Source organism: Oxyura jamaicensis, chromosome 9 (genome assembly GCF_011077185.1).
Source record: "Oxyura jamaicensis isolate SHBP4307 breed ruddy duck chromosome 9, BPBGC_Ojam_1.0, whole genome shotgun sequence".
NCBI lineage: Eukaryota > Metazoa > Chordata > Aves > Anseriformes > Anatidae > Oxyura > Oxyura jamaicensis.
In genome coordinates, this window is record NC_048901.1 from 20,622,819 (window position 1) to 20,693,779 (window position 70,961).

General features: G+C 48.1%; 1 protein-coding gene and 2 long non-coding RNA genes across 4 annotated transcripts in view; all 3 read left to right on the forward strand.

Moving 5' to 3' along the window:
• The first annotated feature begins 30,717 nt into the window (after nt 1-30,717).
• Nucleotides 30,718-49,989, forward strand: LOC118171226. Its single transcript, XR_004753112.1, has 3 exons — nt 30,718-30,861; nt 31,087-31,209; nt 48,051-49,989. It is a non-coding gene; the product is annotated as an uncharacterized LOC118171226 (long non-coding RNA).
• Nucleotides 49,990-51,618: 1,629 nt separating this feature from the next.
• Nucleotides 51,619-52,943, forward strand: LOC118171229. Its single transcript, XR_004753115.1, has 2 exons — nt 51,619-52,499; nt 52,802-52,943. It is a non-coding gene; the product is annotated as an uncharacterized LOC118171229 (long non-coding RNA).
• Nucleotides 52,944-59,296: 6,353 nt separating this feature from the next.
• The window catches only part of PLD1 (phospholipase D1), a 63,469-nt gene continuing 51,804 nt past the window's right edge, over nt 59,297-70,961 (forward strand). The window contains exons 1-2 of one of the 2 annotated variants that reach the window (XM_035334114.1): nt 59,297-59,311; nt 67,653-67,801. The gene's annotated coding sequence lies outside the window, so the exon portion shown is untranslated. Of the gene's footprint in view, nt 59,312-67,652; nt 67,802-69,349; nt 69,530-70,961 lie in introns of those variants that run through there. The other variant, XM_035334113.1, reaches the window with a different exon arrangement.

Genomic DNA, 70,961 nt, shown 5'->3' on the forward strand with positions numbered 1-70,961 from the left:
GGGGAAGGAGGGAGCTGGAAGAGCCCCCGGTCGGCTCCGTCTGCCCCCTCGGCTGAGAGGGAGGAGGAGAGGTTTTAGGCAGCGTTTCTCAGAGATTAAGAAATACCCTGACATGCTGCGGCCAAAAAGGAGGAAAATCGATCCGCTTGCTGTGGGGGAGCCACGGGGGTAATTCACTGCTCAGCACTGCATCGTTGCAATGGGGGGATCGGGGCTGGGGCTTTGATCTGAGGACGGGAGAACCTCAACCAGGCCCTGCCTCGCCCCTGCTAATGGCAGCCCTGTTTGACTGGGCCTCGCTCCCTTGGTTACCTCCTTCTGCCTCAAAATCCCCCCACTTCACCCTGCTTTCCCTCCGTCACATTTTTCTTCAATCTCCTCTTTCCCCAGAGCTTCTCCCAGTGGTTGACGTACTTCATCCACAAGAGCAGGAATTCCTGTCAGAAACTGGAAAACCCCGTGGAGTCTCAGGCAGCCCAGGTATATTTTCATCAGCTTCCATTAAAATGCCAATAAAAGGCCATTCGTCCCATGGGACTTACTGATGGGACTTCTACTTGTCAAAACTCACACTGGAAGACATCACTTTGGCATAAAAGTTCAGTAAAACCAAAACGTCGTGCCCAACTAGGCCGGCTACTTTTATATTAACTGACCAAAATACAGGAAAAAAATAATCTGAAATAGATAGTTCCTATGAAAACAGAAAATTAGCATTTTCACATGGGAAAGATTTTTCAGTGTAAAATGGCCAGCCAGCACTAAGTATTGTTCATTGTTAATTGCAGAAACTTCTGTAACGAGTAAAATCTAAAAGCAGAAAAATGTTTTGTTTTATTAGTGACCCAAAACATGCAGACTTTTTGATGATCCTGGATTGAGTTACAGGGTCAGATGAGATTAATTATTCACTAGGGTGGTAAAGCCTTTACTTGGTCCTGCAGGCTGTTTTGTGAAGGAAAAGATAGAGAAAAGGGAAAGAGGGAGGTGGTGCAGGCAAGAGGGAATGTGTTGGCTTAGAAGGGAAAGAAATCCCTGGCCTGAGTTAGAAACTTACAAAAAGATTAAATCGAAGAGTAAACAAAATCAAGCATAAAGATAGGAGAATGAAAATAAATACAAGTGAGGAAGGAAATGAAACCTCCCGGCTGATATTTAGCTTTTCTGTCAGATGGACCAGAGGAGGGTTAGGTCCAAGCACATTCGCGTTTGGAGAATCAAAACAGGCTCGGCATGTAGGGACATTTGGTGAGTTGTCACTTCCCCAGCAGTAGCAGAGCGATGTCCTCTGCCATCATTAAGAGCAGGGTGGTTTACATTTCCCTGCAGTTTTGTAAAGCGTTTATAGTTCACACTTACTTCACTTGGGTTTCACCATTGGAGCAGAAGTCAAAGAGAAAGTCATCTGCAATAACCACAGTGGACATACTTGAGGAAAAAAAATGTGCCTAGTTACTTTGATTTTCACATGGTTTCCAGTCTCTCCTGGAACCACAGAATTGGTCAGACACAAAAAAAGACAGCAAATTTAGCTGCGCCTGGAACAAACGCGTACCTTTTCTTCAGAGAACTTTTTATTCAGCCTCTCCATCCCAATGAACTCAACGACCGGCTCTAGTTAACAGCAACTTAAAATGGTTCAACAGAAACTGGACATGTGTCAAAAACCAAGGAAGAGGACGGGAGGGGAGCAAGGGCTGTTTTTCCTCAGAAAATTCCTACATAAATTAGAAATTAAACTCTTTCTTTAATGACTTACTCCCTGAGCCAGCTGGTCAAGGAAGAGCATTAATCAGACCAGGAGGAAATGTCTTTTGCTGCTGAAAAAGGAAAAGAGCTAGGTTATGTGGCGACACAGCAGGGATGGGTAAAATACTCCGGAGAAAATGACTGACCTAAATGATCATCCAAACAAATACAGACAAAACCATGAACTTAACTTTCCTATTCTGATGAGTCCGTGTTTTTCTGAGTCTATGCTTTCAATAATATGCATATTTTTCTTTTCTCGTGGTGAGATCTTTCTGTTTACTCAGGAAGCAAGCAGAGCCAGAAAGGCAATAGCGCATCCCTTCCGCCATCCCGCGGGTGCCTGCGCAGAGGGGCAGGAAGAAGGGGTGGCAACACTGCTCCAGGACAGCCATTCCCCAGACAAATCTCGACCGGCACCAGGCTGACACCCCAATCTCCTTTCAGGCAGGAATTGTTTACCCATCACACTGACAATTTCAGCACTGTTGGCCAGGGCTGGACCCAAACCAATTCCATATTCTGTATTCTGCTGTCATCCCCCTCAGCCATCCCCTCCTATTTGGTGAAAAATTCCAGAGAGGAGCCTGTGGAAAATCCGTCCATATGACCAGAATGTGGCATCCAAGATCAGACATCATTATAAAGGCTGTGAAGATGGCCTTTATTCTCCCAAGACACTTTCCCTCAGGTTTCTGGTAGGATCTGAGTTAAACTTTTACTTTTCCAGCAAGCTGTATGCTCTGTATTCTGGAGGGCAAGCAGGCTGAGATCTTGGCACCGGTGCTGTTCAACAGCACACAGAGAATGCTTTGATTGATTTATTTGCTAAGTGCTGTTTTTTTTTACCTGGGGTGTACTGCCCGCAGGCATTTCCAATACCGTGCAGCACAGGCATGTGCAGTGGATGAGTTTTCTGCCCAGCCGTGTCACGGAGGCGCTGGGCTGGCTCAGGACGTCGTGCCGAATGTGGTGCATTCACAGGGTGAGAACTCTGGGTTCAGGTCCTCTCACTCAGGGCCAGTATAAACTTGGATGAAAAAGGGGCACAGCCAGCAAGAAACAATTTGCCTGACCCCGCAGCAGGCTCCCCGAGCAGCCTGTACCCCTTTCCTGGGGTGGAAGGGGCAGGGTACGTGAGCCAAACGCCGGCGTGATCTCCCTCAGAAAACATCCAGAACAAAATGATGTCACTCCCTCTTGTGATTACGCAGTGAAGCAGGGACCATATAACCTGTTGGTCTTCTTAATAAGTCCCTTTTCAGGCCCTTGTCCTTTTACTCATCTCAAATCATTAAAGTCAGAGCAATTTGAACAGTTAGGTAGTTAAAACCATACAGAAGTTTCTGGTCACAGTGGTCTTACCTCACTTTTATCTGATAGAATGAAAACTGAATGCACATTAGATCATACAGATGGAAATGTATGGAGTTTCTTCGGTCTTTACAACGTTTTATTTCAAGGTAGTGCTGGGGGAGAACGGCCCGAACCAGATGTGGGGGCAGCACAGTGGTCAGGATGGTCGCTTTTACTGTGGGGAATCCAAAATTCTGCAGGATACTTTTTAAATAATTAGGGCATGTAAACACTAGCACGAACCAGGATTTCTATCTGTACCTCTCTACTTAGAGAAAATGAATGCCAGTTATTCACTGAGCGTGTAGTCATGCTTCTGCGTTCATGTACTGACTTTGGTGAGGAGTTCGTATTTGTGGTATTAATTGGCAGGTTTTTTCCCTTTTTAGGACACAAGTCAGTATTTCTCATGCTCAGTAGCACATGCAGAAATTAAATCCCCAAATTTTATTATTGGGATAAGATCAAATTGCTGTAGGATTCTGAAATAAAAATTATCTGCCTTTTTATTGGGGTGCATGGTAAGTTTGCAATGCACATCAAAAAAAAAAACAGTTGTCTACTGGACGTTCTTTTATTCCATTTAACAGGCAAAGTCCTTAGTTTGGTGTTTGAATCTCCCAGACTACTGCTCAGCAATAAATACACCCAGTCGAGTTGTACAAGAAGTCACAGAAGTCCCAGTGACTTCAGCAGGAGCTAGAAGAGGCCCTCTGTGTACCAGCACCATTGTTCTAGAGATGTGATTTCTGACACCACAGAATAAGTTGTTTGTCAGGGATATTATTCTATTAATTGTTTCTTAAGCTTTACAAAGGCACGATGGAAAGAAAATGTTCCTGTTGCCCCCACCCCCCCCCCACCCCCCATAAGAAGCACCATTGTGTTCGTAATTCGTCTGCTTGTAAGCTGAGGATTTACACAGTATGTTTTTAACATGTTTTCATCCACGTTGGTTTTATAAGTTTAAAGAAGTTCCCATCTGCCAAGTGCTTCCAAAGACCGTTGGCGCTGAACCAATTCAAGAAGCTTGCCACGAAGATTACACACCAGTTGTGCTCGTTCAAAACAATGACTTCTGACCACTGCACCAGAAGAAAAGTCTCATTTATTGTCTCATAATCATGCATCTCTGCAGTGCTAGTTCCACTTTTGCCAACAAGAAGGGTGCTCCTTTGATACTCTACAAATATTTCAGCTCAATCTCCTTAACGCTGTGCAGTTCTTTGGCTCCTTAGGTTTGGTTTGGTTTTGTTTGTTGAAAGCTCTTGTTTCAGTTTGGTGTCTAAAGAAAACAAAGCAGCGTTGCTTGCATTGTTAAAGCCAAAAGTAGGGCCACAGAAAAAATGTTCTTCTTGGAAGATTTTGTAGATTGGTATTCATGAAACAGCTGGAGATGAAACATACAATGCTAATCCTGTCCAGTTGCTCCTGGTCATGTTGCACATTCAGGAAATTCATAATTAGGTGGTTATATCCCCAGTGTTTCCCCTGCAGCACTTTTCACAACTAGCAATTTATCTTCTTTCTTGTCACTTAAAAAAAAAAAGAAAAAAACTACAAAGGAAAAAGTGGGGGAGAAAAGACGAGGAGGAGTAACTTAAAATAGGCCTAATAGTTTCTGCCCTCTGTAAAAAATTCAGATGTTGTCATTTGTGTACGTACCGGCAAACTTACGCTGGTCCGTTGCCCTTTTCTATCACAGTATTTTTCCTCTATTCTGTATCCTTCCTACTCACAGAATTTATTTTGCCTGTTAATTTTTTTTCTTTTTCCTTGCCAGTTATGCACACGCTTTCCTGTCAAGGCAGCCACACCTGATAATTTAGAAATAAACGCTTTCGTAAGTAAACATTTATTTTTCTTGCCGAGTAGAAGCACTATACAGGGGGGTTTATTCCCAGCTCCCTCTAAGGTTTCTAATTAATTCCTAAGTAGTTTCTGCTTTTTATTCTGACTTCTCTATTGGTATCATGAAAGCCTTTCCCTCTGTACCGCATTTTACACACAGTGCTTTGTCAAAAGCTCGTATTCATTTAAAATCAATCAGGGTACAACTTGAAGGATTTTTCTTCTTTTTACAGCCTTTAAATAGAACAGCCTTATCTACTGTTAATTACATGCATATGCAACGTGCAGATTTTTGTCTATAGAGCAATCGACAAGAAACGGTGCCAGTTTCGAATTAAACTATTATCAGTGACTCAGCAGATTGGCTCTGGAACAGCAAAACATCACGTACAGGCTTTTAAAACAAAGGTTATTACTGCTTTTTCCCAAAAGTAATTTTAAAAAGCACCTGGGAAAAACAAAAAGAGGAATACTTAGATAACACTGCTAGTTACACTTCAGGAGTTTCCAAACCTGTGATTAGCAAGCTACACTGGTTGCTCAGAGGCCTGGCTTTTTAAAGATAAAAATACAACACAGCAGCGTACAATAAATGCACAAATAACTTTAAAACAACAGAAGAGTCATAAAACTTGCCGGTGCTGGAATGGCAGCTCAGACCCCAGATCACAGGGTCACCATAAATCACAGCGAGACGTTGCGGGGCAGCCCCCTCACTCCAGCCTCCTCACGGCACTTTCAGATCCAGAGGAGCCTCTCGCCTTGCCATGCACTTGTGCTTCAGCTGCAGGTTCCCTGTTGCTTTCTGGATTTCACCAAATGTATTTTTAGTCACAAGTGCAGCAAAAATACTCCTAGACAAGGTGTTTGGTTTCTTCTGGTTGTTTTTTTCTTAGCCAGCAGTGAGCATCTCCAATTCCCTGGGTGACAGAAGAGGCGTCTAGTCGTGGGGGAGCAGAGGACTCACTGCTTTTGAATAGAGGTGCCCATCCATGCCAACACGCAAAGCCACACAGAAATGTGTGGTTTCCAAAGGGAGACAGGTCTCCTCCAAATCTTCATATATCTGCCAGAAAATACATTCCTTTATGCCAGGTGTGAGGCACTTATGAAAAATATATCACCAAGTTTCAATATGCTATCTCGAAGAACTTACGGGATGATGTAAGACAATTTTTAGGTTCCTCTCAGTCAATGAGTTTTTTTCCTAGAGCTTCCCCAAAGCTGCCTGAAAATACATAAAATATTACTTTGAAAAGCAGTCAAGTTTTAAAAATGATTTACCAAGTTGCTAACTTTTCCAGACTTAAAACGTGATGCCTGAGATAATGTGTCTGTTTCATGTTGATAAATAATGGAGTCTGGAATACAAATGTTCTGGTATGGCCTTGGAAAAATCCCTTCAGCTAACTGTGCCTTAGGCTAGAATGATTTTAAAAAAATGCTTATTTTCCATTTCCATTACTTCTTTTATCTACAATAAATAGCCAGGCTTAAACTCTCGGTCATGTTCTTTCACACAATCACGCCCAAATTCTACCCACCTTTATTTATTTGTGTTTTTTTGTTTTTTAACAAAATAAAGATCTTGCAGCGTGCCCTACAGATCAACAAAACCTCAAATTATTTTTGGTTAAAAGAGCAACCGCTTTGAACAAGCCAGTGTAGGCAGCGAGCTCCTGTCTTCTTGTGTGCATCCTGCAGACCACAGCTGTGATGTGCAATGGAAGTGAAATTGTCTCTTACATGAGTAGGTCCTGAGTCATTTGATGGCTGATAGGTCAAAGATGAACTTAGGTTTCACTTGAAAGCCAGCCACAGAGCTGGAGGTGTGATTGTAGTGTGTTCAGATAACACAAATGGGTTCTTCACAAGTTTCTGCTTTCATATTGCTTTTAAACCTTGAAGATTCAAATGGTTTAAACAAATCTTGACGTGACAGAAAAGCAAACAATACCTTTCACTACCCACACAATGATTATGTGAGGCTTCATTGATTGTTATTTTTAAAAAAATATGCTTTGTGATCCCCAGAAGAGTTGTTAGGGAGCAAAGATGCGATTACTACTGTTATAAAACTTCTGCCATGTGCAGTCAAGAGTAAATACATGTAATAGACATTTCAGAATGAATGAAAAACCTCTCGTGGAGGAAGACTCGTCCTTTCCCTGGCAGTAGATGTGCCTAATAGTGCTCCTGTCAGTTGTCTCGACATGGCGCTATCCCGTACATCAAAGCAGAAGGGGCTTAGGAAGTCCCCAGTGAAGTTTATACCCCTCATACCCCTCCCTACGCAAGGCTGTTAAATGCCTTTATCAAAAATAGCTTTGAACACTAACAGGTGGCAGATAATTGGGTGTGCGTGTCCCTGCCTCTCTGTGACAGAGAGTCACACGTGATGGAGTTTTGCAGCCCTCACGACGGTGAGCCCCCAGCCGAGATCTCAGCCTCACTGCTGCCTGGCACCATGACAGTGCCTGCGCTTCCGATGGGTTTTACACTCAGACACTTGGAAATGCTCGTAAGAGAACCACTCGGCAAGTCTTTCCCCTAACTGCCTTAGTCTCTCTCCCCATGCCTTCAGCAGTGAGGAGAGATTTCAGAACATCCTTAATGTCTCACAGCGTGTGGTTCTTCTCATTTATAACTTATAGAATCAATCATAGGATGGGCTGGGCTGGAATACCTTAAACATCATCCAGTCTGACCAAACTCTGCGGCTCCTCCCAGCTCTACTTGCTGCTGACTGAGAACAGGAAAGGGAGAAGAAGCTCCAAGAGCCACCGTCTCCCTCACTGCAGAATCAATCTCAGACTAGATTGTAAAGCCCTGGTTGCAAAAGCAGTAACGCTGGAGATTTCTTCTCCATATTTATCCTGGAGCAGGCATGTCTGCTGAAGGTGTCGGAGTCCGTGATACACTTCACATCAACTTGACGCCTCTGTGCTAACCCTGCATCTGCCCTGGGACTGAAGATATAGTTGGGACAGCAGTGACAGACAGCGCCTGATCTGGCACGAAGCCTGGCTGTTCAGAGTTAATCCATCAGAATTTTTTAAATAAACTGGAACTGCCAGAGAGACTTCAGACCAAGTAAATACTTGGTCTCATATGGCAGCACTTTTAATCCCTATCCAAAAGGCACTTCTACTGTCATCACACCAGTCCCTTAGTCCTTTGGTGGTTCAGTTCTGCAACTGTAAAATAGGGATTGCAGCATCTCTGTAGTGGGATTCACACAAATACCGCGTGAAACTATGCAGCTCCTTGGAAGCAACACTGAAATGATATTGATCATTTCTTCTGCCTGGGGCTGGGGGTACATGTATGTATTCCTGACTTTACCCAGAGATGAACATTCAAAGTAGGCAAGGCTGCTCGTTCTGTGAGACACTTACTGGAGCATTCCGAATTATCAGGTAAGCACATGCAGGATCGGGGCCAAGATGCAGTTTGGAAAAAGCATAGTTCTGTCTGGCACAGAGAAAACTCCAATGAAAAATGAAGGTAATTTCAACAAATACTCAAGATATTCCCATATTTTACTCTATATTTCTTGTATTACAGTACAATGGAAAGGAGAGAGAGAGCCACAGCTATTCTTGTTGGGGAAAGATGTTAGCTACAGATAACTTCTTTTAAAGGTTGTCGTAGCTCATCTCTTTACAAGCTTGAACTTGATCCTGAAAACCACTCACTTCCATTCAGTGATTTGTGACTCCATTCTGGTGATAAAAAATGGCACCTGAATATTTTAATGTAATTAGGTGAATTTAAAACAGAAAGCTCTTGTAATCTGTAAATTATGCATCCAAAACATAAAAAAATTACCTAGGTTAAACAGGGGATGAAGGAAAGGTGTTTAAAGTTAAAAACACTGAACGGATGCAAATGCTACATTTTAGGAAGTCTCAAAAGATCTTGCTAAAAACAGAAAAATGAGCTTTTCTTGATATATTCATTAAATGATCAGGTGTTTTTTCACTTGGAACACATGAGAGGCAGAGAAACGGGTTAAGAGAATGAAAGCTGAGAAAGAGAGTGGGGACAAAATTCTAGACAGGTAAACTGTAAAACAAGCTAGTTTTTGCTTTAGGATGTTTCTTTAAAGAATGTGTGTTTCTGGAGCTGGTAACTGGAAGCACAAGAACACGCGCTGCCCATAACACGCCATGTGGGGAGGGCCTCCACAGGCCAGGGAGATGAATAGGATTTTAAACCTGGGATGAAACAAAGTGAGCGTTTGCCATCTCCTGATTAATTACATTGGTGGAAATAAGCTGTTTAGTGGAATAATAAGATCTCGCTGGGTGAAAAATGCAAGCCTAAGTTCATGCCCCTCACTTCAAAGACAGATGTGAAAAAAGAGCTGCGGTATTTCTGCATCGCCAGAACACACGTTTGGGTGGGATGAGCCTTATCCACCAGATTGCAGCTCCGCTGTAGCTTCATGGTGCAAAGTCTTCGGCAGCAAGTCAGAGTTAAGACACGGCTGCTCTTCTCTGCTGGTTCCTACCCCTGTGTGCTGCCCTCCCGGTTGTGCCAGCCCTGCTGTTTTTCACATCAGCGCTGTGAGTCAGGTCAGGAAATTGATCTGGCTGAGGAACAGCATTCCTAAGAATGTGCTGGGGTTTTTTTCTTCCCTCCAGCCAGATAACTCCAACTGGTTTCGCATGGCACAAGACTGAGTGGCACAAGCGCAGGGTGGTGTGCTGCAGCCCGGAGGCAGAGGGGGGACGAAGGCTGGAGGTTCAGCCAGCACGCAGCAATGAGGTGCCCCACACGTGCGGTAATGAGTTAGAGCCACAGCTCCTGCAGGCACATCACACGCTGCGTTCTGTCAAAGAGAAACAATTCCCCTTCAGTTCAGATACAAGGGACTTGCGGTGTGGGACAGAAAAAGCTGCATTATTTCCTCTCATTAAATATTTCTGAGTAGCTGCAGTGTTCACCCTGTTGACAGACGTGAAATCCTAGCAGGTCACTAATCCCCTACCTGCTCCCATAGATAACCGACTCCTGAGCACAAACGCTGCCTGCAGCATTTTGTGCTGGGAGGTGGCCCAGCTGCTGCAGAACGAAGATCTGAGGTTGCTGATAATCCCGCAGTCCCGGGGTTATGTTTCCAATCTCACCCACACCCTGAGTCATGTGTCTGCTGCCTCAGTTCCTCCTTTCTGTTTCCCCGATGAGCACATGCGTGCACTCACATGCATGTGTGCGCAGACCGCACGGCGTGGGGTGCGGGAAGGCTTCCTGCATTTCAGCTCAGATTTATGCAGCCTTGATTTCGCCTGAAGGAGTTTTCTAAAGCTTAGATGCTTCTGGATGCTGAGAGGCAGCTGGAAAACACTGAGCTAGGCATCTTGGTGGAATCTAAGCAAGAAGAGTCTGATCGTGATGGTCTAGCTCGTAGGTACATGGTTAGTGTAAATAGTTGTTTCCTCTAGACAGCATATTTCTGTCTTTGTGGCATCTATCCATTATTTATCTTTCCTTGAGAACTCTGCTAGTTCCTCTGCTGCCTATTAGCCCTCTGCTCAACTTCTTTGTCCTCATCCTTGGCAAACTCTCCATCCATCCATCCATCCATCCATCCATCCATCCATCCATCCATCCATCCCTCTATCCATCCATCCATCCTTTCCCCTGCCCCCAAACTCTCCCTCATAGCCGAAGGGTCAGTCTAATTACAAATCTCTTCTGATAGTCAACGGTAGATCTACTTTGTGTTAGCGCTGTGTATTTGTGAGACGTGCTGCCTCTGGTGCTGATGGCAGAACCAGCAGGTGACAGCACGGTGCCCGGCCAGCTGCTATGGGTACGGCTGTGACCCAGGAGGGAAGGGTGCCAAACCCAGCAAGTTTTCATCTCCTGCTGTGGAAGTCCAGCACTTCTCTCTGATCTAGGTTGGTAGTGGGCTCTTGCTGTCACCAGCATTATAAACAGGTCTTTTTAGGGTAAGTACAAAATATTTTCCTTCCAGTGCTGTTTTCAGGAACGCTCATTTACATTTGCTTGCTATTTCTGCACGCTGACGTGCAGATATCCAGAATGCCCGAACAGATCTCAGTTCAGAATTGTTGCTTCTGAGAAGAAGCCGGTCATCCTTCACTTTGTGTACACTTCACTTTCTTCCACAAATAAAGCTGGAATTAATTCTCCATCGGGGTAAAACCTTTTCAGGTGAAAGCATTTCTGAACTTGAAACACCTGGGAAAATGAATACAGCAGCTTCCCTAGACATCCCAAAATCTTCAAAAGGAGTAAAAACGAAGAAAAAAGTCACTGACAACAGCCAACAGCTTACTTTGAAAGGAGCCCATGTGGAATGATGGAAGTGCTTGGAAGGGAGACTTCCCAAGGGTGAGAAGTGTTGCTTAACTGCAGGACTCTTTGAAATGACCTGTCTGTGCTTAAACTCCAGATTCAGCTCCGTGCTGTTCACCCAGGCGTGTTTGTAGCCAACGTCAGTCAGAGCCAGAACGCTGACTTCTCGGGAACTGATATTTTTTCTTTTCCTTTTATTTTTGGAACCAGTTCAGAACTAGTTGTGAACATAGACCCTAAATTATAAATGACTAGCAGTGATACGGGACGTGCCTACTCCTCCAGCAGACACGCTCCTCTGAGCTGTAGTTCTCTGTGCATTGCCCTAACGCAAGTCCTCCTCGGTGTCCAGTGCTGAGCTAACAATTATTTATATGTCTCAGAGGGGTTTCAGGGAGAATCTACATTATTTTTCTGTGCTGTGCGGAAAACCACAGAGACTTTGTTTTGTTGTGGATGGTGCCAGTACTTGTTGCAGACTAGATCGTATTTTATTTCTTCTTTGGAGGCTCTGATCCTTCTTTGACCTGCTCATTGCATACCGAAAATGCTTTCTTGCTACGCTTGAGTTTCCGGAAGACTTCAGTCATTCCACCCAGAGGATGCGATGTGAGAGGCCGGCGTTTTGAAACAACCTTTCAGGGAGTCCCTTGGGCACTGGTGGCTCTCGGGACATGTTGCACGAGCTCAGGCTCTGTTAGGATGAGGCCCTCCTACCTGTGATGTTACCGAGACTTTTCTATCAGGGTTGCGTATTTCCAGAGCAGACATCTTTGATCATATCCTACCTAGTACAAGGAGCGACCCATCCAAACCAGCGGGGTTGTTTAGACTCCCACTGACTTGTTTGGGTGTCCCAATTCAAGGAAAAGCTGCAAAAGCAAAGGCAGAAATAGAGTGAGTTCCTCTTGACCTTCCGTTATCTATAGACAGAGTCACGGGTCCATAAACTCAGTGTTTAGTTAAAACATAACTGCTGGTACTGTTAAGTTTATAATGAGGAAAATGAGGCAGAGATCAAAAGATTTGCTTTTTGTGGGTTTAATTTTCCTCCTCGTCTTTGCACTTTGGTCGTAAACACTGCAGTCCCCCCTCTGCCCTCCTGTTCCATATACTGAAGATTAAGTTGGGAAATATTTTTAGAAAAGGCGTAAGTATACAGAAGGGAGTATTAGACTGTGACCTTATAGCTGCTTTTGAAGTTTTTGAAGGCTACATGGCAAACATTCTCAGTATTTCCAAATTCTCAGGAAAAGGAGTTTCATAGATTGCTCTTCATTAATTTAAGTGTACTAATTGGCCACATGCATGTTTATTCCATCTCCCTCATGCATGCACACAGAGCAAAGCCAACACATATATTCCAGGAGGCCTGAAACAGATAATAGATCCACAGTGTTGCCTCAATAGCTACTGGCATGGAATAAAAAGTACACAGCAAAACAGGAAAAGGAAGGCTAAAACTAGATTAAACAGATTGCTGCATTCAGGAGTGTGCAGTCATCTGGGAACTTAATGAAAAGAAGTTGAAAGAAAAAGTTAAAACAAGTAATATACAGGCCTCCCTTGTACTTTTGAAAATCCCTCGCCATCTGTGTGGTAAAAGGCCTTCAACAAACCAGCACGCAGCATCGGACTGATGTATAGAATTAGCCTTTCATTCCCGAACGTAAGCAAAATATCAGGTTATTCCTCATCACTGGAATCCAAATTAGGCCTCTACTGTTTGACAGGAGCTGGGCGGGGGATATCACGGATTCAGAAAAGGAGCTTCTTTGTCTCCGTTACGGGGCACAAATATAATTTCTCAAGGTAAACACGTGTTATCGGTAGAGATTTATGCCACGTATATGTAACACAATATGGCTTCAATTATCTGCAAGAAGAGGTGTGCAAAATCAAGGTGATTTAAGAACCTGGCCTATCACCAAAGCCAGCTAGATCTCTCGCTGTTTCTGTCATTTGAAGCCAAGATCTCCTGCTGAATACTCTAATCCTCTTTAATCCTGATTTGGATTTGAACTTGAACCCTAGGTCCTCGCATAAATCAAACACAGATCTTAACATGCTCTTTCCAGACCGTTTCTGATGATAACACAGCCTCTATAGAAATAATCTGGCTTTACTTCTGTAACAATTTCCAAGAGCTATAGCAGGGAATTGGGCTACTTTCCTGACTGATTTCACAGACGTACATTTTCAGGTTGGGTGATCTAGATGAATTCTGCCCCATGCCCAATCTCCCCAGCCCCTCCAAAAAACACACAAACAAACAAAACCCCGTCTTTTACCACTGTTCTAGGGTTTTATATTTGGAAATGTGAAAACTATCTTAGAATAAAGACTCAGTGGGACAACCAATCATGTCAGTTAAGCAGTGCTTTTCCCTCTTGCCTGCATCCCGTGGGACTCCTCCCGATTTCAACTCAGCTGCAATATTTGAGTACTGCTGTCACCCCATAAACTGTCAGGGCTTTCTGAAGGGACATGTGCTGCTTCCCACTGGACCAGAGGAGCAGGAAGAGACTATTTTCAACTAAGTAAAGCAGAAATGCACCTGTTCTTGCCTTGGTAGGAGCACCTCTAACCAATGCTACAGACCATTATCACCACAGAGTCCAAGAGAAGTAAAGCTCCCCTGTGATGCTACCAAAGGCATTATGTCTGGGGAAGTGCTGTCTGGCTGATGGATCGTGTAACATGGGACATTTCTTCCTTATGCATGAAGTCTTCTGGTCAGAAGGGGTCTTACTGGGTTAGCCCAGCCTGAGCTAGTGAATCCTTTCCAGGCTGACCTGTAAGTAGCTACAAGTGACCTTCAAGAGCCAGATACCTGTCCTGAGTCAGATACAGGTAGCTCAGATCTGGCCTTCCAGATGTTAATAACACGGGGTAGAATTTAAAACTACCATGGAGCTCTGGTTTATTGTGGAGGTGGAACAGGACCTCTCATTACACACAGAGAGCCCAGACTCCTTCAGACAACTTCTGCACATAGCCCAGTCTCCATCAAATTGCTTGTGGCTGGGAGCAGCAGCCAGCCAAGGTCAGTGGCAGGGTGGTTTGTGCCGTGGATGCTGGAACTGGATCTGACCTGTAAACAAGTGGGGGATTTTGAGCTCTTGTAGAGCCAGTTATCTTAACCTTCATTTCTACAAATACTCATCCAGAAAAATAGGAAACATTTTGAAAAAAATGCATATTATAAATATGTATGTTGAATTTCCACCTATGTGAGCCACAGAGACCAAAGATCATTCATGGAGCTGGAAATATCCTTACAAGTTGTGCAGCCGTGATAGCACAACCTGCAGAGGATGTATATATAGAAGTAGGGCAGTGGATCCCTGGTTGCTAACTTTATCTATTTTTTTAAAATAAGGTTCCAGTACCATAAAAAAAGAGATATTAAAACTTTAAGTCGTAATGCTCATCTCTGACTGTCTGACATCAGATATTAGGCTCTGTGCTCCATTGGTAACGCAGGGAACCAGGCCTATTTTAGCAGCCACATCAGAGGACAGGTTTGCAGCCAGAGCTGCGCTTTCCCCAGCAGCTCCCTCCTGTGAGATGGGTTTTTGTCCTTGTTCACGGGTCCCCCACCGCAGAAACACTACAGCTCTGAACATCTAAGGTGGGGCCATTTCTCTCTGAGCTCTGCTGAGCATTCAGCTGCAATCCCTGCACCCGGTGGAATGCAGGTGGTAGGCAGCAGTCTGTAATTCCTTCAAGGACTGCAAATAGAGGGGAAAAAAAGTACGCAAGGAGATGAAACCCTGGTCCAAACGGAATCAGAAGGAATGTAGCTGTTTACATGAATGGAGCCAGGATTATCCCTCTAGCCAAGATGATAAGACCCTGAAGTTTATCTATACATTTACTCTTGTTTTCTGCCAGCAATAAACACAGTAAAAAAGATAAAGAAGTATCAAAGAAGCTGACTGTGCTACAAGGGATGTTTCTCCTAGCTTCAGGCCACAAGCTTATCTTGCACAAAGCAGTAAGTATGAAAGCCGTTGTGCAAACACTGCGCACCATTGTTTATTTTGTCATATCACAGCTAATCATAACCCTTTCAAAATGCTGACCCGGTATTACGGAAAGCACCACACTGTCGTTGCAGCGGAAGGTAGTCACTGCTAGGTTGGAGAGTTCACTTAAACCACTTCAGCTGGGGCTTACGTGCAGCGTTGTGTGGGGCTTCACAGCTCGTCTGCTCTTCAGAGTGAGAACTGATTACGGGCAAGATCTGCTCTGCGTATGAACTTTGACGTAGCCTAAGATCTGACTTATTTACTGCGCCATACATGACACCATCATAGCTTTGATAGTCCATTTCTCCATGCTTTGGCAGCAGAGAGCTTCACCATGCAGCTCCTCCCAGGTGCTGTTGTAACCACCATTACCTCTGCTATTTTAGTGTAGGGATGTGTCAGAAAATTGCAGTTTTAAGATCTTCCTGGTGACAGCTATTTGTCCTCAGCAGGACAAACACACCACCATAGTGAATCAGGTGTATCCCGGATGGAAACAAGGAACTGCTCATGTCTTGAGGTATGGGTTAAGCGTCCATTTCTTTGAGAGTTTCTTTTACTTGGGTCACTGAATGCCCCTCATCTAGAATTCCTACAGAAATGACCATTTGACCTCAAATAGCCACTGCTGATTTCCTGGACTGAAAGAATCATCAAGTGGAGAAAGACAGATTGAGGAAACTGCAGAGACTTGTGCTGCGTCACTGCTGAAGGCTACAGCCTCTAGCAGAGCTGGCAGCACACCTGCCTGAACCACAATTTAAGGGCACAGTAACCAAAACTCTCTGTAATTTGCACTGAGATATTCCACGGAGCTGGAGCAGCAGGATTCTGGCAAGGGGCAGCTGGCAGCAGCAGAGCCAGGGAGGACAGAAGAGCAGCTAGAGTTTTCAGCCCGTTTTCCTTTGCAAGTGTGACGTAGGGGCTGTTGATTGTTTTTGTACTTTTATTTTTTGTGTGTGTGTGAGGATGCTGACACACACACACACACTTTTTATCTCCACTTAAAAAAAAAAAAAAAAAAACTTTGACAGGTAAAGCTTTTCAAAAACTTCCTCCCAAACAAGAAATTTAAAGCCTACTTGATTCGTTTCCAGTCTTGATTTCTGCTTGTTGCAAGCACCACCGGTCTGAAGGCAACAATAATGCCCTCAGATACACCCGAAGCTAGAAGGGCACTGGCTTTCCTAGTCCTCGATGGACTTGATGCATTGCAGGGTTCATCCTTCCCGTCACATGGCCTGACACAAGGGGAAGAGACAGAATTACACAGCCTTCCTCCTCCCTCATCCTCCTGGGAGCTCTCCCATGGACACGGTGCTCCGGACACCGCCTGTGTCAGCAGGCTCCAGCCCTGCTTCCCTTCCCCTCGCAGTGAATAATCTCCAGCTCCTACTGGGCAGCAGCAGCAGAATGGAAAATTTTGCCTCTTTGTTTATCCACCACCAGTGAAAAGGTTTAATCTGCCTCTCTGGTCATTTAACGCCCTGGGACCAGCACCTGAAGTTGTACTGCAAGTTCAGGACCGTTGCCATCAGCTTCCACTCACTTTGTGAGGTTCAGGAGGAGCCAAGCCTAGGGAAGCAGGGTCATTTTTCAGCTCTTGCACCGTTCTTTAGCCTTGCCTTTGAGGCTACAGAGCCAGGCATCAGTGTGTAAATCAGCGCACTTCTGTCTCGCTGAGTCTGCTAGACAAACTCCCAGCAGAGGTGTGAACTTCCCCAATTAATCTTAATGAAGTGTTAACTTCAAAGCTGAGCTGCAGCCATTTATAGGTTAATAGAACCTCACAGAGAAAGCCTCCCAGCTTGAGTCATTAGAAAACAGCTCTAAGGGGACAGGATTGGTCAAATTTGGGGATTATTCTGGGATCTGGAAGAAATCCCACTTCACTGACAGCCTTTGCTTGTGCACCACTTCCATTGCAGCTGCATTGTTAAGAGACCGAAGGGTCAGGCAGCCAGGCTGGAAAAACTGTACAGTGAATGCTCGCTAAAAATATCACTGGAATCGAGCAGATGGCACCAGATAAGGAGGCCGGGATGATGACCTCTGTAAGGAACTGTGTCACTTACTGAGCTAAGAGATGCCCTTGCTCACGCTATCCTTTACCTGACTCATGCCAGTGAAGGGGCAGAGCCAAACTCAAGTCCTGAGCCCAGATTTAGCCTATGTATTTTCAGGATCCTTTTACCCACATCATGACTTCAGGTCAAGTATTTTACCCTGAAAAATAATTAATTATATGCTCCAAATGGGCGTGTAGGTGCATTACTGTGACAGTTTTTGCTAGCATCACTTTCAGCCGTTCCACTAGTGCATTTGCAAGTGGGTATTTAGGGTCTGTGCTAAGGACAGAGGTCTGTAGGAACAAGTCCTTCACTGTTAAGAGTCATACAATCTTATTTTCCTGGTACTGTGCAGCAGAGGCAGAGCCTTTGCAAAGAAGTCTTCCCCAGCATGTCTCTGCCTGCGTTTTCCTGCTGGAGGGATCTGGTTTGCAGCCAAGGAGCCCACCTAAGGACTGGGAAATGAGAGCAAGGTTTGGAGAACCAGGGTGACCCATCAGTACGTATTCACATCCTACTCCCAGCATAAACCAATTGATCTTTTTGCTTGTTAGTTACTCAAAAACAGAAATTTATTGGGCTGGTGTAGCTGTAGGGACCATATAGGCAGGCTGGTGGAACACGCCCTGGGGGCAGGTTCACTGGTTCAGACTTGTACAGCTCACACTCCAGCTAGTACAAACCGAGGTCCCTCGTTTTTAACTGTCAAAGGCAATAGGAAAAGCATCTCATCTGAAACTATCACACGGATCTGTTTGATATATCCCAAAAAGGCAAAGCTGCTCTGCTGAGCAATGCAGATTTCATTCCGGATACAAGAACTTAAATATAAAAGAGGAAGATCCTTCCTGGAGCTTTATTACAAGCTCCCTCGAAGACCTCTGACTCAGCTGATTGTTAATTGCCAGAACATGCCCACATTTGCCTCTGTAAGCTTTTAATATAAAATGGGGAAAAAAAAAAGTTAAATTATTCCTATTTTGAGAAGTTGAAAAGTAAATGGCTACGTTGCCATGGAGGCTGTTTTCTGTTTATAATAGTAACTAATAATGAGGAAAAACTACAACCAGCTGACAAGAAGCAGGAGCTCACTACCAGCGTCGCAGCCCTGACCTCCCCCTCGGCCACGCTGCAGCGCGAGCAGCAGTGGCAGGGCACAGAGCTTACGGAGCTTTAGCTTGGCTGGCAGATGTTGGCAGATGATGCAGACGGCATGACCAAGTGACAACCAGTTCTGCCACATCCACAAGACTCGCTTCGGAGTACCTCCCAACCAGCTATGCTCGCAGGGTGAGGAAGCAGCTGCTTTCGTAGCGCAGTGTTTTCACGCTTGCTGTGTGTCCTTCTCCTTTCTCTGGTGTCGCGTTAGGCAGCACAGCCTGTTAATCGCGGCTTGGTAACAGCAGGCACAGTCACCAGGGGAGCAGCTCAGAATCCAGGGGGAGGTGAGAGGTCCCACTCCTTTCAGAAGCAGCGGGTCACCGCGGTCAGAGGTAGGAAGCAGTTATTTTAACTAACATCGTTTTAAACTGACCGGAGAAAAACCTCTCAGCAGCTTCAAGTTCTGACATCTGTTGAGCTCTTGTGACACTGCCCAGTCATGAAGCCACATTTACTGCTGCCAGTAAGTTCTTTGCTAAATCAGAGAGGCTCTATTTTTTTATTGGAATGGGAACGTTAGTGGATGTTTGCTACAAAACACAAGCTGCACGGGCTGAGAGCTTGGTGCTGCCTCTCCCTGTTCCATTCCCTGCCCCCCTCATGAACACAGGGCTGAATGCTGACCCACCTCCCATCACCTCCCTCCCAGTGCGTACGTTCAGGTGGAACAGTGTGTGCCACACAGATTACACAGGCATCCTTTACGGACAAGCTCCAACAAGAGCTAAGCATTCGGCAGCTCCCAGCACAGTAACTTCCTTTTGCAACTGGTTCTGTGTCCAACTTGAGAGCCTGGGCTGTGCTCTGTTCTCCAAAACCTGACCCTGGTGTACATATTGGGGCATAATGGAGTAGTACTTGAGCTTGATTTGTCAAATGTAATCTACACCCTTTTTAGTTTTAATTGCATAACTCATCTGTTCTTCATTTAGAGGACTTTGTAGATACCATAAACCAATTACTAGGAAAAATGGTGATTCTGCATCGTACAGATCAATTATTAATGTTTAGGACTTTGCACTATTTCTTCTCGAAGTTATTGCCACTTCCATAGTAAAGGGAGAAAGGAACAAAGCATCTCATAACAGAGCAGCCCTATTGACCAGGGAGAAACACGTGCTTCCCTAAATGCTGCCCAGCAGGTCTGCCAAGACATCACTAAATAAGTCATGTTATTGCACTTTTTTGGTCTGATTTGCATAACAGAGACTGCCAGGGTTTAAAAGCAGCCCAACAAAGATACACCTTTAGATACCGAATCACCTAAGCTACAAAGGCACAAGTTCTTGAGCATCTCCCATCACTAGGTTAAGCTCAGTACTAATAAACAGGGGGATGTGAGTGCACATTCTTGTGCCTACATATCTGTATGCGTATATGGAATAAACAAGCAAACCGTGACTCTTCAGCCCAAGAAAAGGTGCCTGAAGAAATGCTGTGGCAGAAGCCTACAGTGTCGGGTGACACGCAGAAGGTGAATAAGAGCTGATTGCTCATTGTGTATCACTTCAGGAGTTAATAGGTGTCATACGAAGCTAGCAGGTAGCAAATTCAAGATAAAGATGTTGTTCACGTTACCTATTATGTCACTAAACCAGGGCCCAGTCCCCCAGTATCTGGAAAAGGTGAGCAGGACAGGTCCAGAGATCATAGCCAGATCAGATCAACAGACTGCAGTCACAGCATCTGCAGACAGGGAAATAGCACTGCACAGGTCCTCACATTCATGCTTCTGAGACCCAACACAAGGCTAATGCCACGACTTAGGTAGTGCTGTACGATGTTAATCTCCTCCTGAACAAAGTTCCAGGAGTCCCAACACCTTTCACTTTTCCTCCCATTGGTACATTTCATGTTGCATTAAAAAGGCAGGAAATACCAAAGAATTGTAACATGCCGATTCATGGCAGGCAGTCTGTTCGGGATGGCTCTTACAGCATATGTAACATATTAATAATTTTCAGCCTTTCATGATGCGGATTGGATTTTGACAGACTATGGAAAGTCAGTCAACGTGAATCACGGGCTGTCATGTGAATCACTTCCCCTTGCATCTCCAATCACACTCTGGCAGGGGTAACGATAACATTTATGGAAAACTAATGACAGTTATATCACTAATTTGTTAAGCTGCTGAAAATAAGAACACCAACACCAAAGTATCCCTTCTCTCTCTGTGGACCACTAATGATATATTTACTAAGGCTGCTGAGCCATGGGAACATACAGTCCTGTACTTCATAACGTGAGTCATTCAAATGGAAATTTTCTACTCCAAAATTTTATGACTCTAATTAAGAGCATTAAAAAAATCTATACTTGCTTTATGCTTTTTTTTGTAGCATTTTTGTTTTGAATATTACCTTTATGATATTTCCATTTTTTAAGAATTATAAACAGCAAATGAAATAATGAAAGTTCTACTTGCAAAAAAGGAAAGTTTATTGGCCTAAATGCGTAGGTCGGTGTCCCACACCACATATCAAATTAAGAAAACAATTTTTTTTTCTTTTTTCCTGCTGATGCAGTACAGAACTCTGTTCTTAATTAAAAGGGCAGTTGCCATAATGACAGTCCAGGGTGTTGAGACTCTTGTTGTGTTCTTAGGTTGGGTAAACAAAGCGCATAGAAGGGGCTGAGGAAACGCCTGTGTTTCTGTAACACTCCGCAGAAGCGGACGACGATCGTGACACTGTGTATCCTACCATGACAAGCCGTCTGTAAGAAAATGGATTTGGCCCATCAAATCCAGCACTTCATCTCTGTTACGAGGAATCTCTCAGTTAGAACGGGAAAGGGGAGTGATGGACTGCAAGTGACAAACTGCAGAGGCAGTAATGACAGGGAGACTAAAATACGGTACAGAGGACATTGCTGTATTAGCAAGTGTTAGACGGAAATGGCGAGGCGAGCAGCTAGCTAGGAATGGAAGCCTCATCTGGACAGAGAGAGAGCTGCTACCCAAAATTTGATCTGCAGCCAAAGCAAAAATGTAGTTGGTATCCTGAAAGAGCCAGTCCCATTACTTCGGTGTGATTTGCTGTTCTCCCTGCTTTTGGTTCCACTCTCATGTTCTATTTCCACAGAAAAAAAATGTACCTCTACAGACAGTAAAACCCATGAAAGTGTCGTTATAAATGAGCACGGTCACGGAGCAGCTCTCGTTCAACAGCTTCTTGTTGGCTTGCGTGCTGCCTTCCTTGCTTCTCGCAGCTTCCTCCCCAGCCTGCCTGGGTTCCCGGAGCAATGCGGCACAGCGCACGGAGGACTTTTATCCAGGGCGCTTTTAGCTCCCAGCTTGTTACCACCAGCTCGCTGTGCTAGGCTTGGACATCTCAACTTTCTTTCCTAATTCTGCAGTGGATTGTCTGCACATGAAAAAACCCCTTGTATTATTTGAAGCTATTGTTGTGTATTAATAGCTTTATTATTCCTCCAGTCATTTGTGTTAATGACACACTACTTTGAGACAGCTTTACACGGGAGGGTGCTGCAGTGTGCTGGCTGTGCAGTTCGTGATGGTAAGACTATAAAGATAACGTCCCATGCACATCGTATTGCATCGTGCTTTGTGATCAAGCTTGCTCTTGCTGTTAATCAATACTTTTTAGGATTTATTCAATCCCATCTTTCTATGGCAATAGCTTTATACTCCTTGGCACTGTGCTGTTCTCCTTCTTTTCCATTTTTCCTCCACCACTGCCTGTCCACCAAGGCAACGTCTTTAAGGCTCAGCAGAGTTGGCCAAGAGGAGACTTGGGCAAGCTGGGAGCACTAAGGGGTGTGGGGAGGGAGACCCCACACAGGCTGGCTTGGGTTAGTGGGTTTGATGGGAAGAGTTTGGGGGCAAAGTAGCAGAGGACTGGAAACTGGGGTTTATCATGTTAAATATTATTGTGATACAAATATTTTTTTAAAAAAAAAGATAAATCATTTTTTTACATTTCTCCCCCCCCCCCCGCCCCCTGTATTAGATATTGTATAAAGTGAAGACATATAATACATGGTTTATATAAACATAAAATACTAATGGCTTGATTTATCATTTAATCATAGTCCCATCCAGTGAATTGGTACAAAAAGTGACCTCCTATTCCCCTGCTGAGAACTGAGACCTTCCAATTTAATGCCTTGGTGTGGACTAGCTGCTAGGGAAGGGTGTCTCCAGGAGAGCTTGGCAGCTCAGCAGCACTGCTCCCCCGACACCTGCTCTCTGTGCTCACCCCATTTCCCTGAGCACCAGACAATGTGAAGTATCTTCGCTTTAGCCCCTTGTTCTCAGCCTCCTGTAACCCCGTTCTTGTTTCGCCGGGGCGCTGTTGATGTCAGGAATGAAACACATCCTTTGCAGGAGCATTTTTCAAGGAAAGTGAATGCTGTATCTCGAACGCTCATTTAGAGAGGTTACATTAACACCGAAACTTGTCACCTGCAAATGCATTGTCAGCTCGGCTGCTTCTGCGTCACTTATTCTTACAAAATGACAAGTGTACTAACATCAAATGTTTGGTATCACTGAGGAAGGAGGCAAATCACAGCTTATCTTTTTTTCTTCCCTTCCTAAATCTCAAGCTGAGTTCTCCCACCTTGTAAAGCTGGAGGTTTCCTGTGCATCATGGAATATAGGTCCCAAAGCCCACCAACCAAGTCTATTTTCTGACTGCAACAGCACTCCAAATAATCTGTGGAGCCACGACAGTACTTGGTAGCAGTCTGTAAAAATAACCCTTGATTTCCAGACTTGATGGGCCTGGATCAAATGTCCTGAATCTGAGAAGAGACCATGAGAAACTGCTCAGCCCCAGCCCTGAGACATGAGCAGCAGGGCTGTCCGGAGCGTGAATAACTGGAATTTATATCAGGGTGATGGTGATGTAATTTGTACAGCTGGGACATCACACGAAAGCCAAGGAAAAATAAGAAACAACACATTCATAAACACAGACACACACAGATTAGCGGGAAGTTTCACCTCAGGAAATCATTGTGGCTCTCTGTTCCTGTCAGTAATGTGTCTGCAAATGTCACCCAGCAGCAATGCATCACCCCGCGAGCAGCCCCAGAGCACAGAGGCGACCAAAATGGTAATGAGAGAGAGGCTGCCAAATACTTTTGAAAAAAGTCAGGGATTGGACCCATTGGGAGAAAAATTACGCAATAAAATCAACAACGTGCCAAGAAAACCAAGGCCGAGGGAGGAAACTGCCTGTGCCAGTCCTGGTCACAGAGGAGAAAGCTGTTTCCCTGGGAGAGGACACTGGAGCTGGATTCAATATTTGCTTCTCCTGCTGGTCGACTTGCTTCTCTACCAAGCATCTCAGACAACTCCTTTTGTCCAAACTGCTGTTCAGACCTGAAGCTGGACTAGGTTTTAATGGGTATACGTGGCATGGGAAAATACTCACTCTGCTCCAGAGAAGCCCCGTTTTCTTCCTTTACCTCACCTTGCAGCAGAGCTCTGCTGCCTGCCCTTAGAAGAAAGACCCCTGTTAAGTTCATTATGGACAATAATAACAATTAGACAAGGGAAAAATCAGGAAAATTGAGTTCAGTTCCCTGCTCTCCGTGAGCACTGAAACAAGAGGCTCCAGGCACAAGCTAGAGGCTGCACCCTTCGGTAAATGTAACAAAAAACACGGAGATTCCTTACTGTCCTGCTAGAAATAAGAGTCCACAAGGACCTAGCACTGTGAAATGTCTGGTGTCCTGCTGCTGGCAGGACAGACAGTAATAGTTAGGAACCCAAAGTCAGTGAGGCTCTGGCTATGCAGAACACGGGATGTAAATGCCAATGCTGTGCTATCACAGTACGGTAAAAAAAGGGCACTCACAAACTGTTGGTGTGCCTTTGTATAATTCTGTAAAATTCAGATGAGCACCAAAAGCCACATAGCCTGGGGATGGTCTCTCTCTTTTGATAAATTCCTCCATGTGCAACGCTCAAAGAAGTGTGGGGCCCATGCTCTGAGGAGCACTGTTATAAAAGCAGGGGGATGGAGCAGACATCAGCAGGGTAACTTTCTGCATCACTGCAGGACTGACCTGGAGCCTTCACCCTTGTGCCTGCTCCGTTTCTGAGGCTGTCCGGCCGCAGAGGCTCTGCTGCCATTGCCGGCCAGTTTGCCAATCGTGATGGCGATCACAAGCCTGCGAGGAAATGAAGTCACAACAGTGACTGGAAGAACTTCAGAAAAGCCTTCAATTAGGCAGTGGGGACTGGAAACCGCTACTGGCGAGGGCTGAACGGGAAGCAGTAGAAACCCCTGCATCTCGTTACGAATTGCCACAATACCTGGATTACAGACATGGCTCTGGTTGGCAGTGCCATGCTCCAGGTGGACCGAGGAAGGACTTGGCTCTGTGGAGTACTCAGAGTTTTAACAGGTTAACACTGGCAAGTTTGTTTAATACACTGAGCTCAGTTCCTGTTGGCTAATGTTAATGTTGGCACAATTAGGCTGATGAAAACACTGTACAGATGTCCTCTGGTGATCCAGTCCCTCCCCAACACTTGTAACTATCAGATAATAAACTCTTTTTCCATGATTGTTCTGCTTGGTGATTCACAGAAGATTACTTACTTTCCTTACTTACTTACTTACTTACGCTTCCTTTTGCAATGTGTCCGAGCTTCTTACCTAACTCAGTACTTTCTTCTCAGCTGCTCATTACTGGCCAGTCATGATTTCTCAGGGATTTCTTGCTGCTTGCTTCCAGGCTGGGGCCGCGGCTCGGCTGTGAGCACAGGGGGGGAGCGGTAACGGGCACAATTTCATCTCATCACTTGATTTGAGATTGTTACAAATGCTTCGGCTTGCTGATTTTTTTTTTGGTAATAAGAGCTTTCTCTCCTAACTAAACTTGCCCTAGTCCTATGTAGTGGATTCCTAGTTATAACTTACTGAAAGCTATATTGAAACATGACTGCAAATTAAAGCTCCTGCCTTATTCAAACCTCTGTTGAGAATGATCAGCACAAACCAGTTTTCCTATTGGTGCTTAATTAATTCTTGTCCATTGTTTTTGGCTCTAACAGGTAAATTTTGCTATCTCACCCCTACTTTTAATGATGACTGCCTTTCCCTATAATCACTGCTAATAAAAAAATAGAAACAGGAGAGGTAGATGTTGAAAAACCAAAGGGTCCGTGTCAGTGCCGGTTGTCCACCATGAGAAAAGCAATCCATGGAACAATTACGGGCTGTAAGAGCTCAAAGGTATGAGACAAACCTTTGTTCCCTTTGAGTCGTGGCATCATATGGTGGCAACACTCTTCTGGTTCTCTTGGCAGCTGGCTCTAGCACCAACATGAAGGCCGGGATGGATTTGAGTTGCTCTGCTTGCCCCCACACCTGCTGTCTTCCTGCTTAGTAAGCACCGCTGAGATTCTGGAGCATTTCAGTTTTTTAGCGTTGTTCTGCAAAGGCCTCCATCTACGGTGTGGAAAGCAGACTATAAAAGGATGTGCTGGAAGCAGTTTTAGTCCCCTGGCTGTGTCTGGCCAGAGGAACGCGGGTTTCACAGCGCTCAGACAGCTCCTCAGCCTGGGTGTGTAGGCTGCTCGGTGCCCAAGTTCCACTCCTTCCTCTGTACTCTCGTTTTTATGGGGAGGAAAGCTGTGTGTGTGCGCCAGATGAGGGTCACTGTGTGGTATGGTCGGATTGGGTCAGAATAACCAGGGACCAGGACCAGGGACATCCAGCGGTACGTCCCCACAGCTCAGCCGAATCGCACCTGGAGGCAGTCCCTATTGCCAGCGAGGGAAGCAACCCTTGATGTGATCTGCAGAAGCCTGGCTGCCTCTGTGGTGCTGACTTATTTTCAGCTGCTAGAGCATATTAAGTAAGCATTTCCCCAGTATTACTCTTCCATGCAAGCCATTGCTTCAGTTGCCATAGGGATGGCTTGTGCCTGCCACTGGCAGGGATCTCAAGGCCATCTCTCCGGTGATGTGATGTCTGCTGTCAGGCAGTGAAAGCCCCCACTCATTTGCATTTCACAGCTACAGTGATGTTTATTGCCAGCATCAGAGCAGATGAAAAGAATGATTTGTTTTACTTAATTTATTTTTTCTCACATGCTAGTTACAATTCCATTTTATATTCTCTTTTGGTAGAAGTCAACATGAATCAAGCCTGGAAACTCATCAGCTGAGGCAGGGAATACAGTGCTGACCTTATCTCCAATCTAAAGATGTCGTACACATTTTCAAGAAACGTAAAGCCTAAGGAACTGATCTGGGCATGGGGAGAATCAGAACCGAGCCGGGCATGGTGGGTGGCAGTGGTCAACTGTGCTCTTCAAAAGGCATTCTCACAGAATGTTGTTAGTCATTCATGTGCAATAGAAAATGAGCAAAGCAGCCTTTCTTCCACTGCATTGTTTTAGCTCACAAAAGTCTATGTTGACAGCATTGTTTCTTAATTAAAAAGTTTTGAGCATGAGATGTGATAAATAGGAACCTCTAAAAGGAGAAGCGAATCTATTATTCTAAGGGAAATCCAAACTGTGTGCGATTTGTGTTTCAGCAGACAATTCTGGGGAATTTGTCCATATTTATTAAACAATGCCATTTAGATAGAAACATAAATGAAATACCCCACTTTTCTGCTCACTGTAACAACTCACCAGTGCTGCATCTGGCACTGCAGGAGCCATGTACCTTCATGAGGACACCCAGTGCCTTCTCTTGTTGCAGCAGGATGGGAAACAGGAGGTGTTGTTCTGGCACCCTTGAGGAAGGGAATGAATTTCCCGTTGATGCCTCCTCCCCAAAAGCCGGGAAAGTGGAATTTCCTTCTGCAGAGCCACTGCACACAGGATGGGCAGGGACTGGCAACCAAAATACAGTGCTGGAAAGTAAAAATCAGGGTTCTGCTTTTTGAATATGCAGTGGCTCCTCTTCACAGGGTGCAGCAAAGGAGAGCAGACACATGTCCATCTGCCCTGTGGCGTCCTCCCAGCATTGATCCAGGCATTGTGGATGTGACTGCAGCAGAAAATAATGGATCTTAATAATGCCTAGTCCAGGAAAGGGTGAATGTGTCTTATAGGTGAGCAGTTTAGCTGAGCTCATCCTGGAGGAAGAGGAATGCAAATTCTCATCTGCTTTTGACAAGGAGTTTATTTTCCAGATGAGTTTCAGAGATGATGGAGACAACAACGTGTAACTGCAAGAATGGATATTGTCAGTGATCTTTTGTCCACCCTGAGTATATCTTAAACAGGCCATGTCTAAACTCCAGGACCAGCAATGCTTCCTGTCCGTGGATTGCACCCAAGCATGCAACTTCCCACTTTCTTCCCCCATATTCTGGCCTCTGTGGGAAGGAAGGGATATTGCTCTCCATCCAGGTTTCCAATCGAGCAAAACTGCAGGAAAAACCCATAAAGAATATTTCACATGCAGGCTACACATGATCAGCACCACCCCATCCCTCTTGTGAAAACAGTTGTTATCATTTCCCTGCTGCTCTTAATCCTCGTATTCCCCTTGTATCTCTGTGTTGCTTTCCCACTCCATTGCTATCTTGGCTTTTTCCTCTCCTTCATCTCCTGCTCCACCCTTCTCCTTCCCTCGCTCCCCTCAGTCTTTACGATGCTACTCCTCATGTAGGCAAAAAATCCTAACAGCATCGGCAGGGTCCTCCAAACAGGTGGGAAGGACTGGCAGAATAACTGGACGTACGGACAGCTGCAGACTTCCAGCATTGCCTGTCAGCAACCGCAGGCAAACAAAAGCTGCACTGCACGGCAGTCAAAAAATGACGCTGGGCCAAAGGCTCCGACACCAACACCGCTCACCCTGAACTGAAGAGCTGGGAAACACCCACACTGTCAAAAGCATGTTCCCTTGACTGACTTGCAAGACAAAAGGCTTTCAGGCTTGAGAAATCAGATGTAACATTTGTGTCTGTGAGAACAGCATGGTTTGCTGCAGAACTGGAAACTTCACCAGATTGCTCGTTGCGCTCCTGGTGCTGTTTGTGTGTGTTATATCCTTGAAAACTGTGAGGCCCTTGTGAAGTAGGAACCTACAGTAGAGCAAACATTTGTATTGCATGTGACTCACACAGAAACAAAACTGTTCTTGCAATTAAAGCCCAGGAAAACATCCTAAACCCTTTTGACTTCAGTATCTTAGGATACCCAGTGTGTGCTCAGGAACTGATGCATGGCTGCTCACCACAGGCTCTAGGCTGCTGTCTGAATCCAGCTCGCACAGTGTTTGAATAGCAAACGTGGTAAAGGCATTGCAGCTCTCCATTGAGAGACTTCACATCTCTCCGAGAGGTAGATTTACATTTTTAACCCTCCTGACTGTTGACGTATTTGCTCTAATAGCGTTCGCAGACAAACCTGGAAGGCTCTGCGGCTAACAGTGCCTCCTGATCTCATGGGGCTTGCTGGCGCTTTCAGTAGACATTTACCAGCAGCTGGGAGCTTGGAGATACAGAATCTATTCTTTCCTTTCACATTTGACTACAGAGCTGTAAATGTCAAAGCCTTTCAAGTGCCCCTCAAACAAAACGAGTTAGTAAATCAGCGAATGTGGCACCGCACACCCTCATGCAGTGCATGTTAAGCTACTGTACTTCATTCACTTCTTTATCCGATGGCTCCGTGAGAAAAGAGCTTGTGAGGCACCGAGATGCCTTAGTCATTTTGTTTGTTTTTTCACATGGCTACTGTTCGTGTTTTGTTTTTTTTCCAAAAGCTGCATCAGATGTGCTTAGCATTCAACTCAACTAGATACATTGAATGAAAAGGCTATTATGTCCTCACTGATGAAATATAATTGAGCCCACTTATAATGAACTCACATACCAAATAATGAAACTCCACTTGTGCGACCAGGGCTCTTTTCCGAACCCCTCGATTCCCATTCCCCTAAGGGAATGTTTTATGTGCGTTTCCACCAGTTTAACTGAGCTCACAATTTGGCACATCAGCTTTAGTCAAAAATGAAAGTTCTTCATTGTCTTTACACCAGAGAGAAGTAAATTTGTGAAAAGGAAACATAACGAGTAGGAGCAGTTTAATTAGCAACCAGTGCTATTTTCACTAAGCTCCGGCCTGGCTTTGCAGAAGAAACCATTTCTTTAGCACACGGATTTTCCCAGTCCTCTCTTTCTCCTGTTTTATTTCTCCATTTTCTCCAGATTTGTTAGCGTTAGGTCAGAGGTTGGACTCAGTGATCTTGGAGGTCTCTTCCAACCTAGACTATTCTGTGACATTTCTCCATTACCCCACAACCCATGGGTTACTGGATGTCCTCTTTACCTTCAACCTGTTTAAAGTTCTCTACAGCAAATTCTCCAGGAAGCTGCCAGTTTTGGCACGGCCCTGTGTAATCTGTTCCCTTGAAAACTGTGAGGGCCTTGTGAGGCAGAGGCACAGCCCAGGGCAAACAGCCGTATTGTGTCTGTGGGACTCCTGCAGAGATAAAGCTGTCCCTTCAGCTCAGATCTGGGGAGATGTCCCCAGCCTTCTGTACGTGTAAGCGTTGTGGATAAGCAGTGTACTTGGCCAGAAAGTCTCTGTGTGACCTCATGTGTGTATCTGGAGAATGTCAGGACCGCTTGCTGGAGATAAGGAAGAAGAGTCGGCCCAGACAGGGAAGATGTGGAAGGAAGGGTGGGCAACACTGCCTCTACATGATGGATTTTAGGGAAAATAAGTTTGTCATAAGCTTATTCAAATCCAACTGCTTAAAGCTAGGCATTTTTTGTCCCTCTGAGCTCTGCCGTAGGGGCGCTGGTGTGCGAAGAAGTCAAACCAAGTGAAGGGGACTTTGTTTTTAAAAGGAGTGATGTGCCTTTTCTGAGGTGGCATTAACCCAGGAAATTCAGGAGCTCTGACAAAAAATTAGCTTAAATGTGACCATAGCATGCTGCCAGCCCAGTACTTTCATCAGCCTGGGCAAGGCCTGATCCGGGAGCAGGCTGCTCGCCACCAGAGACCCGCAGCCCGGCAGAGCCAGCTTCATCACAGGGTGCTTTGGGGAGAGGGTCTGGTGTGTGAGCGGCATCTGCTTTTGGTCTCACACAGGAATGGATCAGTATAGCTTCATACACCCTATATAAAATGAACATCCTCAGCAGGTGTACGTGTCAGGGCTCTGCCTGCACTTAATGGCCCTGAGCAACCTCACCTGAGGCCTCACCCACGCCCTGCCCATGGTCTCTGGGCCCTATTTAAGCTCATCCCAGGGCCCCTATTTCTGTTTGTGCTACTGGGCTGTCGGTCTTCAGCCTTGCTGCTGCCTCCTTGGGCCTGTGCTGGAGTTGGTGTATTCTGGAGAGCCCCTTGTATGTGTGGCCTTGTTTCCTTCTGTTCCTGAGAGGGTTGGCCCAGGACCTGCTTGTCTTGTGCTGGGGCTGGTGCTTGCTCTTGTGCTCAGGCTCTGTGGGATGGAGGCAGTGCCTGTGCTGGGCTTGTTCTTGGTTTTTCCACCATAGAGTAGCTGGGGCCCTGTTTCATCTGTGCCAGTATGTGATGGAACCTAACCAAGTTGTTTGGGTACTGTCTTTCAGGAAAGCAAATAGCACCTTTTCCTCATGAGCTGCAGGATGAATTGCTTGGGTCAAGGAGGAGCTCCCCAGACTGCTGTGTTGGTGCTAGCCCCTCTGCTTCTGGAAGAGCATCTCTTCATCCATGTGAGTAACAGTGTAGGAACCAACCTTGTCTGTCTCAGAACCCAGGCTCTGAGAATGGGTAGTGATACTTTTGAGTTCTTCAAAAATCAGAGATAACAGGTAAAGGGATCTGACTTGCATGTTACCTCTTCTCTGCGCTAAAATGCTCATCCTGATAGAGGCACAATAGTAGAGTACATATTTTGTTTGCACTTGAAAGGAACAAGTGTCCTATCTGAACTGATTTTCTTCTATTACAAAAGCTATTGTTAGCAAATACCTTATGTAGGTACAGGCAATAACTTTTGGAGTGAATAATTCTTGTTCACAACAAATTAACAGCTTATTTGTCTTACCAACTGAAGTAGATAGCTATGTAAGTCCTAGGTGTTCATTAAATCTGCACTGTAGGTCCAGCTGGTGACAATCCACACCTGTCAGACTAAAGATGACAGTGGATGCACCTTTGTTAAAGCCCTGTGTAGGCTGGGGAGTGCTATTATTAATATATCTATGCTGATATAGGAAAGAAATTCAGGTAGAGACAATGAAAGGTTGGGGAGGTGGATGGGAACTCACCACTTTCTGTTATAGCCTGGAAAGTAAATGGGTCCCTGGTTGCTGCTTCCCAAATGTCTCATCCCACAGGGGAGAGAGTGCTAAGAGACCCCCCAAAATCTCCTAACTTGCTTCTCTTAGGCTCTATGTTTTTTAAGCATCAAGTTATTGTCACTGGTCTCTAAATAACCTGTCATCACTTTCAGATCAGGTTGATGCTGGTCAACTCCCTTGCATCTTGTCTTTGGAGCTTGCTTGTAGGTTAGACTAGGCAAGCTCACCATCAGCCTGGTTATATACCCTGGTAGGTGATTTATCACTAACATCCAGGGAAAGAGCACTTTAGAGGGCCTGCTAAGGTGATTCAAATGTGAATGGAATACTGATTAGAGAGTGGTGGCAATGCCTAGCAGCAAACTGCTGCCTCAGTAATAGTCCAGTGAGGTCTACACCCAGGAGTTCCCTGGTTTCAGTCTTTACTGCAGTTAAATAGTGCGTTAGCAGAAATTCTGACTGCAACTAGTTTAGCTTCAGGCAAGAGCAAAGCTAGGTGTCTCTAGATCTGTACTAGAGAGGGATATCAGCTGCTGCTTATCAATCACAAAGAATTAAAGTGTGAGGGTGAATAAATATTGCAAGTCTTTTAAGGTAATTAATTGATGTCCTGTAGCCTGGCTTCTGACTGCTGGTGGCTACAAGCTTCCCTCAGCACAGCTTCTCCCTGCCTCAGCAGGGGCTGGGAATTGGAGTGGCAGCTCTCACTGGCATTTCAAAGAAAATTACATAGCACTTCAAACTCAGCGTTGTGAGTGAGGATGAAGGACTGTTAGTTATTGCTGTGATGAAGCTAATCCAGTCCTAAGGAGGATAAAGGGTTGCTTAGCAATGCTTTAGCAGTGACTAGCAATGCTTTACTAGGCTTTTACTATTTACTAAGATTTTAATACTGGCTCAGTGGGTTTTTAGTGGAATGTTTTACTATTTTTTGTAATGGTCTCTCCTCTTGAGAAACTGTCAGACTCATCACATATAATGAACAGGCAGTCAGCAAGCATTTGATTGCTGATCATGTGTTGATTTTTGGCCTGACCTCATTAAGATTCCTTATCTCTACTTTTCCTTTCCCTAGGAGTTCTTAAATTAGCTACAGAGATTAGATTATTTAAGTGCTTTTCATATAAATGCCTCCCGGTCTGTTTATTTTTCCTAAACCTCCCCTTGTTCATGTGGAAGCTCATTTCTGGTACTTCAAGGAGAGGTGTACTGAGGAAGAGGTCTGAACCAGGCCAGTCACATCTCAGAAAATTGTTTTATGGTCTTTGGTAAAGTCCTTTCACAGGGCAAGATGTAGATTGATCCATTTCATATTCCTCCTTAGGATATTAGGAAGCCTACATCCTGATGAAAGGAGGCTACTGTGTAGTATGTTCCTGTAATTTCCATAAAATGATATATTAGACTTGAAGGCAGAGTGCTCTATTTGTGTTCTTAGGTATTCAGTTGAAACACATAAGCATGCACCAAAGAAACTGATCCTCCTCTTCTCTAGTGAAGTATCTGAGTCACGGCTGTCATTACAGAAAATGTATAGCAATATTTGGGGGAAAGGAAAACACATTAAGGCTGAGGAGTGCATCTGGATTCTTTAAGCATTCCCCTGGCTGCATCTACACTTTGGAGCTGATGGTATCAAGGGAACCAGTAACAGCATGGTAATCTCCAGCAAAACACAGCTCACACTTTAACTGTGTCCAGAGACTACTGTGCAGGCAAGCACCTTTGTGTGCCTCAATTTCACAGCCCCGATGAGACTTCCACAGTGGGGTGGTCGGGCCCAGCTTGCCAGGCTCTGAGCTCCTCTGTGCTGGAGCTGCTCTGCTCTGGGTGGGGACAGATCCCATTAAATCAGAGCTGTGAGTGGTGAAGGACCTGCCATGCTATGGTGCGAGCTAGGGCATAGAATGGAATGAGCTTAATACCCTCTGAAGTTCTGATGAGTATATTGCTGCAGCTTTCATACGTTCTGCAGTCATAATACCGATTGCTGTGAGATGAGCTGAAATTCTGATGCGAGCACCAGTATAATTGCTAAGAATCTGCATGATACCATGGCCCGCAGTTGTTCAGCTTATCTGCCCCAACTGGGAGCAGAGAACCTGGACACACTGCTAGCAGCTCCTGGTGCTTGCTCTGTGCTGAGGCTTTTTAATTGTCAAAGAAAGCTAGGTATCTCAGGTTATTCAGCCAGGATCTTGAATTTCTTTCAGCACTGCTAATTTCACTACTTTCTTAAGTTTCAGCATACTTAGAAAAAGAGCTGAAGCAAAAAGGGATGCTGCAGCAGAGAGCAGACACATGAGTTCTGCCCCATATCTCAAACCAGGTGTGGTTTTGTAGACCCAAAGGGGGAAATGAAACTTTTGCCTTGGATTCAGTGAACTGTGCTGTTGGCTCAGCTGCTGGAAATGTGCTCTTGGTGTAGCCAGCGCCATGCCAGCTGCCCTGTCACCCATTTGTCATCAGACTGAATCACCCAGGGAAGGTTTGACGGTGAGACAATGGAACAAAGTCAGCTCTAGTCTTTGATGTTCCTGGAGGGGAAATGAAGAAAAGACTTTCTCTTCTGAGTTTGATCTAAACTGATGGTTTAGCTATGATCTGGAGAGCACTGAGGTGGGCAGGAGGAATGGGAATGGAGTTTGAAGCTGAAATTTGTGTTTAGGCTGCTCCCAGGTGTATTATAAATATTACCCCAAAGTCCAGTTACAGAAACTTCTGAATTATCTGGCATCTCTTGAAATCTGAATGTTGACCCCCCTTAAACTATGACTAGACAACAGAAACAACATGGATAAATGTCATCTGTGGTCCTTTATCACTGCTGTCGATTAGAGCCTAGCATAAAATTCAGAATTAATGGTGACATTTCTGAGTTATTGTGTCTGACTCTCCCCAAGAGTCCCTCAGGCTTCTGAAAATTGGAAAGACCTCTCCCTCTTGAGAGTTAAACAAGAGAATGGTTTTACTGGTAACTTCACAGCACTTGCTTAATGATGTGAGTGTGGTGTAGCAACACAGCCATTTCATTGCTGGTTTTTATAAGGTATTCATTTAATTTCTGTATCTATGCTTTTAGATAGATGCATGAAGTTGACTCTTCTGGTGTCTTTGTATGTGTAGATTAATAAAATCTTTTTACCCACTTTTTCCAAGCCTGTCTTGCTCAGTGGCCTTCAGTGGGTACAGATGTTTGACACTGAAGGTTTATCTGAGGCTTTTCTAGTCCTCTGTAGCTGCCTGCAACCAGTCCATAACATTTATCACCTGGCTGTTAGGCTGTGCTAAATCTACTTCCTGCTCTTATAGAGAAGAGAAAGGGAAAGCTGTGCAGTAACATTGAGATTTAACATGTTCCCAGTAAAAATAAGCTTCCATCTGGGGGGAAGTGACAATGGCACACTGTGAAGTGAAACCAGATGCAGGGTAGGTGTTCTGCTATGGGCCTCCTCCTGGGAAATAAGCTGTGATAATTCAGGAACTCCCACCTGGCAGAGGTCAGTGGCAGGGGTGTCTGGCAGTGTAAAGCTCAAATTCCCTTTGGGGTCTGGGGCTCTCCTCTTCTCTTTGCCCTTCCCTGAGATGTAAATAGAAGAAAACTATTTGCACCTGGCATGGGGGTAACAAGAAGCATCACTGAAGCTTGGTGATCTGCCTCGGGGAGTACCCAGAGACAAAGTGCTGGAGGCTGCTTGAGGTCTGTGTATGCCAGGCAGCACCCCGTGTTCACTGCCAGCGGGGTTTGGAAGCTGATTGTAAAATGAAAGGCGGGTTCTGCCCAGGATCTGGGGGGATGTCTTGTTTTCAAGAGAAAGCAGGTAGGTGAGGGAGGAATGCTCTCACAGCAGTGCTCTGTTTTACAGACATCTGTCTGCAGAGAGGAATAAACTTCAGAGCAGAGGACTAGACATGCGGGGAGCAATTTTAATCCCACAAGGATAGGAAAATGTGTTTGGGTACCTATTGTTTGTCTAGCTCATTACACTCCTTGTGCTAGCCAAGTTTGTCTTGGAGCCAGTCCACTGTCCGCATGTCTCGTACCTCTGCATGGCAGTGGCAGCGTGGGCAGGGAGGGAACCCCACAAAGGCTCTGGGTTAGGCTGGGGAGCTGAGTCACCTCACCGAGGGACCGGGTGGGCAGGGTGCAGGGAGGCTGTAGGAATACTTGTGCCACTCATGACAGTTCTTGATGTGACTTGGGTCCCTTTAGTCTCCAAGCCAGCAGCCTTCTCAGGAAGCTGTCGGAGGGCAACCTCTTATCCAGCCAACAGCCGCCTGTCCCTGCACATCCTTCAGCTCTTCTGATATTTTTCCCATTCCATCACGCTGTTGTGTTGGGAATTTTACTGTGAAACCTGACCAGTGAGGTAATGCGATGTTATTGCTATAACTAGTGGTTACTGGTGAGGTAAATAAACTCTGCTACCCTCCGCCCTTGTTTGGTGGCTTATTTTCCCTGAGGTTTTTCCCAGACTGGAGCATTTCTGTACCAGTGCTACCTGCTCAGAAGGCTGTGGCAGAAATCAAACCAGCTTTGTATTGAAGAAATCACTCTGTAGCAGTGTCTGGTTGCAAAAGGCAGCTAGGGTATCTACTGAAGGTAAGTAAAGTTTAGCAAGTGCAGACGTTCCAGCCTAAGGGGAGTTCTTCTGGAAGTCCATGAGGCCAGGTGTCTGGGATCCTTGTTCATCTTTGAGGTGGGTCCCTTCATTTTGGGTATGAAGGGGACTACTGAGGGTTTATTTGGTCAGACTGGGCTCCGCAAACGCAAGAATACATTGGGTCAGTTCCCCAGGGCAGAGCTGCAGCCCAGATGTGGGAGACTAATGGCAAGGCAATCGCTGGTGCTGGCATTGTGGAAAAGCTTCTGCAGGCCCACTCCCATTTTGAAGCAATCCTGGGAAGATCTATTTAAGCCAGCTGAGCCAGGCCTCAAGTCTTTCCATGTAGGACTTCATTTTTCTTACAGCTTATTCCTGCTTGCTATGAGACATCCTGTGATAAGAGCAGTGCCACTTCAGGGGTGGAAAAACCTCGCTTTGCACCACTTTTCTGGTGAAGGTAGTCATTAGTCATGTTTTGAATAAGGCTAGAGGAATTTATGTTCCAAAATGGCCTTTCCTCCTTCCTGTATGAACAGCATTTAGCTGCTGCTCTCCCTGTACTAGGAACTGAGGGGTGTTTCTCACTTTCTTGGCTTTAACTTCTAGCCAGTACTACCCTGAAGCTCCAGTCCATGTCTTAATCCCCTGGAGGGACCCAAGGTTTCAGTCTTTTCCTTCCAAGGCCCACTTTTTCCTCCTCTGTTCTCGCTGCTTTCTTTTGCCTAGCTCAATGTCTGGGCCTTCTGCGAGAGCACCAGGCTTTCCTCCCTGTGTGGGAGCTCCAGTGCCTGAACATCAGTGGTGTGGGAGGGAATCTGCCCTGGGAGGCAGGGTAAGCACCCAGTAGCCGTGTGGGCATCATGGTGTTCTGCTGGATCTCAGCTTCCATAAATCGGCTGAGCGTTAGCTCAACAAGCCAAAGCAAGGGATTGCAGTGGGACTGGGATGTTACCCGTAACTTGCAAGGAAAAATCTTCCAGTTTTGCAATTGGGTTGTTTAATCTAGGGAGCAGGTGCATGCTGTTCTCCTTGCAGGCTATCCACGCAAGTTACTGTAACTAAAAGAATTATCAGAAGCCATGTGATATTGCCAGTCTGGAAGTTGCTTGTTTCAGGGTGTACACACCTTGTTTCAAAGGCACTTGGTAAGGATCAGCTTCATCAGATTCCTATTCATCAGCTGTTACCTTCAAAGGAAGGGCTTGTTTCAAGAAAACGTGGCTATTAACTAGTGCCTTTTCTTTGATCTTTGCCTCTAAAATCTTTTTGTATTTTTCTGTAGTCTTCCACGGTGTGTCACACTCACTTATTTGTTCCTGGATTAGTTTCCATTAACTACCAGGGCCAGTTAAAAATTGTGTTTTGATCATATCAGATGGCGATTTCTGTGTAGCTGTAAAAGCAGGCCAACACCGTCTCCTTTCATGTGGCTTGCCTTCACCCTAACTGCCCTGCAGGCAGAAGATGAGGTGAACTGATCCCAACTGCTGACCGGCCTGGCGGTGAAGTCAGATGTTAAGCAAAGCAGGAAGGAGTGTGTCAGTGATAAATCTTCAGCAGGTGGCCTGGGGAGGGAAAGGCTGAGGGGACTTCAATTATGTTTTCTTCTTGGTTATTAGTACCTGCATGGGAGGATTAATGTCCAGTGTTTCCTAAAGTGAGTCAAATTTAAAAGCTTGAACTTGGGTAGAAGTGTCAGGAGTTGCTCAAAAGCAAATGCTTGAGGCAGGCAACGGAGTGTAGGTGAAATGTGACGTGTTCATAAAGGGTTTGGGCAACGTGAGCTTGTACAGCCTTCTTTTGCTCTGAGAAACAACCTGTGCTTCATAGGCTTGAAAATATGCCACTTAACTGCTGGTTTGAGCCCATATTTCCAAGTCTTCTGTAAAATCTGTCAGCACTGTGTGTCTGGTAGCCACAGCATCCTAACCACTTTCCTTGTATGAAGATCCATGCTCCATCCGTGTGAGGAGCTAGTGCTCTTGGATCAGTCCTGTGCACTGAACACGTGCCACGGCAGTTGGACGCAGTCCTCGCAAAGCCTGGTCCTGCTAAGCCCATCCTGCTCTGCTGTGACAGCCGGAGGGCAGCTGCCTGTTCCAGTAGGCTGCTGGTTCTCCTTTGCCACGGCTGCAGCGGGAGTTGGCAGCTGCTCATCTCTGCTTTCCTGGCTGCTACCAGCAGTGGGGCAGAGCTGGTGGTCAGGAGGCGTCTCCAGAAAAGTGTGAGAGCCTAAAGCAAACTCAGCCCAGAGATGGAAGGGTGACCTACAGAAAGCTGGGGTGCTGCTGCTCCTAACTCGATAAACAGGATTTTATTGTCTAGAATGACAGATCTAGCGCTGTGGTCGTTTTTTAAACACACAAAGTAACTCATGCCCTGGTGGTTTAGGTTAAATCCTGATTTGTCCTGGTAAACTGGTTTCTGAAAAGCTGGAAAAGGGTGGCAGCCCGGTCTCCTGGAGGTGCTGTAGCAAAGTCCTGCACACCATCTTTGTTAGATCTGCTGCAGTATTAATTGGAGAACTCATTTGTAGGCAGTGATGGCTCAATAAAGAGGTCTGCTGAACTATAACACTTGCAGCAAAAATACCTTTTACATGCTTGCTGCCCACACGGAGCTGCTGACTAGAAAACCAAGAGACAAAAAGGTAATCGGCATGCTCCTGTCCTGGAACCTGCTGTCAGGCACTCACTTCATTCAGGTAGGCAGACCATCACCCACTGTAATTTTGCCTGACTAATGATTACAGGATCAGGCTTTAATTCTGCTGTCTGTGCAGGTGGACACCTGTGCTGAGTGCAGCCAGGTGAGGGGAGGAACCTGTGTGCAGAAGTGACTTTGTTTTCTGAAGTGGCTCACAAATTTTTTCCAGTTTATTTAGGCAGAAATCTCCCCAAGCGTATCCATGCTTTATCAAGTGGATGTGATAGTTCAAGACTGTGGTTAACCAACACCACTAAAAACAGCATTGCTGCTTCCAAAAATGTAGTAACGTTGAGTAACACTGAACTTTCCATAAATACCATATAGCATTTCCATGCAGTTAAGAAACGAGCTGAATTATGAAAAGTGAAATTGTAATGGGCTTACGTAGGCCATTAGCTATCAGGGTTGCCAGACTTCCCTCGTCTGGAAGAGATAGTATCTTGGCTTGGGCCATAGTTATTGTCTCTCTGGGCAGAAAGACTTCAGGAGGTTGGGTTGGCTGAAGCTGTAAGGACCTTTCCTTTCCATTTCTTGTTAGGAGCTAGTGGATGAAAATTGTGAGCAGTGGGATAAAGGAATGAGGGATGATGCTGACCCTGAGCCACGGGCTGAAGGGTGAGGGAGTAGACTCAGGGAAGGGACAGCAGCAGCTGCTCAGGAGACCTGGGGAGGCTGGCTGGATGGAGGTGCTAGGCTGTTTTTATAGGAAAGGCAAAGCTGAGACCAACTGACAATCAGTGACTACGTTTGTAGCACTGTTGGGAGTTGCAGGAGTATCCCAGAGAACCTTGACACAAGTCCACAGTCTCATGCCTGGAAGGTCAGTGCTCAAATTTGTAGAAGCATCTAATGTGGGTCAGGGAGCAGGGACTAAACCTGAGTGTGAGTGCTGGCCTGAGCCACGAACATGGAGGTAATAAAATAAAACCATCTTCCTGCTTTGCTTTTGTAAGTGACAGTGCTTTCTGGGGTATAAATGTGTCTGAGCAGGGAATGGAAAGACTATGGCTTCATCACTTTAAAACACTTGAAGCTTTTCATCTTCAGTTTTAAGTGTATAATCTTGAGATCTGGCTCCTATGGTTAAGTTCAGCAGTACTTCAACGCGTGGGCTGATGGCTGGAGGTGAGGGGAAAACAGTCCAGGAATGAAAAACACGGGTTTACAACGTGGCTGTAATTCACGTCCCATCCAACTTGTAGGGAATCCTGATTGCCATGAGCACGGTAGTTACTGAACTCAGCCTGACAAGTGCTGTTGTCATCCTCGTGTCTGCTGCCAGGTATGTGCTGAGGTATTTTGTTGCAGCACGGCCTTTGTCTTTCTACAGTTCACTGCCTAGAATGAGATGCTGAATTTAGTCTTCCCATTGCTTTCCTTTTTCCTTGGCATATATGCAGGATAGAAGCTTGTCTCGGTAAAGTAGACACCACCTATACTCAAATGGCACTGCTGTGAGATCAGCTTGTGCCCAGGCTTAATAGCAAAATAACCTTTCCTGGTTCGTGAGGACTGCTGAGAACACTTCACAGCCCTGTGTGCAGCTTTAACCCCAAGCAGTGGGAGCGGATTAATCCAGCCACCCTGCATCAATCCCACTGCAAGGAAACGGGGACCTAGAGATGCTTTTCTGCTGGAGTACAGCTTTTACAGGGGAGGCCTCTACCAAAGGCTGGTTCTAGGGTCTGTATCAGCTATTACCAATTTGATCTGAAAACTTTCCTTTTCAAAGATGAATTCTTTAACCTTATGCTCTGTGCAGGGCTCCCTGCAGCCGCTGCCTTGTGCAGGTGTTGAGGCTGATGTTAGGCCTGGAGATTTCCATGGTTGCTCAGCAGTATGTGTTTTGTCATATCTTTCTGATGCAACCATTAAATTAACAGCTTCCTTTAAGTGCACTGGGGGCTGGAGGTTAACAGGATGTCAATAAATAAAACCAACTCTCTTAATGTCAGCATACAGCCTTTGTTATCCCTACTAGTCACAGTGCCAAAACCAGAAAGGTGTTCGTTCATGCAGGATCCCATCCCTGGGCTGGTAAAAGCAGTCAACGCCTCTCACTGGTTCCTGTGGCTTTGGGTCAGCCCCAATCCCTTTCAGACTGCTCAGGCATGAACAGTTTGACCCTCCTTGAGAAGCTGATGTCCTATTTGGAAAAGCTCTTTGCAGAGCTAATTCAAAGCTTTTTTTTCTGGTGTTTATAGTTACTGAGCAGATTAATATTGGGAAATATTAAATAGGGTCATCTGGAAGGGAATAAGCACTAGCTTTTGCCAACAAACCACTTATGCACATGCTTAGAGATAAGCACTCCTATTAAGGTAAATGGAATTGCTTGTAGGCTTGGTGTTGAGCATGTGCTTAAGGTTTCTGGCTTTGGAAGAACTTATGAAACTTGCTGCTTGAAATCATCCTTGTATCCTTAATGAATGGAAATTCAATTTGAATAGGGTTTTCATTAAACATTCTCATTAAAGATTTTCATTAAACAAAATTTAAAAATTACGAAAAGGTGAAAGCCAGGATGAAAGAGGAAATGATCTAATTTGAATGCCATAAAATGGCATTCACAACTTCCAGAAAAATTCCCAAATTCCTTTCCGATCTTCCAACCCACTTGAAAGCATTCAGGCCCCCAGCTTGCCTGGCGGGCTGGTTCGGTGCATGGGGGGGCAGCGCAGCACATGGGGTCTTCAGGGTCATGGGGTGAGGGTCCTGCTTGGGTCTGGCCTTGTTGAGTGGGCTGGGATAAGGTGAAAATAAGTTATGAACTGCTCTAGTCAAATACTTAGAGCAACATCACTCACTGGGAAGCAATGATCGGGGTGTAGTGAGTGGTTATTGTAAGTGCACCTTCATCTTACTGGAGCTTAAAGGATCCAAATTTCAAATTATAGACCTGTTTTGAATGTTGTTACAAAGCGATGCTTGGAGAAAGAACTCATATTAAAGCCCATCTGACCTTCTCCTGCCAGTAATAATCAACAAATGTGCAAGACCTAAACCAGGTTCTGGTCTGGCACTTGTGACTCTGTCCTCAAGAGAAAGATGCATGAAATGTTAAAACGTTCTTCCTTTTCAAAAAGGAGCGTGGAGGACCACTGAGAACTTGCTGTGCTGAAGCAGTATCAGCACCAAAAGGCAGGGATTTATTTTCTTTTTACAGAAGTCCAGTACGAACTGACAGAACTCCCACCCTGCTGCAGGGCAATGATATAATCCTGCCCTTCGTTTGGCAGGGGTTTGGCTTTTCACAGGGTGCAGTGTCCCCAGCTGGGGGGCACAGGAGGTACGTGCTGGCATTTACCTGTAAAGCAAAATTGATGCGAAGGAGGAAAATAAACTCACATCAGATCTTGGGTGTGAATTCCTGAACACTAAAACAAATAGGCTCTGCTCCTGAGAAAGATGGGGAGGGAAGGGAAGGGGGGAATGTCTGCCCCCAGGGCTGGTGGAGCAGCTCTCCTGCTAGCAGCAATCTGCAGTGTCAGGCTTTTAACCAAGTCATTAAAAGCTTGACTTGAGCTGGGGAAGGAGTGCCTGCTGTTCACCCAGCCACAGCGATGGGAAAGGGCCTGCTCTGCTCCCACGTGCAGAGGGGAATTTACAGGGGTAGAGCCGCAACATTTGGCAGGCGCGTGCGTGAAATTTCAGGTTACCTGTAGGCAGCTGTTGCTCGTTCAGTGGGTGTTTTATATGGCTAGTTAATTGCATGTTGCTCAGCTCTAAATGAACACAACTGACGTGAATAACCCCAGCAACGCAAACGCTGCTCCCTCCGAGATAAAGGGCTGTGTTTGGGAAACAAGTGCCGAACTGATAATGCCACCGGCCTCGCGCTCTCCGTGAGGTCCGTGCTATTTAGCCCTGGTAAAAAGGAAAGAAAGGGGCTAGATCTTAAAAAATAAACCCCAAAGCATTTTAAGGACCTTTTTCCCTTTTCTATTCTTTTCCCAGGTTGCAAAAATAACATCCGATAATGAAATGAAAACAAGCTGAATGGCTGCATTCAGCGGAGGAGGGCAGAGGTAGGCTCAGACAGCTGGAGCATGTCTGGGCCAGCGTCTCGCTTCTTTTCTCACTGCTAGTTCAGTGCCACTCCAAGAATGCAGACAATGCTGGCTACGACTGTTTCATATTTGATTTCCACACTTAAATCCGTGCTCGTTAAATGAAACCCCATTGTCAGGTTGGCAGGCATCCACGCTGCCTCCCCAGGTCTCGCTTCAGAGCTCGCTCTGCGGTTGTGTCCCGCTCGGAGTGACTTAGCGAGGACCAGGCCTGGAGGAGCGCTGCTCGTGGCACTGCAACAAACCCTTTTGGACTGCTTCTGCAGCCACATCTGTGGGTAACCCTCATAAATCTCTGTCTAAGGGCAGACAGAAGTGCTGCAGGGGCGGGATAGGGTTTTGGAAGGGCCTCAAGAGCGGCGGATCAATGGGGCGCTCGGCTGGAGGCAGTCTCGGGGCAAGGTACAGGCCGTGCCGCCCGCGGGAGGCAGCGCTGGGCCTGGCTCTGCAAAGCCCAGATGTCCTGCCCTGCTCGAGGAGGGGGTGCTGGGGGTGCTCCTGGGCTGGCTGAGGCCAAAGCTTTAGGGCTTTGCCAGGCTGGGACCGGAGCGTTCAGCAGCCGCAGGGCTTTGCCGCCAGGGTGCCGGGGTGGTGGAAATGCGGGGGGGGGGCGGGTGGAGAAATGCTGTGGATGGGAGCAAAGCAGTGCCTGTGTTAATAACAAAGGATCGCTTCATGCTCTCTGTAAAATACCAGGGAGGGCATGAAAATTATGAATATTATTAATAAAGCTGAAGGGATTACAAAATCCAACAGCTGTCCAGTCCTTCAGACAGGCACCTCCGGCCTTTCTGCCGCCCCCACAGACCAGTGTCCCGGCTGCTGTGTGCCCCGCTTGGGCATCGCTGGGGCACTGACTGGCTGGTGGGTGCAAACTGGCTGCTCAACAGGTGCCTGCAGCACCTCTCGATGTTAAGGGTGGCACCTACGGACAGCAGAGTTGTGCCCCGAGGTCTGTGGGGGAATGGATGGGAAGAGGCTGTGGGGTGCGAAGCTGGAGTGGGAAGAAGCTCAGGCTGTGTTCTGACAGCAGCCTCTTCAAGTGCCCCAGAGGAGCCCAGTTCTGGGCTGTTGGCATGGAAACACTGTTATTTTAGTGGATTTGAGACTGGCTCCCAACAAAGGTTAAAGGGAAAAAAAAAACAAGGGACTGGAGGTGTGAAAGGTGAGATCTTCCTTAGCAGAGAAACACTTGTGAATGTCTGAACCAGCAGCGAGTCCTCCAGCCACGGGGGGTGGAGGAGATTGTATCTCATGGCAGGAGCGTGGAGGTGGGTCCTGGCTCCCCTCGGGGTCACCTGAACGCCTGTCCCTCCTGGTTCTGCTCCTCCCGTCACCTCCCGTCCTCCCACCGCAGCTGTCGGGATGCTTCTGCCTGTGGCTCCACCTGGGGCACCGTGCGTGCTGAGCGGTGATGGGCTTGGACACCTCATCTGCTGCACAGACACTGGGTCTGTCTGCTCTGTGTTAATGCCAGTGCTGCGTTCAGTTGTGAGGAGGAGCAGAAAGGCACATCTTCAGGTTCTGCCTGCTTTGTTGTCAAAAGCAAACTAACTTCCATGAGGTTTTGATCAGCCCTTAGAATCAGATGCCCTCACTAGGTATGCTGCGGTCGTGTCCCTTGATTTGGAGTGATGCTGGGATGTAAGGGGTAGAAAGGGCCACACTGCTATTTCATGAAGTGATGTAAGCCAGGAATGATGCAGTGGTTTCAGGGCACATGTTGAAGTGCAGATGTGGTGCAAACATGTTCAGGATCTGTCCTTGCACAGCCAGGTCACCCTCCTGGCTGTGGTTACAGCTTTATGGGGACAATCCCTTATGGGGACAATTCCCCTTCCCCAGCACAGCTCATGCTCACAATTAAGCATCCCAGCTGGAGCAGTCTCATCACAAGCTTGATCACAACAGCCGAAGAAGTGCAGAATATGGCCAGACTTGAGCACAGGTCCAGGACCTGCAGGGTCGCTCGGAGTGTGCCGGGTCTTTACAGAGGTCTGGGAAGTAGGAGAACGGGACCAGGGCTGCATTGCCCAGATAGGTCCCAGTGATCCCAGCAAGAGAGGAGCAGCAGCACGGGACAAGGAGGAGAGATGTGGCAGTAACAGCAAATTGCACTGAGGCACCCATGGTGCTCGGTATGCCCAAGGCAAAACTGGCCTCCCACTGAAATGGAGACAAAAGCACTTTATCACTTTGTGACCTGCTGAGAGAATTAAAAAAAAAAAAAAATCCAACTTGTAAACTAGAGCTTAATATATTTGTATTTCTTCATATTCCAGCTGGAAAAAGAAAAATTCTGGGTTTTGTGTTTTTTATATTCTCTTGTTCTGTATCCAAAAAGAGATGTGATGGTAAGGAAAACTTAGTAGCTTGAAAGTCATGAACTTATTAATGAAAAATGTGGATTTTTACGGGAAGGCAAAGCCAATGAGACAACGTTTTACTCAAATATTAGGAGAACAAATTGGAACAGGTATACTTCTGCAGTTGTCATATAGCATATAAGTACTGTGTGGCCTTTAAAGTTTAAGCTGCATACTTGACTACCAACAAAGCTGCTCATTATAGAACAGAAAATGTGATAGAAAGTGGCAGAACTACTGTGCTGCTGGGATATTTAATGTGCACCCTCTGGAAGCCCGGCACAGCGCATTTGATCCAAAATATTAGCAGGAAAAGCATATTTCCCTTTGAATGGATTTTCTACATTAACTCTGCCATTCCCGTGCTGCCTCCTGCATGTGACACCGTAGAGAACAGCAGGATAAAAGTACCAGGCATCTCCACGGCTGCCCTCCATCAGCCAAAAGGATGAGGATACCAGCAAGAACAGCCTGTGGAGGGGGGAAACAAGTGGTTACGTGAAGGGACTGATGATGGAGCATCACCCATGGGTGAGCACGCCGTCCTTGCCACCTCCTGGATGTGGAGCACCCACTGATGGCACCTCGCGCTGAGCTTCCCACCTTCCTGAGCAGCTCTGCCCAGCAGGATTTGGGCATGGCTGAGGTCACGGATGGAGTTAGGGGGTGGAAAAGCTTTGCTGCTCGTAGCCTCCCTGCAAGGCTCGGTGTGGTTGTGCCACCACTCTGCGCATGGGAGCTTGGCAGGGCGCTGAGCCCTCGGCACCCTGCCTCTCGCGGCTCCTTCTTGTCCTGGCACGTCCCTGCCCTGGAGGGGTTTGCTGTGGAGCCAGCTCCATCCTGTGTGCCAGTCGAGAGGCTTTTCTGTGCTGGGGAAGCCTTAGAAGAGCTTTTAGGAATAATTTGAATTTCCTTTGATCCCGCGGCTCTGCAGGTACAGAAGTAATGCTCTTAGAGCAAGCACCGACTGGCTGCTCCTGGGAGAGGAGCTCTCTTTTTCCAGGCAGCGGCGTCTCCCCAGTGCCCCTGGAGGTGTTCCTTCCGCATCACCCCCTGCTCGCCACCCCTCCAACCAGCGGGGCAGAAAGCTCCCTTGGCTCACCCAGCGCTCAGAGCAGGCACAGCAGAGGCAGGACCAGGGCCCTGGCGTGCTTCTCTGAACACAGCATGGCCACAGGCAGGTGAGGTTTGCTACTTGCTGCCGAAAAGCCAAGAAAAACTTTTGTGCAGCTCTGTTTGCAATTCTTGTGCTCCTGAGCTACCGTGGGGTGCCGAGCCACCGTGCTGGCACTGACACCACCGCCGTGCCTGCGGTCAGGGCTCTCACCCCGGCAAACCCGGGCAGCAGGGGAGAGGCCCAGACCCCACAGATGGGAGTGCCCGAAGGAAACCCCAGGCAATGCAGCGCAGCAAGGAAGGTTATCGGGATTATTTTAAGGTCTGCTTCACGCTGCTGTCAACACTCTGCAGGAGGAATGCATTTGGTTTGACAGAGTGCTGTCAAAGGCAGAGACTCACATTACTTACCAGGTCTCCATCGGGGCAGGGCACGTTTCTTTCTTGCCCTTCTTTCAGAACCAGTTTTGACTGGGGAGAGGATCTGCGTTTCCTAGGGTGGGCTGACATAACCAGGCAGGCTTTCATTCATTTAAATACACCAGCAGTCACTCTGGCTTCCAGGGAGTAATCTTTTTTCCAGTGTGAGCATCTTGGACCCACATGTATCTTAGCTCCGAATTTCAGGATGGTGAATGGAAAGAAGAGCTGAAGATGTGCTAAAAGCAAGAGGCCGTGTACGAGAACAGGGAAAATGGCACGCTCGGGGCTGGAAGTTCTGGTGCAATGTAGCAGAGTATCAACGCGGATCCAGGACCTTGAGCAATATTGTCCTGCGCTTTGATTTCCATTCTGGCACACTGAATGCATCAGGGCCCAGGTTTTTCATGGCACTTTCCATTTATGATTTAGGGAATTTGAAGAATACTTGTCTTGAGGCTGAGCCTAAAGTTATAATCTTGGCATATCCATACCATAAAATTCCCGTGGATAAAAGCAGAAACATCTGGATTCATGAGTGGCTGTTGGCTAAATCCACCAGGAAAAAAAGCCTTCAAGGGATCCTAGAAGGTTCTAGCCAGAATAAATAATACAACAAAATAAGAGTGCTATTAAGAGTAATTGTAATACTGAAGCTGAATTACAAGGCAAGGGCCAAGCCCTTTTCACAATCTGCTTTTCCAGCTAAGAGCCCTTCAATTTACACTTAACGCACATGTGGCTGATGGAACAAAGAAAAAATTGAAGAAGGATGAAAGCAACCCAGAGATTATTCAGCCTTGCTGGTTTAGCTCCAGGCACATCATTTAAATGAGTAGATGATCAGTTTCCAGTTTGTTTTAAATTCTCTGGCAAGAAATCTTACTCTCAATCCCAAAGTTGGATGGGCTTAAAACTATTTTATTTTTTCACAGCTCTGCCATTTCGTTTGATTTCTTAAGGCAGGACTTGAAAAAGTGCTCTGCAGGGGTCACCTGAGTGCTGGGACTGGAGGCACAGCCTGGCTGCGTCACCGAGGGAGCCGTGTCCCCGCTCCCAACCCAAGGAGACCTCAGGACTGGAGAACAGCTGCTCCTTGCCTCCCTCACCCCTGGGAGGCTGTGAGCCCAGCCCTGCCAAGCCAGACGTCAAACCCAGGCTTGGCAGCACCCGAGGTCAAGCGAGGTGGTCTCAACAGCTGTGTTCCTCTTCAGCTGCACCCTGTTGTACCAGCAGCGCTTGCTTGGTTTAAAGCTAGTGAAAATTGTGTATTTTTTGCCCCTTGCATCTTTTCTTGGTGTTTTCAGGGTTAAGAGCTGTTGAAAAACAATATTCTTGCCACCCAGCCCCTTCTGCTCTGTCCCTCTGCTCTCCTCCACGTGCCTTGAGGCAGGTCTCAAGCCTGCCTGAAGCTGCCACGAGGACCAGGCTGTGCAAGGTGTCTCCTCTGCTGCGACCAAGAGTACTGACAACCACAGCCAGCTGATTGCGAAGTAACCTCCCTCCCCAGCAGATGCAGATCAGCATTTCTCCTTAAATCAACTTTGTCCACGTAGATCTGCATCGCTGACCCTCTCTGATCCTGCACGCTGCCGTTCCTGGAAAGCCTTGGGCGTTTGCCTGCTCTGCAGCCTTCAGCCAACCCAGCTTGGGTTGAGTTGCTTCCTTGTGGGGTGGAAACCTCCCTGATCAGTCCTCCTGTCCTCCTTTCCTGGTGCCCTCATCTTCTCTGTGCTGGAGCCTGCCCGGTGGAATGGCTGCTGAGGGAGCTGGGCTGGTGGCACCCTCTGGTAGGTCCTTCTCCACGGGGAAATTCCAGGTTGTTCTCCACGGAGATGGTTCCTGTGGCGCACCGCCAATGCTTAATGCTCTCCGGAAGCTGCCACGAGGCTCTGGTGGTGGATGCACATTTGGGACTAGTCAATACTTGGAAGCATGACCGCAAATACCAGCGGTACATGAGAGGCGATGTTTGCACTGCCTCGTGTTCCATACAAGGAATAATCCTAACCACACGAAGGAGTGGGAGTTCGCTTGCCCTTAAAATAGCCTCAGCACGTCTAGGAAAGCCATAAAATGTATGCCCTGGTATTTCTTTGGGCATCATTTTCAGCAGATTTTATTTAATTTGCTGCCAACATCTATCATTTCTGCAGCCTGCGTCTGAGCAGAGAGCTGGAGGTGTGCTGCTCGCTGCGCTCGACACGACCCGATGCAACAAATCGCTTTCTATTAGCACGGCATAGCATCCTGACCGTCAAAGCAAAACGAGGAAATGAATTTGCTTGTAGATGTTACAAAATATTTGTTTTAGATTAGCTGCTATCGCTGCTGCTGACCGTGTTTGCAGCTGTGTTCTGCTGCCCAACTTGTAGCTGGCAATGGGAAGATCTGCTGAGGTTGCAGGGCTCTTGGTGAGGAGCAAATAGTCTGAGAAGCTGAGGAATGAGAAACGAAGCAGAGCTAAATTTAGAACCTCAGATAGGGAAATATCTTCAGTGCTCCGTGGTTTTGTTTTGCTCTGCACAAAGCACACCTTGGTGCTGCGTGGCTGTTTGCAGATTGCGCCGACTGAAAGAAGGCTTTTGCTTGTGGAAAGAAAAGGCTTTGAAGTATTCAGTAAACAAATAGCAGCACTAAAAGACCTGCAGTTCTTGTTAGTGATGCAAACGGCGATGTCTGAAGCAAAATAAACATCCCAAGGTTGATGGAAGGGTAGGCAGGCCATAAAGTGCCGTAGTCAGATCCTTGATGTGAGCACATCAGGAACGTCAGAAGGGAAAGTGCTATGAAAGGGCTGTCTTTGCTTTCTCCTTTTGGATTAAAAAGAAAATAACAAACTGGTGCGTGGTTTACCAGCCACCTGGCAGGAATAGATGACTATAAAACCCTCTGGCTAAATAATTTTTGACCCCCTTTTTGACCCAGCTCCCCTCCCATCAGAGCTTCGCCCACTGCCACAGGGGCCCCAGGACCTCGTCACAAAACCCCGATCCGTTTGGGCACCGTGCAGATGGCTCCCACGAGGAGGCAGCAGGCGCGTGGCAGGCTCGCGGTAAGGATGAGAACTTCACAGCCACGTGGCCACCTCACCTTCTGCTCCGTAAGGCTCCTTGTGCTTGCCTCGCCGTGTCACTTGGAACAACTCGGGGAATGAACCAAAGCAAAGAGCTGAGCAGCGATCTCAGTTATACCAGCATAGCCCTGCGGATGTTCGTTTACACTTAGACAATCTTAACAATCCGAAGCTGATTCCGAATGAGGATGTTTGGACTGCTTCTGTAAATGGAAATTAAAAATCAGCAGGCCATGATAATAATCAATACGCCGATATTTACCGCAGCTTTAAATCTTAACAAGAGCCTCCAGGAGCCTCTCGCTTTAGTTTCAGGTAATTCCGTGCACTTCTCTCTTTAAGAAGAGTTTGCAGAAGCTAAGAAATAAGTAATTCAGACACAGTTGATTTTTTTAAGTCTCTGTAGCATCGCTGACACCTTTGATAAAGCTTTTGTTCTGCCTACCAAAGCTCCATTCCAGATGGGACTGGCAAGGCTAACGCTCCATCCAACAAACAAAGGCTTATAAGAAAAAACGAGGAAAAAAAAGCAAAAATTCCAGAAAAATAAAACCGCTTATAATCCCAAAGGTAATAAGTATCCCTCTGGTAACTTCATACAGGCTCTTCACTGTCATTGTGAGCCTCTGCCTGCCGGATTCACAGCAAGGGTTTGTAGCTGAAGCCAAGGCAAGGACGTTTCCTAATAAACAGAAGCTCCTTAGAGACTGTAGCCATGGCATGTGAGAGCTGTTTACCTGGCACCAGAAAGCACTGTGCTGTTTATCTTCAGATGTTCCTACAGAAACAGGCGGTATTACAGTGTATTAAAGAAGGCCCCTTCACCCCCAGGAATGTGTGATTTTTTTATTATTTTTTTATTTAATCTGAGTTATTGCGCTTCGCTTTCGGCTGCAGAAAGCCCCTCCTTGGATATATGAATTCCTCCTTCACCTGCCTTCAAGGAGGACAGGCCGCTTCTCGGCACAGAGAGCCAGAAACCTGCTGCCAGCAGCAAGGGTGCTGATTGCCAGCCCTGAACCTGCCCGTCACAACCAGCGTGAAACCAGCCCCCGCGGTGCCAGCAGCATCTGCAGGACATGGCTACGTCCTGAGCAGGACCACCTTCTTCCCAGGGGGAGTTATTTTGGAGTTCATGTGTTTGTAGCAGGGACATTTGGAGGCCTAGGATCTGCTCCTGGTGGCAGGAAGGCCTTTTATGTCAGAGGGATTAGCAGCGGGTGCCTCCCGGTGCTCATCACGCAGGAATCCTGTTTCTCCCTACCTGCGACAGCAAATGATTTGATTGCAAGAGCCAAAGCAATTGTGCTGTGTACTTTATCACACGCAATCCCCAAGGCGCTCTGCTGATACCCAGCACACTGCTTTCAGACCTGAGGCCCCTCTGGGGTGTTGGCACCAGGTGGGGTGGCACGGGGTACCACCACGTGCCCTGGGACACGTCCCTCCTTCTCCCCAAGGAGCTACAAGGGGACTCGGAGAGCTGCTCACACCTGGGGTAAGCCAGCTGGCACCCTGCGGGCATGCTGGTGGCTCCCCAGGCCGCTGGGGTGTCACTGTCCCCTCCAGACAGCGGGGGCAGGCAGTGGCAATTTTATCAAGCAGTGACCTTACCATTGAATTTATGCCTCTGAAGATCCCACAATACCTCCTTCACCCTGCTGGTGACCTGATTGATGGCGTAGCGTGGCCGCCTGTGGGGAGCGTGTTTATTCAACTAACGCTGACCCTCTCTATCAAACATTATTCCCCTTCTAGTTTAATTAAAACACAATTAGCAGGGCTCTCAATTCCGTTAAATATGCACAAGCTTCTACTAAATTACTATTAATCTCTGTTCAATGTGCAAGTCAGTTAAGTGACATGTGGAAAATTACACGTTACTGACTCAGGAATGCAGCTTGGAGGATGACTTCATGTTCCTGAATGAAAATATCGGCGTGCCAGATGTGCCTAGCGCCTGACCCCTTTAGAGGCTCTGAAAGATCACACGTAGCTTTAAAATGTAATTTCATGCATGCAGAAGGAAGAAAGAGAGCCTAATAGCTTTATGGGACTTAGCTCTCCGTTTAATTTAGTTAGGGCGGTGTGAACGTCTTCATAACATGAAGCAGAGCTCTGATCCCTGCTCTGCCTGAGTGTTTCCAATAGACACCCTAATGCCTTTCTCATGGTCAAGGGCTAACAAGCTGTATTTGCTCGCTATTAGTGAGAGGTTGTACTTCTTTCTTCGTTAGGCAACGAGTTTCACAGTGGCACTGACGAGTATGCAGTCCTTGCTTTGAGTCATTGACTTCTTCACGAATTGTTTTATTGGGAGATACAAGCAACAGATGTGAGTATAGAAAAAAAAAATAGTTGTACTTTTAAGTTACAAAAACAAGGTGGCATTCGACCTTTCCTCTGCTCAGATGTCCTCGTTTTCCCCTGCCCGGCTGCTCGTTCCCAAAATCCTACTGAAAAGCATTCTGAGAGTGATCCAGGTCTGCCTTCAGTAGGTGTGTCCACGTAACAAATTATATAACAGCGTTCTGGAGACTTGTGCTCTGCCTCTCCCCCAGTGCATTCCACGCACCTACACAGCCATGCTAATTAGTTCATGTAATAAACTTAAACGTGGCAAAAATCTGTTCGCAGGGTGTTGCCAGACAGAGCTGGATTTGGAAAGCAGCCATTCACGAATGTTTTCTTTGACAAAACCCAAAGGATGTTATTTTCCTGAAGATGAAGCAGAATCCGTGTAATGGGAGCTGTAACCTAAGGAGACAAATGATTTTACTTACACAGTCATCGGTGACCTTCCCAAGTAAGGGCTTGCTTGTATGAAGAAAAACTGCCCAGGTTGAATGTAAACCCATTAAAAAAAAATTTAAAACTAAACTAATGTGCAGCTAAACTTAGCTTAGCCAAATTTAACTAATCAAAACCAGTGCTATTCCACAATGTGTATCTACAAAGTGTTATCAAGGAACTTAACTTCGGGTGGGAATTGCTCTCTTAATCCCAGTGCAGATGGTTAAAATTTCAGTTCAGATCATAAAATTTCAGTTTTGGCCACCGTTGCACCGAACTGCTTTGAAACCTGTAGGTCTGTTGCGTTGGCTTTTTAATAGAACCATGGTAATTTTCCTAACGATCCGGGCAGACGGAGAGCATTACCAGATGACCGCACTTCTGCAGGGCGGAGGAAGACAGGGACACGGAGCATGACAAAGGGCCTTGGTGTGAGACACGGGGCAGAAGGAGACGGCGTGGAGCCGAGGCTGTGCTGCGTGGTGCTGTGGTGGGCCGAGAAAAGCCGCTTGCCCAGGTACAAATTTCATCCAAATGCCATTAACGAGCACGCCGAGAACTTCCAGCTATATCCCTGACCAACACTAGATGTTGCTGTGCTGCTACTCATATCAGCTATACATTAGCAAGGCTTCTGAACAGTATTTACTGCTATTTCCTCTTTCCTGTTTCTGTTATTCACTCTGTTCTCGATGTTGGGGATCTGCTACTTGAATTTACTTTTTTTTTAAAAAAACAACAACACTATTTTACTCCTGCAGTATCAAGGTTATAACCCCCTTGAATGTACACGTAAAAACTTTACGAGCAGCAGAGACATCAGTGAAGTGAAGCAGCTCCTATATTTATGTCAAATATTTACTTAAACTCTGCTTCTGGATTTTTTGCAATCCGAGGGGAATGACATTGTTAACTGGACGATTCCGGGAACAGACTGACAGCTGCAAGGCCATGGAGGGAAGTTTGTTTATAAGGGGAAAATTAAAAAAAAAAAATAAAATAAAAACTGTTTAGCCCTGCTGGGTTTCAGGCTTTCTACTCCCACATGTTTGAGTGGGAGAAAGGACAAATCTTAGGACGTTGATTTCCCCATGGCAACAGAAAACGGAAATTACTTTAACCCCATCTAGTGACAGATGACTCATTGCTCAGCCTGCTGCTATTTTCCAAGCACTAAAACAATACAGCTGCAAAGAAAAGGCCAGCCTGTATTATCTCATAGGCTGAGCGCTGGGGCTCGTGGGAGAGGGCAGTTCTCTGGCTGCCTTTTTATCAAAGAAAGACAGAGCTGGAGCCTTTTGGCGACAATTTCATTGTACAACACGACCACAAGCCAATGTGCCTGGGTGCTCCCTGTCCCTGAGCCACTGGGACAAGCCACTGACAAGTGTCCCATGGCTCAGCCCTGCTCGCCTTGCATCCAGCCATCCAACGGGGCACGTCAGTGCTTTGAGTTTAAACACCCCTCCTTGAATGATGTGCTGTGAACTCGGCATGTAATAGATTAACAATTTGTTCACAAATGCAGCCTGTTGAGCAGGCAGCAGGTACAAGCAGGGTTTCCAGGCCTCTACACATGAAAAAGATATCTGATGGTGGAAGTGCATTTCTGTATTGCTCAGGAAGTCATAACAAGATCCCACAGGTAGAGGCTGAAATAGAAATGCTCAGCTTTGAATTACCCTAGCAGAAAGTGTAATTGGGTGGGCTGGCTCCTGAGCAGGGACGGTGGAACCATTATCACTTGGAGTCCTTACAGCCTGATGAGGTGGTGCTCTGAGAGGTGAGCTGCAAGCCAGCTGCTAGGACAAAGAGGTGGGCTGTGCCTGGGAGGTCTGCCTTAACGGCTGTGCTTGTCCTGTTGCACCTTAGACCCACTGCATCAGAGCTGCTCTGAGCTCCCAGCCCACCGATCTGCACTTCTGTCGAGCATCTCCAGTTCCCAGGCTCCTCCTGCTCAGCACCATCAGAACACGGCAGAGAAGGACCGCGTTGGAGAGGAGCTGGTTGAAGGTCATGGATTGTGGGGTTCCTTGTATGTCTCTTCCCATCAACAGACCAATGCAGGAGAGAGCCTTGTTCAGGTTGGTTTTCCCAAGCCCTAGTAAGGATTTAGTAAGCATTTAGTAAGGCTTAGATGCATTTTGCACTGATAATATTATACCGCTAGTTCTGCAGAACAGTGAAGGTATTAATCATAGGATCATAAAATGGTTTGGGTTGTAAAGGACTTTAAAGACCATCTAGTTCCAAACCCCTGCCATGGGTGGGGATATCCTCTGTTGGATCAGGTTGCAGAAAGCCCATCCAACCTTAATGCTGCCACTGAAATGATATGTTGAATTATTGGTCAGCCAAGCATCACTTTATTCACCTTAAATTGGGGGCAGATGGCAAAGTGTTGGGAAAACCAGGACCCCAGCAAAGCTACATGACAGGGTGGTGTCACAGGATACATGACACAGATTCTTCCTAGGAAAGACAGGCAGAATTACTGGTGCAATAGCTGATTCTTTACTCAATCTTGTAATTTGTGTGCTGGTGTGACTAATAATGTCAGCAAGCTTCCTAACAACACTAAATCAGGTCCATAAGTTTCAATTTGAATAGTACAATTAACAGCAACAACAAAAACACAAAAGTTTGTTCTGGAAGCTAGACGCTAGGCTGCTTTCATGGCATGAAGATTACCTCTATACAGACACAAACCCGTATCAGCACAAATGGGTGGCTTCCCAGGCTCAGCCCCAGACCCCGAGTCAGGCTCAGGACGCTGCTGTCCCTGCCTCGGTGTGTCCCTTACATGATCATCACAGTTCTCTTCTTTCTCATTCTTTCCTTGCAGTTTTGTTCATCTCTCTCCTGCAATGCAGAATGTCTTCCTCCCCAAAATTCAAGAGCCCAGAGAACCTGCTAGCTGTGGGGAAGGAGGACCAGAGGTCCAAGCAGCTTATTCTTGAACTTATGAACTTGACTTATACCATCTAGACTTACGTCAACCTGGTCAATCCAGAGATCACTGTGAGGATTCAGATTTAAGTCCATCTTCCAAGAGTTCATCGGTGTTCTGGATTAGATGGACTTTTAATTAGGTATGTTTTTTTGCTTTACAATTCTCTCCACTTTAACTAGAAAAAGCTACATTACCTGAATAAATATTTAGTAGCATGCTGCTTGAGAAAAAAAAAAAATAATAATAATAATAATTCAATTTGTAAAAGTGGCAAATAATGTCCAAGCACTCAGCCTTACTACCAACATGTGCAAATAGTTAAGAATGAGCTACCATCAACCAGCCTTTCTTGTCCTAAAGCCCCACTCAGCTCAGAACTGTTTTCACTGGTTATTATTTCCAGTTATTTAGTGTTTGCAAGTGCGATGCTCCCACTCATGCTATACCCCAGATGAGGAGGGCAAGGCAGGTAATTGCTGTTTTTCAAACAGCTCAGTGTGTACAGAGCCCGCTAACCAAGCCTGGTTTCCAAGAACAGCGTTTGAAGCTTTGGTGTCCTCTCTTTGGTTTATCACCCGGCATCGTACACTGCGTTCAGTTCTTTGCAGTCGTCCTTACAAACACTTCCTCCACGTCTACCAGCTCACAAACACTGCGGTGGCTTATGTAAACCACAAACAAGTGCTGTACACTTCTGTCAGTATTTCTTTGGTACCACCAGGCTCTTGCTTTAGAGGTATCTGCAGTTTGTTTGGCAGTTCTGTGGCACACGTTGCCCTGAGGCCTCATCCTTATGCAAAAGCAGCACTGAGAGGAGCTCTTCTCCGCCTGGCAGGCAGAGGTTCAGGTCCAAGCTTTCCACCTCCTTTTTGTGAAAAAGGAGCTGCTTTGACTCGGTCAGAATATTTTCTTCTCCCTTAAGCCATTAGGGCTTGGTTGTGCCTGGTTCTCTGGGAGGTCAGCGTGCTCTCCTCGAGCAGACTGTGTACCTCCCGAGGAGCCCCACAGCTGGCTTCCCTTTGGCTGCAGAATCCCAAACGACCACCCCTTTTCTGTTCTCATCAAAGCAGAAAGTTTCTTCCTTGGTGTCCTAATGCTCCTAAGCACGGTCAAATTTTCCTAACGTGGTGTGCCATTTTCCAGGCTCTGCTAGCAGAGTTGCCTGTACAAATGTCGCTTTTCATTTCAACCTATTCCCTGGCACCAGAGCAGCGGAAGCCTCCGCAGGCTGCCGGCCTTGCTGGCGTGGCTCTCCAGGAAGGCTGCAAATTCATCTTTCCTGGGAACTACAGCTCCCAGAAGACATCTCATCCTCCCCAGACCAGGAAACGAGGCCTGCTGGCTCCGCCACATCTTTCGAAAGGCTCCCCCCTTGCTAGACAGCAGTGAGTGACAGAGGGGAAGAGGCCTTGCACCGTGCGGCTCTGTGTGGGCCTGCAAACTCCTCCTCCTCCTCTTCAGCCTCGGATCAGACACATCTGCGGTGCCAGCCCGCAGCGCGTGGTGAGACACCAGGCCTCCTTGTTCCGCAGGAACTGTCCTGGGCAGGATTTTAGGAGGAAGGATGTAACTTCGGGGCTCTAAGCAGTCTCCATGTAGTTTCACGTGACGTGACTCAGCACTGTGCTCCGTCCCTTAACAAGCCTCTGCTCCTAATTAAAAGCAGCCCTTCTGCCTCTCGCTGCGAGCGCTGCCTCAGTGAAGTCACGGATAGCGGCACCGCCCCGGACAAACCCATTAGCGCGGGTGCCACAATCTTCTGAAGTCATCTCTGTTTCTGAAATCAGAAGTCAAGGCTGTTCCTTTCACAACATATTTGTAAAGCCCGGTTTCCAAAGCGCTGATCGCTCACGGCTGCGGCTGAAGTCAGGAGGAGCCTCCTGAAAGTCAGCTACCGGAGTATGTTGTCGGTGAGCTGAAGGGTCCTGATCTGGCATCTGCAGAGCAGAGAGATTGGTTTCCAGCAAGCCAAAGGAATTGGGTAATGAGCAGTGTTGTCTCCCCAGTGGGGATTTTGGTTCCAAAAGTGAAAACTCAGTCTGGCATTTCAAGCATACCGCACTTTTCCCTGTCTGAGGCCAGTCAAAACAAGGCAGCCAGGGCTTAAGCTGTTCCGTGATAGAACAGCTTACTGAAATGAGCACTGGCCTTCACCCGAGCACTCGCTCCAGCGTAAGCACTAACATGAACACGGCAGACTGGAGCCTGCTGTGATGTTCTGACGTGCTCTGGCTCTGCCGGGCTTCCCTCGTGCCTCTCCCAGGAAGCCTCAGCCTCGCAGGCCGCTGCTGATGGAGCTTCAGGAGGATGCGGCACTGCGGGTCTGTGGCAGAAGCCCACCCTGAGCCACCACGGCCTGGCAAAAGGCACAGTCAGGAACTGGAGGGTGGAAAGGAAAAGGGATTCAGAATGAAGAAGAGAAAGCTTTTCAAGAACTTCAAATCAACCACTTCTGAAGAGCTTGTAAGAAATAGAAGAAATACCTCTGCTTGCCAAGAACGTATCTGTGAAAGGTACCAGCACCTCCTCCGCTTGTGACATTTCTTTGTCTCTCACAGGAGGAAAATAATGAAGCACAATTACTGTAGAAAGCAATCAGATAATGCTTGTTTCTAATTGCTGCTGGCAGGGAGGCTTCATTGTGTTTGAATTTTAGCGAAGCAAATGTGAGGTGGTGAAATTGCCCCTAACACCACACAAACCTTCGATATCTCTTCCCTGAAAAGCTGCAATTTCAGTGAATGTCACGTGCAATGCTGAGCGTTTACATGAAATAATTAGCCGGCAGGCTGTACCTAGCTGTGCCCTTCCACTTCCTCTCCCCAGCTCATTCTTCGAAAGCCTCCTGGGACTGCACGGTCACGGCTTGCCTGGCACCAGGCAGGCACCAGAAGCAGCAGGAAAAATAAAAAATAAAACTGAGGTGACCCCATCAGAATGTTTTTAGCAAACTTGAAACAGGAGAGTGGCTTCATACCGGCTGGGCTCGCTGCATTGGGGATGTTTTGAGCCAGAACAAGCAATAGGGTTAGATGCAGCAGTATTGTACAATTTGTTTTCACTGCTTTGTGCTGAAGTCCCTTCTATCTACTTTTAGAACACGAAAAAAACAACAAACTTGTTATCCAGAGGGAGAGGAAAAAAAAAAAAAAAAAAAAGGAAGGCCATGAGCTGCTCGCATTTTGGCGTTTCAGTGCAGCGCTGAAGTGACGTCGGAAGCAGGAAGCGGTGCCGCGAGCCGCAGCAGCAGTGGGTGATGCCGCGTGGCTGGGCGGCGTATCTCACCTCGCCTCCCGCCTTCACCCACCGCCCGCCGGCAGCTCCAGCAGCGGCTGCATCCTCTGCTCGTGTCCTGCCCCTGAGCACGGTGTGTGGTGGCCTTGCTGGTGGTCGGGAGCCAGGTGAGTGCCGGCTGGCACGGGGCCGGCAGGGTGGGCGTGAGGTTTTGTTAGGGGAAGAGGCCCCGCGCTGTCAGGAGGTTGGGTGAGGCGGCACCGCATGAGTTTGGGATGGGCAGGTTGCTCGCAGCCGCCCTCAGCTCTAAAGTCAACACCACATACACACATGCAGCCTCACCCAGCTGCCTGACTCCTGCACCGAGCCTGGAAGTGCTTGGCCACTGGGAGAACCTCAGGACTTGGGAACAAGTGTCTTCTGAAGCAGCTTTGTGGTCAACATTGATGCGAAATACAAGTGCTGGTCCTTTGCATAAGGATCTGCCTGGGGAGACACCGGTAAGGATGGCAAGACTCAAAGCAAGTACCAGCCCTTCTTGTACGAGCTCCCAAACGTTCAGCGTGCTCCGCTGGAAGTCACAGCCTCCGTGTCGGGAGCTGTCTCCAACCAAACACCGCGCTCACGTTGTTCATCAGCCCGTGCTGTGGGCTCACAGCTGCATTGCTGAGGAAGCCGTTCTGGTTCCCGTGTGTGTTCCTGCAGGAAGGGTGGCAGAGGGTAAACCAGGGAAATTTGGCACTCCACATCTGCTTTCATTTAAAGATTTAACGACCGACCCCTTTAAGGCTGTATGCATCTGATTGCTCTGTTAGTGTTCTTTTTATGTGTGTGTGTGTGTGTATTTCACGGTTTTCAAAAATCTATAGTGGGAAAGTGATTGCCTGTTGAAAGACTGCAAAAACCTGGTGAAGTGCAAAAATTTTGAACGTTTTTCCTTTAACATTTCATGCGTTATAACAGGACCTGATGAATTAGCTAGGTAAACGGGCGTTGCTGCACACTTAGGCAAATACCAGGCAGTTCAGCACATTGATCCTGACACTCAGGTAAACACCTGTGTCCAGTTAGTTCCGTGAAAAAGACAGTGGCTCGCTGAAGACAACTCGCTCTATGCTGTAGTATCTTGTTGGCATCTTTGCCAAGCACGCTCTGATTTCTAATGCTCTGGTCTTCCCAGAGTTATGGGCAGGACTGAAGGGAGGTGAGAACACAACCCTTGGCGTGCCCTTCTGGGTGAGTACGAACAGCAGTGACTGCGTGCACTCTGCTGGGGGTTTGCAGGCAGGTTTTGCTTTTTTCTTTCCTTGCTTTTTTCACTTGTTCTTCCTTTTTCAGTTTTCATCCTGTGACAAAGCCTGTGTTTAGATCTCTTTTGCTTGGACTGTACAAAACGACTGGGACTTTCTGTCTCTCGAAAAAAAAGAGGAATAGAGAATTATGCTACTGTTTTTACTGGAGTGCTTGAGCAAACTGATTGCTTGAGCAAACTTGATTCTATGATTCTGAAACTGGAAGCGGGGTACTGGCGAGCTGGGGCTGACGTGTGCTTTATCTTGTACTAAACTCCGGAATGGCAGCACACTGCATTGAGCCTCTTTGCGTGTGTGCTTGCCAAAGAGTAAAATAACTTCTTTGAGACTAGCTTTATGCTTCCTCATAGATATTCAGTGTAACTGAGGGAAAATAACGTTTTACAGTGTGCCTTTTGTTGGGGTGGCATCTGCCCCAGCCTGGGTCTCGCTCCATGGGGCTTCCGAGCAGCAGGTGCTTTGCAGCGCAGGAGCCAGGACGTGCCTGCTCCTCTCCTGCTCTCAGAGGTCTTCTGGTCAGCTCAGAGCTGCTGTGTTTGCCCGTGATGGCTGTGCTGCGTGGCCTGCTGTGACGCTGCCCTTGGCTTGCTGCTGCACTGGGGCCACGCTTAGGGTCACCCTCCTGGGCCCCATCCAGCTCCTAATTCTTGATCCAGCCACGCTTGGGGCTTATGTACGGGATGCGTTGCGCTGTGGCCAAGACAGCTCCGGCCTTGCTGCTAAGCTGTCTGGCCCCAGCGTGGCTTTCAGGAGGTGCTCGCTAAATTTGTGTGTGCTCAGGAACAAGGCCTGAGAGCTGCCTCCAGCTCAGCACCTCTTCCCATCTCACAGCATGACAGTGCACCCTCCAGTCAGTCACCCCCTGAGCTGGGTGAGTCGGCCCTGGGGACACACCATACAATAGCCCTGGCTGTGGGTCCCCGTCCCCAGGAAGGTGGAGGTGAGGTGATTCACTGTGTGCTAGGGCAGCTTTCCAACAAGAAACGTTGAACAGGAAAGTTTTAGAACAGGGCTGAGTTAGAAAAGGAAGCGAAGGGAAAGCGGCTGCCTTGCGAGGTGCTGTGGGAGAAGTGAGCGGCCGGGCAGCCCCGCACACGGATTGCTAGCACTGGAGATGGGAAGCTCCATCTGCCTCTTGTCTGGCTGCCTCTCCACCACACGTGGTTGCAGTTTGCCCAGATATTTCTCAGTACACGTGCTGGAATACGCTGTGCTGGTCGTCTGGTCAACCTGCTGTGAAAGGCAGGCCACGGGATCTGCAGTCTCCTTGAGCCTTGGGAAGGAAAACCTCCAGCCTTTACTAGAGGTGTTTTCAGTGATGGCGATTCTGCTTCACCTTCTGATGAGCGGCTCCTCTGGCTGGGTTTATTTTTTTGGCCTCTGACATTCGTGTCCTGTCCTAACAACAACCGGAGAGGGCTCAGCTGACGTCCAGGACCAGGTTTTGACTTCCCAGCAATAACTTTCCAATAGCACAAGCAAAGATTGGAGGAGCCAGCAAAGCAGCATATTGCAAAAGTATGCAAAAAGCCTGGTCCGTGTGATAATCAACAATTCAAGTGAGGAGCTAATTTGGAGCATCTTAATATCGGGAGTGAATGAAGCCAGAGTTTAAATAAAAATATTCAGAGATACTAAACTAATGCTGCAAGGAGCTACAGGCATATGGTAATCCTGACAAAGGAGGATTTCTAAATGTAGAGCATAGCTGGGAGGCACAAAGCTAGCACCAAGCACAAGGAGAACATTTTTTCTCCATATTAAAAAATGCATCTCTAGGAAGATAAATCCACTACAGGGATTTTTGGAGTGCCTTGTCTGTGTAGGACCATACGCAGGCAGGACAGCGGGAACGAGAAAATGGCCTCTGCCAAAGGTAACAAGGAAAAGAAATTCAGTAGGAACAGTGTGCAACCTTGGGAAAGAAGCAAACAATGTCTCAGAAGATGAGATTTTTGCATGAAATTAATTAAAGCAGAGGAAAAAAGAAAATAACTTGGGAAATTTGGAGCAGCGCTGGGTCCGGAGGCAGGACAGCAGCACCGGGTGTGCGCGTTGGGTCACGGAGGCTTTCTCGTGGCTACGCAAGAAAAGAGATTTTAATGTGATAAAACCGACTTAAATTATGCAATGACTAGCACACTTCCTACCCCCCTTTGAAACCTGCTTTACAAATAAAACATTGGTTAAAAAAAAAAAAGAAACAAGCAGGAACTTCAACCAGAGACCTGTTGGTTTTAACAAAGCAGGGAAAAATGACCGGCGGAGCTGGCATATGACACCGGGTGTGGAAAAGATCGAGGGCTGGGGCTAAAACTGGAGAAAATGCTCGCAGTAATTCTCGTTCCAGCACGCCCGGCTAGCCCCGAACTGAGCACGGCGCTGGGTGCGGAGGCTCCAGGGGAAGGGAGTTTGAGGACAAGAGCCAGGGCACTGGTGGGAAAGGGAGAAGATGCGGGGAGGAAGGGCTGGCTGAGAGGTGGGAGCTGCTGCTGGTGAGGAGGCTGGCGAGCAGCGAAAGGGGAAGGAGGAGCCCTCAGGGATGGGCAAGTGGTGCTATGCCCTACACAGAGCTCGGGGCTACGGGCAGCCCAGCCAGGGATCCCTTGGGTGTTTCTTCTGCTCTGAGATGGGCTTAAACTGTCCCCGGGGCTTAGCGGTGAGGGTGTGAGGAGGCGGGAGCTTTGGGGACACCCCGATGCCGTGAGCGGGGCAGTTGTGGTGCCGGCTGAGTCACAGGAACGGGGTTTTGATGTTGCCAGAAAAGAACCCCACAAAAGTGCACACCGCTGCCTGTCACGGGGCAGACTCGCTCCTGTCGTGGCTTGGTGCTGCAGATCCACTCCACAAGAGACAAAGGTCTCTTCTCAGGAGTTTGAATGGCCGTTGTGAGCCGCTGACAGGCTCGGGGCCAGCAGAACAGGCTCTGCTTTCTTCCCTGTAAGTACAGCAAGTATAACTGCGCTACGGTAGAGAGCCGATGGAATATAATCTGTTACACTAGTAGGTTCGTCCAGCGTTGTTCCCAGACAACAGCAACAAAAGGGATGCCGCAGTGAATGCCTTGCAGTGAGAGAGTTCGTACAGGGGGAGGAAATTGGATCTTGTTTCTGAAAAGAAAGGAGAGAGCAAGGCTTTGTGAATGAAGAGCAAGGCTGAGAGGTGCCACTCCTTGACTAGCTTGGGTATCGATACAGGGGGTGACAAGGGGACGACAGCGGAAGCTGCAGCTGGAGAGGGCACTAGGGGTCACCCCTGTCTTGTCTCCGTCATCTGCATTTACTTCTGAAGGAAGATAACGAATGTGATAGAAACCAAAGCCTTTTTTTTTTTTTTTGTGGCTAGACAGCTTGCATCTCATCTATTCGTTTTCTGCTCCAGCCCGCCTGCCTTCTGTCTGTCTGTGCCTTAAAACAACCCGTCCTGCAGTCTGTAGGATGCAGCCGGGGAGGAGGCTCGAGAAGCAGGGGAGCTGCAGCAAAATCCCCCCAGCGCAGCTCCCGCTGCTGCCGAGCCCGGGCTAGGCAAATCACACGTGCCAGGTCGGGCAGAATCACATCGCGGCCCTGGCATGTCCCTGCAAGCACGGCCGAGCAAACCGATTGCTGGGATGAATGGCAGCCTTGTAGTCAGGAGAGTAACTCCTGGCACGTTTGGCTCTGCCTGGCCAATAATCCCGTCCGTCTCTCCCTGCTTCCCACCCAGATAAGGATCCCTGACTTCTCACAAAGCTGCCTCTGTGGCTGCAGCGGGAGGAGGATCGGGTGCCTGGGTTGTGAAGGGAAATGCAAATCCTCTTCTCCGAGCCTTTTTTTGCTTTCGTGTCTGGAAGTAACCAGCGGTGTGGGCTGAATGTATTGTCTGAGGCTGGGAATCGTGCTTTGTGAGGTGGGATGCTCGGTGTCTAGGGAGAATGAGGATTTCTGACTGATGGAGATGATTTGTCTAGGGACAGCCCGGCGTTCAGGCACACCAGACCCGATGCAGGGGCTGCACCCCAACAGCCTGCCTTTTACCTATTTTGTAGTCGACTTTGCAAAACGCGGCCCGTTTTGTCCGTAGAGAATTACGGCGTGATAGATCGTGGCACTTCTTGGTGCTCGGTATCACAGAAGTCGGGAATCCACGTGAACTCAGAACCTGAACGGGCAAATGAGTGAAGGAGATGGCTGCTGGGGGCTGTGGAAGCGCAACGACAGCAGCTTCGGGCTCGCAAAGCCCCTTGCATGCAAGTCCCTGGAGACCGGGAGAACGCCGGAGACACTTCCCCGTAATCGTGCCCCGTTTGCACGCCCTCTAAGTGTGCAAACTCCTTCCTACCCATCCGTAACAACCCCCTTGGGTTGGCTCACCCAGCTGAATGTGGCCCCAGGGACAGGCATGCTGCGGTCGTGCTCTCATCCGAAGTGGGGGGAGTTCTCCGGCTCCCTATTCTAGGGTTTTATGTAACAGCCGGCTTATATAAGCCTTTGTCTGTTAACTCAATGGGTGGAGCGGATCTCGCTTGGGTCTGTCGCTAAAGAAACACTCGTTGCTTAACTCTTACCCAAGTGCTCATTACATACTTTAAGAATAGTTGAGCTGGCTCCTTTCTCGTTGCCAATAATAACGTACCTCCTTGACAACCTGCTGTGGATGAATGATAACGCGTGGAATTCACCCACGTAGCGAGCCACAGCTCAGGACCAACGAGAAACGAGGCTGTCGACGCAGGCAAGGGCAAACCGAGGCATCCCCCAAGCCCTGGCCACGGGTTGCATCTTGGTTTTCCTTGCTGCCTCCTGGCAGGACGGTTTGCGGTGTGGGTAGGGGAGGAAGGGCAAACCCCCCTAACTTCAAACCCCCTAACTTCAAACCCCCTAAGTTCAGCGCAGCCACGCTTGTCCCCAGCACCAGTTCCCATTCAGGAATGGGAAGGAGAGGTGGCAGCCGGTGTCCTCGTCCCAAAGCTGCTTTGGGCCCTGTGCCGCTGCTCCCTGTGGTCACCTAGATGTCTATCCAGAGCAGGGCACCCGCTCTCCAGCAGGTAAAGGTGGGTCACGTCGTGCTGCGTGGGAGCAGGACGGCAGGAAGAGCTGTGCCCAGCCCCGGTGCTGGGGAGGACGGCGCGGGTTGTTTTCGGACGGACTTGTTGAGCTCCCTCAAACCTGTCATTCATGCTGCGCACGGCTTTAAATAGCAAGACGGCGTGCGTCGTAGCTTAACACCATACGGAGCTGCTTTGCACTCTCTCCTTCCTCCAGATACCGTGCTGCACACGCTGACGTGCCTGGCATTCCTCCGTGCGCACCGGGAGCACTGCACACCGCGGCTCCCGCTTCCCACCCCGGCCACACCGTGCCCGCGGCCGCATGGTGCACCCCGGGACCTGCAGAGCAAGAGCACAGCCAAGGCTTGGCCCTGCCCCACAGCAAGTTTCCAAATTCTTTTTCCTTTACCAATTTCATTCACGCTTCCCCTTTGAGAGGAAAAAAAAAAAATACCCAAACAGCGAGAGCTTTGTTTTTGTTTCCATGGGAATTCTGCGAGAGGGGGAGGTTGTGAAAGAAAACTGAAATATCCCGGCCAAGCCCAATCATGTTGGGATCCTGAGCAGCCGCTGATCCATCTCGGAGCAGCTAAAGCCCAGGGGTCCTGCTGTCCCCTGGTTGTCCCCTGCCCGGGGACGGGGCTGCCGCTGCTGCCGCGGTGTCATGGGGAGCATCGCTGCCCTGTGGGGCTGTGCCACGGTTGGCATTTCGGGTGTCAGAAGACGTGACTACAAATCCCAGGAGGCACCGTGGCAAGGCCGGCTGCCAGGGCTAAGTGCTCAGACTTCCTCCCCTGCCTCTTCCTCCGAAGTTAGGATGACAATTGTTTTCCCTGAAGGATGGGGGAGGAGAAAAGAGAAGTACTTGTCTGGTTTCTGCTCCGTCCCGCAGCACCTCGTGGGGATGTGTCGCTGTCCTTTCTGAGAGCACTGCTCTGAAACAGCCATCGAAAACCACATTTTCAGTTCCTGGTTCAGCTCCTAGTGAGACACGATAACCCGGGCGTCCCGAAGGACCGCAGCACCGCACATGCCTGCAATGCACGTGGAGCCTGAGAGACCGCTGGGCGAGCTGGCAGAGGAGCGCAGGGTCCCCCCGGCAGGCAGATGGCCCCTGGGCTGGCAGCGCGGCCCCAGCAGAGCCCCGAGTTCCTGCCCAGCTGAGCTCAGGGCCAGGAGAAGGCAGACACCCGTGGCACAGCACAGGCACCAGCACCAGCATCCCCCGTGCTTGGTGCCAGCCAGGTCCGTGCAGCTGCAGAGGAAATGCAGGGAGGAAAAAAGCTCCTCCAGGTTGGCTGCAGCCAAGAAGGACGGGTGGAAGAGTGCTTGGCCCAAGCGACTGATGGCTTTTGCCTTTGTTTTTGTGTTTTTGCCGTCTTTGACACTTTGCCCAACCCAGAAAGTGTCGGCTGCTGTGAGCGGCTCCAGCTGAAGCGCGGCCGTTTGGCTACCCCGGGCTTTGTAACACCGTAAATAACAGGGCTCTGGGGATCTTACTGGTACAGCTGTGGTCATTTCACTCGGGGAACGCAACCCGAGAGAAGAACTAGGCAGGTGAATGCCTGTATGAGGGTGGCATCCATGTTCACCAAGTCCCAGGCAGGGCTCCTCCAAAATGGCTGAGGAACTGGGCACCCTCCTGTGTGCCAGCCCCTAAATAAAACCGCCTTTTGCCATAGTGTGAAGGGGAGACTGCATTTCCAGGTACAAGACTATGGCCTGGGAGGCTTGAAGAAGCTGATGGCTTCTTTCTCCTGTTGCAAGCTTGCTCCCCCCTGCTCTGGGACCAGTGTTTGGCATTTCTGTAGCCTGGCCCTGCTGTCCCGCTGCTCTCCCCTCTCCCCTCGTTGGCCACCACGTGTTGCCAAGCAGTGAGTGAGGCTGGGGAAGAGGGCCTCGTCTGAAATAATTAATAGTAATAATAATCCCTATTCCTATGCCTTGGCAGACTTTCAGCTGGAGGGTTGGGTTTGATGGGCAGGAGCACAGGCGCTCAACAGTCCACAAAAAGCCCTTCTGCAGATGTCTCTGTGCCTTCCACATCCCCACTTCGGGCCAACTCATTAGGCACGACAAGGAAAAATTGTGAAGAGAAGGAGAGACATGAATAAATTGCAGAAAATAAAATAAAAGGTTGCTAACATTGTCACCTTGGTTTTCCAGGACCCAGCTGCATCGCTCCCCGTGTGACCGGCACGCAGCACGCTCCTGGCACCAGCAGCTCGCGGTGAATCAACAAACCTGGCATCCCCTGTGACAGCAGCCAGCGTCCTCAGGGAGCTGCGGGGAAGTTTCTGGAGACCGAAAGTCAGGTGGGAACAAAAGAAATCCCAGCCTCGCCTGTTCTGTGGTCGCCCTACACCACTGTGTTTCTTCGGGGTGTTCTAGGAGGCCCCCACCAAGGATGCGCTCCGTGGGTTGCCCCAGGCTCAGGGAAGGCGCTGGGAAGAGCAGCAAGGCGCTGTCGGGCACAGCCGCAGCTCTCCTGTCCGAGGGGTGGCTGTGGGCAGGGGGCCGCTGCGTGCTGGTGCCCAGGACGGGGGAATTTTGGTGTGGAGATGCCAAAACGTGCAGCGAGAGGGGCTGCTCTCTGCTGCTGCTCCTGCCGTGCTCACAGTGGCTGCCAGAGTAAACCTAACAGCAACAAAATTAAATATGCATTATCTGAGCTACCATTTCTGAATTTGCAGGGCTTGAGCAGACTTCAGCCAGCCAGCTGCAGGCGTGCCAGGTGCCCAAACGAGGGCAGGCGGGCTCTGGCCTGACGGCGGGTGGCCGCCCTGACACACAGCTCTCCGCAGGTGCTGCGTCCAGCCCCGCCTGGGCTCAGCGCCCTGGGAGCAGACGAGCCGTGCTGCGGCGCTCTCGGGCACCCGGCTCAGATTTCTGAGTGTGACTGTAAGTGCGAAGGTTGTCGCTCTCGGTGTCTGCAGAAAGTCAGCCGAGCCCGAGCAAACCCTGTTTGGAGAAGCCAAGAGGATGTGGGGCAGGTGGGCTCGGAAATGGTGCTGGTGGCCCAGCCTGGAGCTGTGCTGGGGAACGTGGGAATCCTTCGGTATCGCACTGCCTGTAGCTGAGGTTGGGTTATTTATCCATCTGGGTCTGAGGAGCGCAGCTCAGTTCCTTGCTATTTAAATAAAACAAAGCAAAATGAATCCTTTAAGGAAGAAAAACATCACAACCGTACTGAAGCCTTGCCCCAGGGACAGCAGTGGGAGCGCTGAATTCCCTGGAAGAAGCCCCCGAGATGCCCCCCGTACAGCTGCAGGGCTGGGAGCCAGGCTGCAGCCAGGATTCGGGCATCGTGGCAGCGTGCGGGGCTGCCCGAGCTGCCCAGCGTACGGAGGGGTTTTGCTTCTCCGTGTGTCATCTTGGTGCTGCTATGAGCACAAAATTTTTCTCTCTTCCTACAAAATCTGTCTTTGTAATTAGAGAGGGTTTTGTGGATGGGAGCAACGTGAGAAATGCAGCGTTTGCAGCCGCGTACCGCTCAGACCCAAGCAGAATGTGCCCATAATCCTTAAGTTGCACGCTGCCAACGATGACAGCAGTGCATTTAATTCGGCGTTAATGTGCACTCACTTTTTGCTTGCTCCCCAGCCAAACCCAATTTCTTGGCGATGGGGGCAAACCTCCTTCCCCCGCCCAAACTGGCTGCGAAAGGGGAAGAAGGCGAGCTTTGCGTCCCCGTGCTGGGGGGGGAATGCCCAAGCAGCCCTCCCTCCCAGTTAAGCCCTCCTTTTAATTACAACCCCCCCCCCCATGACAAGGGGTCTCCCCGCCCCGAAGCGCCAGCAGCAGCCCTCCCGGCAGTGTCCCGGCGCACGGGGAGTGGTTTCCCCGCAAGTGGCCGCTATAGGCTGGGGCTGGGGCTCGCCTCGCCCCGCCCGGGGGGAGCCGGCCCTGGGCTTGGGGCTGCTGGCTTTGGGGTTTTGAGGCTGCTGGCTTTGGGCTTTTGGGGCTGCAGCGCGGCCCCCCTTCGGGACGGCCCCGAGCCGGGACTGGGCACCATGAGGCCACCGCTCCCCCGGGGGCACGAGGTTGGTGGGGACCGGGGGCAAGGAGGGGTTAGAGGGGTGCTAAGGGAATGGGGGATTAAGGGGGAAGGGGGTCAAGGGGTATGGGGGTTAAAGCCGGGGGGCGCCGCCCGTGGGGGTCTCCCCGTGGCTGCAAAGTTCGCTCCCGGGGCTTGCAGGGGGCTTGCGGCGCCTTGGTGCCGGGAGGCGGGGGGGACAGGGCTCGGGGACACGAGTGGGGACAGGGCTCGGGAAGCGGGTGGCTGCGCTCTCGCCTCCGGCCCCGGTGCCTGCCCGCATCGCCGCGCTCCTCCCCGGCTCGGGGCACATCTGGAGCCCCGAAAGTGCCTCGGAGCGGGCCCGGGACACGGCCGAGGCCGGCCACGCCCCCCCCCACCGCGGACACGAGTGGGTTTTGGGGCCGTCGGGGCTGGCCAAGCTGCGCTCGTCCCGGCCGCCTTCGGGCAGCCCGAGGCCGGGACTGGCGCACACCACGCCGGGGAAACCACCGCGCCCGGAGGGGGGACACCAATTCCGGGGGCTTTAGGCTCAACAATCCCCATTTCCCCACCCCGTGCAGCCGCTGGCGTTTGGCTGCGTGTGCCCATGGCCGTGGCTCGGAGGTGACCGGGGACTTTCATCCCCGGGGATGCCCAGCCCGTCCCAAAGCCGGGCAGCTCCCCGGCTGCCTCCCCATCGCCCCGCACGGGGAGCTTCAAGTAGGGAAGGCTGAAGGGCCTCGCTAAACCACCTGTGTGCATGTTTAATTTCGACCAGATACCTAGCATCCTCCTTCAGGACTATTGAGAGTTGGCTTCAAGGCTCTGGTCTGGAAAAAAAAAACCCACCCCAGGGACTTCTCCTGTCCCCCCCGGTGCTGTTTGGGCTGCAAGGAGCCCCAGCTCCCACCCTCGTGGGCAGGGGGACACAGGCAGCTCTCGTGGCTGGGGATGAGTTTCCCAGGATCAGAGCTGCCGCTTCGTTAAGCTGCTGAGGATACAGTTTTACATAGAAATAAGTGAAGAACAAATTCCTAAGTCTGAGGTAGGTGATCTCTGCCGGTGAAATCACTCTGTTGTGGAGCGGCCTGAAATCACATGCCTCAGCTGGAAATTTTTACTACTTTTGCTAACAGCAAATTCTAAAGGCTTGTGCCAACATGACTTTGTTATCCCCTGTAATTTATGAGGTGCTCTTTAGACTGCAGGTGTGGCTGCAGGAGAGGAAGGATCTGGTGTTTTACGGTGGGGCTGTTCTCAGGACGTGGTTTGAGAAATGTCTTCCTTGAAAAACTCTGCGAAGAAGTGTGGTCTGCCCCTTTTACTTGCTAAGCGTGGACCCAACTTGGTTTTTTCCACTTACTCTTTCTCTGGTAATTGATTTAAAGCAAGCCAGCAAACCTTCAGGGGAAGAAATACCAGGGGAAATGCACTCGCTGCCAGTACAGCCACAAATT